This window comes from Mytilus galloprovincialis, chromosome 13 (assembly GCF_965363235.1).
Source record: "Mytilus galloprovincialis chromosome 13, xbMytGall1.hap1.1, whole genome shotgun sequence".
Lineage (NCBI taxonomy): Eukaryota > Metazoa > Mollusca > Bivalvia > Mytilida > Mytilidae > Mytilus > Mytilus galloprovincialis.
This window is the reverse complement of record NC_134850.1, coordinates 19,104,704-19,176,792: the sequence shown is the minus strand read 5'-3', so window position 1 is coordinate 19,176,792 and position 72,089 is coordinate 19,104,704. Positions and strand designations below refer to the sequence as shown.

The 72,089-nt window shown below is 31.5% G+C and overlaps 1 protein-coding gene, 1 long non-coding RNA gene and 1 pseudogene across 2 annotated transcripts; 1 reads left to right on the top strand and 2 right to left on the bottom strand.

The window, feature by feature from the left end:
• Positions 1–34,750: 34,750 nt before the first annotated feature.
• On the top strand, positions 34,751–46,932 carry LOC143056560 (putative transporter slc-17.2). The gene is made up of 10 exons (XM_076229663.1): positions 34,751–34,949; positions 35,785–36,018; positions 37,225–37,312; positions 38,540–38,635; positions 40,783–40,913; positions 41,414–41,563; positions 43,640–43,772; positions 45,174–45,323; positions 45,844–45,934; positions 46,798–46,932. The coding sequence occupies exons 1-8, from the start codon at positions 34,854–34,856 to the stop codon at positions 45,257–45,259; spliced, it is 1,014 nt and encodes a 337-aa protein (XP_076085778.1). The 5' UTR covers positions 34,751–34,853; the 3' UTR covers positions 45,260–45,323; positions 45,844–45,934; positions 46,798–46,932.
• LOC143056561 (uncharacterized) lies at positions 46,021–61,573 on the bottom strand. Its single transcript, XR_012972402.1, has 2 exons — positions 61,440–61,573; positions 46,021–49,819 (listed from the first exon to the last, which is right to left on the bottom strand). It is a non-coding gene; the product is annotated as an uncharacterized LOC143056561 (long non-coding RNA).
• A 5,981-nt stretch (positions 61,574–67,554) lies between these two features.
• Positions 67,555–68,435, bottom strand: LOC143057422 (uncharacterized; annotated as a pseudogene).
• Between the last annotated feature and the right edge of the window lie 3,654 nt (positions 68,436–72,089).

The window sequence follows — 72,089 nt, the reverse complement described above, 5'->3', positions numbered from 1 at the left end:
AGTTGACAAGAGTTGGAGCTATGTCTAAGTCTTCAGGTACTGCTGCCTTATGTGTTGGTTGAAGTATTCCACATACAGGGTGGTACGGCAACTCATGGTCCATATAGCCTTGAAGCATAACATCTTTATTCGGTGGAATGCGAACAGTCTTTCCCTCTGCGCATTTAATCAATGCTAACCTGTTGCTTCTCTTGTTGAGTTCTTTCTCTCTGAGTAAAAGGCATCGAAACGTCATATACCATGGTGTAATCAAGTTGGCGTTCTGCAAAAACCTATGACCAAAGCGTTGTTTCACATCATCCATAGCTCTATGCAATACGTTGGTACCAAGTAGCAAAGGCACGGCCTTGTTGTAGTTACTATCAGGAACTACTAGTAATAAGCAAGGTTGTGGTAATTCTGATGGTGATGCTCCAGGTAATTCTAAGTCGACAGTGATGTAACCATGATACGGTAAGTTCTCTCCATCAGCACATTCAATGTGTAAAATACGGTTAAGTGTCTGTATAGTATGATCAGGTAAGTATTTTCGATGAAATGACTCGCTGACAGTGCTTACTGTGGAACCTGTATCTAATAACGCTGTAGCTGGAATACCATGTATCTTAACAGTGACTTCGTTGGTGTTACCTATTAGTTGGTCAGTGACATCTTGTGTTGACTGTTGCTGTTGGTATGCATATGTTCTATCTTCAGCGTTGATCTGCTGGAAGGTATAGGCTTGTCGTAAATGGTCTAATCTTATACGGCAACCAATGGCTATGTGATCAAGTCCTCCGCATCGATAACATACGATAGGATCTCTTGGAATAGGAGTAGCAGTAGGTGAGTAGTTTGGTTTGGCTTGGTTGTCAAAGTCGTTGTCCCAGTAGGGTCGTTGTCTACGTCTACGACGATGGCGTTTCTTCTTTGGACCATACTGTTCCATGACTAATCGGAAGAATGTAGTAGCCCCTTACTTAATAAATGCCAACAACAAAACCGAAAATGAAAAACAAAATACTTTCACTTCCTAAAGCCTATGTCTATAAAAGGTGTTTCAAAACAAAAATGTTGCAATACAACTATAAACTACATAACCACCACACTAGAGTATCATAATTACAATAAATCAAAATGGTAAATTTTAATCAATAACTAATACTCAATTCTATAATTACTAAAATACACACAAATTATATCAAATACACATGAGTGTGCATTCATAAATAAGTACTACCAAATATTAAAATGATTGAGCATCATATGCAAATGAGTGCACCTCAATCAAATTTTATTTGTAAGTGAATAAATTAAAATAATTCAACAGTCACTTATTTCAAATCTATTTAATCAAACTATAGATTTTCAAACTCTGTCTAAGTTCAACACAGAGTAAAGGTACTATATACTATAACTGTATACGATAGTGTTGCTTTCTGTATAAAATGTACTTTTAATGTGTAAAAATATAAGTCAATAAATTCTACAAGTACATCTGCACTCTCCTTTTAATGTAAACAATCAATCACCAAGTAATGCTAATGTCCAATGAACAAAAAAAATAATTTTAAATTCAATGTTCGAATGTAAAATGTTCAAGTGTGAAAGGTCAATATGTAGGACGTTAACAAAAAAAATTCAAAGTCCAAAAGTGTATGAATGAATGAACAATGTCAATGTGTAAAAATGTTTAAGTGTAACTAAGTTCAAGTTAAACTGTGGTATACCAATAACACTACATGTATGTATGTATGTATGCTATCTATCAATGTATGTTGCTGTAATAAGTGTTGATGTTGCAATACGATATAGTAATCGACCAATTGCAATGTATGCTATCTAATTAAAGTCTTCTTTATGTAAACAAATTAATGTATGTGTAAAATGTTTTTTTCAAAGTGTGTAAGCAAACTATTTCAGTATACAATTATAATATATATATAAGTAAAAAGCCTACCTTATAAAGCTAAGTTACTTTTCCAATTCCAATCACAATAATAAGAATTAATTTAAACAACAAATGTTCTATTTTCAATTAAGAAAATCAAAAAGTCTAAGTTACTAAAAGTAACTTCCAGTTTCACAAATCTTCATAACTGGAACACGGTATAAAATGTTAATGTAAATAAACACATGTGGACATCAACGGATGTAAACACTGGCACGTGCATCTCCGGACATCTGCGCATTGTTGGTAAACAAACATCACGTGGTCTCGTCTGTCGTCTGCTTCGGTGGTCACACACACACACTGGTACCCTAATTCGACTGTGCCATCAATCCATTAAACTACGTTGGGCGCCATTTTGTAACAGGGTCGATTCTTGGGTCAAGTAATAATAAACTCTGTTTAGGGTTCGGATGATTTATTATACCAGTAGTATAAAAATAAACTCTGAAATAACAATATCACAATTACAAATAACAGTTCTATTATAAAACACAAGTATCTTAAATTACACATTATCACATATAGTAATGGTAAAATACATTGCAGTTTAAGATTGTGTACTATTCTACGAATACATATAATAGACAATCAGTGAGCTGATGTCAGGTGTACTTTAAGTTCTCATTGTGATACAATACACAAATATGTAACCCTTGATCATAAATAATATGCTATATAGTGTTTACTGGTTTACTATGTGTACGGTACAAAACTAAAGTTAAAACTGCAAATATAACATTTAGGTAATCGGAACATACGATATTATTTGTTCTTCAGATACAATTACATTACAACAATCATTAAATTGTAAATACTATTTTTATAAAGACTAATTAAGCCAATATATTAAATATGCTTAAAACCGCATATTTAAAGGGAAATAATCCATAACGTTTTGTTTACAACATTACACAATTAAAAATAGATTGACTCTTACCACTTGTGGAGTGAGTTTTTACTGGCAAGGAATAGGCACAGTTCACAATTTATACTCTGTATATAATTACATCAATGGAGTCCTAAAACCAAAATGCAATCATAAACATTCGGACTCATAAAATATTAAAATATACGATATGACAAAATAACTCCAGTTCATTTATAGTTATACTTCTATCATTACAATGTATAATATAAGTGTACTAATAAATATCCACTTTAACACTTTTCCTTATTTTGTCTAATATGCCGCCATTTATGAAATATAAATTATCTGTATCAATAATCAAATAGCTAAGCAAATATATTGTTCTATCGTGACAAATTAACGGTAGATAATAAAATACATGTAGCACGAAGCTAAATAAAAGATTCTCGGGTACATCTATCATACTTATGTAATAAACAAACTTTACAAGGAGAACGCAATCATATAATACAAACTTTGCTAAATTTGTCATTTACATGTGCAAATATTAATAATATAATAAAGAAGTTAACTTACATCAATATGTAATATGTTGTGTCCACAATGAATGAAAACATAACAGGTAATAATTCGGGACACACAATATCGTGCGACTGCAATTTTCAAATTCCCGTTCAAATCTACCTGGTCAATACAAAATATAAATTGACCGCGAAATCACAATGACCAATCAGATACGTAATTTAAAGTAAGAACCTTTTGAATATTCATGAACTAAATATAAAAAGTAAAGTGTAGATTTGATTTAAATAATAATATTCCTTTATCAAAATTCAAGTTAAACGTTTATAATAAATACAATTAATTACAGAACTTTAAAGATATTTTTACTATTATTTTATAGGCTAAAAATGACACTACTACATTCTCCCCTCTGTTGAAGAAAATGACTTCCATGTCATTGTGTCTATATGTGATAATGTGTAATTTAAGATACTTGTGTTTTATAATAGAACTGTTATTTGTAATTGTGATATTGTTATTTCAGAGTTTATTTTTATACTACTGGTATAATAAATCATCCGAACCCTAAACAGAGTTTATTATTACTTGACACAAGAATCGACCCTGTTACATTTACATAACGATCTATAATATGTCAGTCGCGCAGGTTTTATTTGACCTTGACCTCATATTCACAGTTTATTGCTAAGTGTTATATGTTTGTGTTTTGGTCTGTTTTTCTTAATTTATAAGCAAAAGGTCAACTATATTTGTTGTATTGAAGAATTGTTAGATGTACATGTCTGCCTGGCATGGTTCATCTGATCTTGACCTTATTTTCATTGTTAATTGTCAATGTTTCATTTTTTTGGTTTATGTTGAGTTTATTTGACAATTGTAATAAAGCTTTTAATTATATAGAATTATATGACTAAGCTACTTAATGAACACGGATCTTTTAATCGCATATCTTTTGGGGATGCCCTCTGAAACTCGGTCATCCGTTCTTCTCTAGCACACGGATGTGCCATATGGCTACCGTCATCCGTTTCTAGTCAACATATACTTGAAACATGGCAATATAAAACCGCCAAACTAATTTTTAATACTAAGATGAATATTCCTAAAGCTGCTTTATTCCTAGATTTGGGATGGAAGCCAATAAACGATTTTCTTGATAGACAAAAGGTGTCTTATTTTGCTAGGATTCAAGGCCTTGACTCAAGTAAACTATGCCGAATTGTATTTGAAGAGCTCAAGTCATTAAAGCTTCAGTATGGTTGGTCTGGATCACTTTTATAGCTCGAATGTCAACTCTAATATATTTAAACATTTTCTTGGAAGGTTTGTCCGGAGAAGGCAATATCAAGAAATAAATGATAAAAGCAGTCTAGAGATTTTCTAAAAAATTAACTTTGCACAAGGAAGGCAACCATATCTGACGAACTTGCTGGACTTCAAGTCTATAAGACTCAAAATGTTAATACGAACAAATTGTTTACCTGTAAACAAAGTCTTGTATAGGATAAATCTTAGCGAGAGTTTCACTTGCCAAATGTGTTTATTTAATTCTGAAGAGTCCATTGAACATTTCCTATTAGAGTGTTATGGCTTCTCCTCAATCCGTAATAAATACATATCTGATATAAATGAATATCTAAGTTTTACTTTCCCGGGCCTCTGCTTCACAGAGTTATCGTCCTACGATAAAATACAAATACTGGTTTGTGATTGCTTTTATCAGGTTGATCCCTACATTAGTAAAACATTGAACAGTTTAAGTAAAAAGATGTTCTGTGAAATGTACTCTAAGAGACAATTGGTTTTGGAACCTAAAATTTAAATGTTATTTTTTTTACGTTACTATTAGTTTAGTTCATATTTTTATGCTGTACATAATGTTTATTTTTCTTATGTAAATATGATGTCTTATATTACTATGTACCAATTTAATTTCTGAAAATATTTTATGAATATTTTTACTTGTCTGTATATATTCATTACATATGTTGTTAGACGCATTTGTGGATACTCCGTCCGCAAGTGCCCCCGTTGTAAAGAGGTAGTTTCTAAATAAATATATATATATATTATATATAAGACTATCAACCTAATATCAATGAGTAGTAAAGAAGGCGAGACAATTCAGCGTGTGCACTCTTGTTTGTGTGTGTGTGTGGGTTTTTTTTTTTTTCTTCCACAAAGACAAATTTTCCCCCGACCCCAACCTAAAAACGGGGTGTGGCAGAACTCTCATAATCATACTACTGTTCCTCACTTAATAAGCTTTCAAATGAGGTATAAGGTATATCTGTAATTAGGAGTTAAAGGGTTACAACATTCCATTCCATTGTTCAAAATATCTATTTCATTATTCAAAATTGGCTATTTCTTAATTTTCACACGTATTTCGGCATTTAGGTCTTCTAATATTCGTTGCGGAACATATTGACTATATACATTTTGTTCGTCTTGTAATCAGCTTTCGAATGAGGTATAAGATTTATCTATAATAAGGGGCTAAAGGGTCGCCGCAGTCCATTCCATTATTCAAAATATCCATTTCATTATTCTAAATTGGCTATTTCTTAATTTTCACGCGTATTTTGGCATTTAGGTCTTCTTATATTTGTTGCGGAACATATTGATTATAAGCATGTTGTTCCTCTTGTAATCAGCTTTCGAATGAGGTATAAGATTTATCTATGATTAGGGGTTGAAGGGTCGCCGCAGTCCATTCCATTATTCAAAATATCCATTTCATTATTCAAAATTGGCTATTTCTTAATTTTCACGCGTATTTTGGCATTAAGGTATTCTAATATTCGTTGCGGAACATATTGATTATATACATTTTGTTCCTCTTGTAATCAGCTTTCGAATGAGGTATAATATTTATCTATGATTAGGGGTTGAAGGGTCGCCGCAGTCCATTCCAATATTCAAAATATCCATTTCATTATTCAAAATTGATTTTTTTCTTAATTTTCACGCGTATTTTGGCAATCAGATCTTCTAATGTTCGTTGCGGAACATATTGACTATATACATTTTGTTCCATCTTGTAATCAGCTTTCGAATGAGGTATAAGATTTATCTAATGAGGGGCAAAAGGGTCGCTGCAGTCCATTCCATTATTCAAAATATTCATTTCATTATTCAAAATTGGCTATTTCTTAATTTTCACGCGTATTTCGGCAAGTAGGTCTTCTAATATTCGTTGCGGAACATATTGACTATATACATTTTGTTCGTCTTGTAATCAGCTTTCGAATGAGGTATAAGATTTATCTATAATAAGGGGCTAAAGGGTCGCCGTAGTCCATTCCATTATTCAAAATATCCATTTCATTATTCTAAATTGGCTATTTCTTAATTTTCACGCGTATTTTGGCATTTAAGTCTTCTAATATTTGTTGCGGAACATATTGATTATAAGCAAGTTGTTCCTCTTGTAATCAGCTTTCGAATGAGGTATAAGATTTATCTATGATTAGGGGCTAAAGGGTCGCCGCAGTCCATTCCATTATTCAAAATATCCATTTCATTATTCAAAATTGGCTATTTCTTAATTTTCACGCGTATATTGGCAATTAGGTCTTCTAATATTCGTTGCGGAACATATTGACTATATACATTTTGTTCGTCTTGTAATCAGCTTTCGAATGAGGTATAAGGTTTATCTATAATAGGGGATAAAGGGTCGCCGCAGTCCATTCCATTATTCAAAATATCCATTTGAATATTCAAAATTGGCTATTTCTTAATTTTCACGCGTATTTTGGCAATTAGGTCGTCTAATATTCGTTGCAAAACATATTGACTATATACATTTTGTTCCTCTTGTAATCAGCTTTTGAATGAGGTATAAGGTTTATTTATAATAAGGGGCTAAAGGGTCGCCGCAGTCCATTCAATTATTCAAAATATCCATTTCATTATTCAAAATTGACTATTTCTTAATTTTCACGCGTATTTCGGCATTTAGGTCTTCTAATATTCGTTGCAGAAAATATTGACTATATACATTTTGTTCGTCTTGTAATCAGCTTTCGAATGAGGTATAAGGTTTATCTATAATAGGGGCTAAAGGGTCGCCGCAGTCCATTCCATTATTCAAAATATCCATTTCATTATTCAAAATTGGCTATTTCTTAATTTTCACGCGTATTTCAGCATTTAGGTCTTCTAAAATTCGTTGCGGAAACTATTGACTATATATATTTTGTTCCTCTTGTAATCAGCTTTTGAATGAGGTATAAGGTTTATCTATAATAGGGGCTAAAGGGTCGCTGCAGTTCATTCCATTATTCAAAATATCCATCTCATTATTCAAAATTGACTTTTTCTTAATTTTCACGCGTATTTTGGCAATTAGGTCATCAATATTCTTTGCCGAACATATTGACTATATACATTTTGTTCCTCTTGTAATCAGCTTTCGAATGAGGTATAAGATTTATCTATTATTAGGGGCTAAAGGGGCGCCGCAGTCCATTCCATTATTCAAAATATCCATTTCATTATTCAAAATTGGCTATTTCTTAATTTTCACGCGTATGTTGGCATTTAGGTCTTCTAATATTCGTTGCGGAACATATTGATTGTAAGCATGTTGATCCTCTTGTAATCAGCTTTCGAATGAGGTATAAGATTTATCTAATGAGGGGCAAAAGGGTCGCTGCAGTCCATTCCATTATTCAAAATATTCATTTCATTATTCAAAATTGGCTATTTCTTAATTTTCACGCGTATTTCGGCAAGTAGGTCTTCTAATATTCGTTGCGGAACATATTGACTATATACATTTTGTTCGTCCTGTAATCAGCTTTCGAATGAGGTATAAGATTTATCTATGATTAGGGGTTGAAGGGTCGCCGCAGTCCATTCCATTATTCAAAATATCCATTTCATTATTCAAAATTGGCTATTTCTTAATTTTCACGCGTATTTTGGCATTAAGGTATTCTAATATTCGTTGCGGAACATATTGATTATATACATTTTGTTCCTCTTGTAATCAGCTTTCGAATGAGGTATAATATTTATCTATGATTAGGGGTTGAAGGGTCGCCGCAGTCCATTCCATTATTCAAAATATCCATTTCATTATTCAAAATTGATTTTTTTCTTAATTTTCACGCGTATTTTGGCAATCAGATCTTCTAATGTTCGTTGCGGAACATATTGACTATATACATTTTGTTCCATCTTGTAATCAGCTTTCGAATGAGGTATAAGATTTATCTAATGAGGGGCAAAAGGGTCGCTGCAGTCCATTCCATTATTCAAAATATTCATTTCATTATTCAAAATTGGCTATTTCTTAATTTTCACGCGTATTTCGGCAAGTAGGTCTTCTAATATTCGTTGCGGAACATATTGACTATATACATTTTGTTCGTCTTGTAATCAGCTTTCGAATGAGGTATAAGATTTATCTATAATAAGGGGCTAAAGGGTCGCCGTAGTCCATTCCATTATTCAAAATATCCATTTCATTATTCTAAATTGGCTATTTCTTAATTTTCACGCGTATTTTGGCATTTAAGTCTTCTAATATTTGTTGCGGAACATATTGATTATAAGCAAGTTGTTCCTCTTGTAATCAGCTTTCGAATGAGGTATAAGATTTATCTATGATTAGGGGCTAAAGGGTCGCCGCAGTCCATTCCATTATTCAAAATATCCATTTCATTATTCAAAATTGGCTATTTCTTAATTTTCACGCGTATATTGGCAATTAGGTCTTCTAATATTCGTTGCGGAACATATTGACTATATACATTTTGTTCGTCTTGTAATCAGCTTTCGAATGAGGTATAAGGTTTATCTATAATAGGGGATAAAGGGTCGCCGCAGTCCATTCCATTATTCAAAATATCCATTTGATTATTCAAAATTGGCTATTTCTTAATTTTCACGCGTATTTTGGCAATTAGGTCGTCTAATATTCGTTGCAAAACATATTGACTATATACATTTTGTTCGTCTTGTAATCAGCTTTCGAATGAGGTATAAGGTTTATCTACAATAGGGGCTAAAGGGTCACAGCAGTCCATTCCATTATTCAAAATATCCATTTCATTATTCAAATTGACTTTTCTTAATTTTCACGCGTATTTTGGCAAGTAGGTCTTCAAATATTCGTTGCGGAACATATTGACTATATATATTTTGTTCTTCTCGTAATCAGCTTTCGAATGAGGTATACGATTTCTCTATAATTAGGGCTAAAGGGTCGCCGCAGTCCATTCCATTTTTCAAAATATCCATTTCATTATTCAAAATTGACTTTTTCTTAATTTTCACGCGTATTTTGGCAATTAGGTCTGCTAATATTCGTTGCGGAACATATTGACTATATACATTTTGTTCTTCTTGTAATCAGGTTTCGAATGAGGTATAAGATTTATCTATAATTAGGGGCTACAGGGTCGCCGCAGTCCATTCCATTATTCAAAATATCCATTTCATTATTCAAAATTGGCTATTTCTTAATTTTCACGCGTATTTTGGCATTTAGCTCTTCTAATATTCGTTGCAGAACATATTGACTATATACATTTTGTTCGTCTTGTAATCAGCTTTCGAATGGGGTATAAGGTTTATCTATAATAGGGCCTAAAGGGTCGCCGCAGTCCATTCCATTATTCAAAATATCCATTTCATTATTCAAAATTGACTTTTTCTTAATTTTCACGCGTATTTTGGCAATTAGGTCTTCTAATATTCGTTGCGGAACATATTGACTATATACATTTTGTTCCTCTTGTAATCAGTTTAGAATGAGGTAGAAAATTTATCTCTAATTAGGAGCTAAAGGGTCGCCGCAGTCCATTCCATTATTCAAAATATCCATTTCATTATTCAAAATTGGCTATTTCTTAATTTTCACGCGTATTTTGGCATTTAGGTCTTCTAATATTCGTTACGGAACATATTGATTATAAGCATATTGTTCCTCTTGTAATCAGCTTTCGAATGAAATAGAAGGTTTATCTATAATTAGGGGCTAAAGGGTCGCCGCACTCCATTCCATTATTCAAAATATCCATTTCATTATTCAAAATTGGCTATTTCTCAATGTTCAGGCGTATTTCGATATTTAAGTCCTTCGTTACTCCTCTAAAATGCGTTGCGGAACATATTGACTATATACATTTTGTTCCTCTCTTAATAACCTTTCGATTGAAGTAGAATATATATCTGTAATTAGAGCTGAAGGGTCACAGCAGTCCATTCCATTATTCAAAATATCCATTTCATTATTCAAAATTGGCTATTTCTTAATTTTCACGCGTATTTTGGCGTTTAGGTCTTCTATTTTTCGTTACGGAACATATTGACTATAAACATTTTGTTCCTCTTGTAATCAGCTTTCGAATGAGGTATAAAGTTTATCTATAATTAGGGGTTAAAGGGTCGCTGTACTCAATTCCATTATTCAAAATATCCATTTCATTATTCAAAATTGGCTATTTCTTAATTTTCACGCGTATTTTGGCATTTAGGTCTTCTAATATTCGTTGCGGAACATATTGACTATATACATTTTTTTCCTCTTGTAATCAACTTTCGAATGAGGTAGAAGGTTTATCTATAATAGGGGCTAAAGGATCGCCGCAGTTCATTCCATTATTCAAAATATCCATTTCATTATTCAAAATTGGCTATTTCTTAATTTTCACGCGTATTTTGGCATTTAGCTCTTCTAATATTCTTTGCGGAACATATTGACTATATACATTTTGTTCCTTTTGTAATCAGCTTTCGAATGAGGTATAAGGTTTATCTATAATAGGGGCTAAAGGGTCGCCGCAGTCCATTCCATTATTCAAAATATCCATTTCATTATTCAAAATTGACTTTTTCTTAATTTTCACGCGTATTTTGGCAATTAGGTCTTCTAATATTCGTTGCAGAACATATTGACTATATACATTTTGTTCCTCTTGTAATCAGATTTCGAATGAGGTAGAAGATTTATCTATTATTAGGAGCTAAAGGGTCGCTGCAGTCCATTCCATTATTCAAAATATCCATTTCATTATTCAAAATTGGCTATTTCTTAATTTTCACGCGTATTTTGGCATTTAAGTCTTCTAATATTCGTTACGGAACATATTGATTATAAGCATATTGTTCCTCTTGTAATCAGGTTTCGAATGAAATAGAAGGTTTATCTATAATTAGGGGCTAAAGGGTCGCCGCACTCCATTCCATTATTCAAAATATCCATTTCATTATTCAAAATTGGCTATTTCTTAATTTTCACGCGTATTTTGGCATTTAAGTCTTCTAATATTCGTTACGGAACATATTGATTATAAGCATATTGTTCCTCTTGTAATCAGGTTTCGAATGAAATAGAAGGTTTATCTATAATTAGGGGCTAAAGGGTCGCCGCACTCCATTCCATTATTCAAAATATCCATTTCATTATTCAAAATTGGCTATTTCTTAATTTTCACGCGTATTTTGGCATTTAGGTCTTCTAATATTCGTTACGGAACATATTGATTATAAGCATATTGTTCCTCTTGTAATCAGCTTTCGAATGAAATAGAAGGTTTATCTATAATTAGGGGCTAAAGGGTCGCCGCACTCCATTCCATTATTCAAAATATCCATTTCATTATTCAAAATTGGCTATTTCTTAATTTTCACACGTATTTTGGCATTAAGGTATTCTAATATTCGTTGCGGAACATATTGATTATATACATTTTGCTCCTCTTGTAATCAGCTTTCGAATGAGGTATAAGATTTATCTATGATTAGGGGTTGAAGGGTCGCCGCAGTCCATTCCATTATTCAAAATATCCATTTCATTATTCAAAATTGATTTTTTTCTTAATTTTCACGCGTATTTTGGCAATCAGATCTTCTAATATTCGTTGCGGAACATACAGACTATATACATTTTGTTCCATCTTGTAATCAGCTTTCGAATGAGGTATAAGATTTATCTAAATTAGGGGCAAAAGGGTCGCTGCAGTCCATTCCATTATTCAAAATATTCATTTCATTATTCAAAATTGGCTATTTCTTAATTTTCACGCGTATTTTGGCATTTAGTTCTTCTAATATTCGTTGCGGAACATCTTGACTATATACATTTTTTCCTCTTGTAATCAACTTTCGAATGAGGTATAAGGTTTATCTATAATAGGGGCTAAAGTGTCGCTGCACTCCATTCCATTATTCAAAATATCCATTTCATTATTCAAAATTGACTTTTTCTTAATTTTCACGCGTATTTTGGCAATTAGGTCTTCAAATATTCGTTGCGGAACATATTGACTATATACATTTTGTTCCTCTTGTAATTAGCTTTCGAATGAGGTATACGATTTATCTATAATTAGGGGCTAAAGGGTCGCCGCAGTCCATTCCATTATTCAAAATACCCATTTCATTATTCAAAATTGACTTTTTCTTAATTTTCACGCGTATTTTAGCAATTAGGTCTTCTAATATTCGTTGCGGAACATATTGACTATATACATTTTGTTCCTCTTGTAATTAGCTTTCTAATGAGGTATACGATTTATCTATAATTAGCGGCTAAAGGGTCGCCGCAGTCCATTCCATTATTCAAAATATCCATTTCATTATTCAAAATTGAATTTTTCTTAATTTTCACGCGTATTTTGGCAATTAGATCTTCTAATATTCGTTGCAAAACATATTGACTATATACATTTTGTTCCTCTTGTAATCAACTTTCGAATGAGGTATAAGATTTATCTATAATTAGGGGCTACAGGGTCGCCGCAGTCCATTCCATTATTCAAAATATCCATTTCATTATTCAAAATTGGCTATTTCTTAATTTTCACGCGTATTTTGGCAATTAGGTCTTCTAATATTCGTTGCAAAACATATTGACTATATACATTTTGTTCGTCTTGTAATCAGCTTTCGAATGAGGTATAAGATTTATCTATAATAAGGGGCTAAAGGGTCGCCGCAGTCCATTCCATTATTCAAAATATCCATTTCATTATTCAAAATTGACTATTTCTTGATTTTCACGCGTATTTCGGCATTTAGGTCTTCTAATATTCGTTGCGGAACATATTGATTATAAGCATGTTGTTCCTCTTGTAATCAGCTTTCGAATGAGGTATAAGATTTATCTATAATTAGGGGCTACAGGGTCGCCGCAGTCCATTCCATCATTCAAAATATCCATTTCATTATTCAAAATTGGCTATTTCTTAATTTTCACGCGTATTTTGGCATTAAGGTATTCTAATATTCGTTGCGGAACATATTGATTATATACATTTTGTTCCTCTTGTAATCAGCTTTCGAATGAGGTATAAGATTTATCTATGATTAGGGATTGAAGGGTCGCCGCAGTCCATTCCATTATTCAAAATATCCATTTCATTATTCAAAATTGGCTATTTCTTTTTTTTCAGAAATATTTTGGCATTTAGGTCTTCTAATAATCGTTGCGGAATGTTTTATAGCTGACTATGCGGTATGGGCTTTGCTCATTGTTGAAGGTTATACGGTTAGCTATAGTTCTGGATGTCTGTGTCATTGTGGTCTTTCTGGATATTTGTCTCATTGGCAATCATACCAAATCTTCTTTTTTATATTTCCTCATTTTTATGCATATTGTGGCATTTAGGTCCTCCGTAAACCGTCTTGTGGTCATTTCGAATCAAAATATAGCTATAGTGTCACAGTCAATTTTCTTTATATTTTTTTACACTATTCACCGCTTCAATTTGAATAATGAAACATAAACCATTCCATTATTCATTATTCATTTTTCAATATTGAATAGTGAATAGTGAACTATTTCATTATTCATTATTGAATAATGAATAATGAACTATGAATAATGGACGTACTTCAGCGCGGTTACATAACATCGTTTACAAAAAAATCATCCTACAACAGTTCACAAGCTGTATATGCCCGAGATTTCGCGGGTGTGTTCTAGTTAGTATTAAAGTTCACGCCCATGAAGTAAATATAACACGTCCATGATCACTTAACATGTAACAAGGAATGTTAGATCATTAGTATAACATACAGCAGGTTTCGTCAAAGTAGTACTAACGCAGTGATACCCGCCATCGTGTTGCTCATGTTATTACAAACCCGGTAAATAGTATAATTCATTAGGTCACATTCATGAAAAAAGAAGGGGATTGTAGTTACGACGTAAGAAACAACTAGTAGTATATTTTTTGTAGTTTGACGAGTAAAGTTGTATGCAATTTTGCCAAAATTTGCGATATATAGCCCATTTACTGTAACTTAACCTCAAATTTTGTTTAAAAAATTCCGAGACTGATTAATGGAAAGCTGTTTCCCTAATGGCATGCTAATATAGAAAAATGAATTTCTAACTAGTATTAACAATGAAAGACACCATTTCCTAATATCATTTTAAAGAAATCAATTTTAATATTATAAAGATTCAATTTCTAATATTAAAACATGAATTCTTAATATTAAAAAAATGAATTCTCAATGTTAAAAATTGAATTCTTAATATTAAAAAATTAATTAAGAAATGACTATAAAAGTTGTTTCTGTCTATGAAGAAATAACATAAAAATGTGGAGCACACTGAATAACGCGCGGAGCGGGTTATATAACAGTGTCCACCACATTTTTTATGTTATGTCGAATAGACAGAAACAATATTACAGTCATTTCTTATAATTTAATTCTAAATTCCATTTTAAACAATAGAAAACCACGAAAAAACGTTGATGACGTCACGGTCACATGACTTAATTATGTCTATGGGCTCATAACAAAATAACGTCAGCCAATCAGAAGACGTGTTAAATCCAAAATTAAATTATTTCTTATATAAAAAAAATGAATTATTTATAACATTTAAATGAATATTAAAAACTAGCTCTTTTAATATTGTTTACTGTTAACAAGGCAATACCAATAATGCAGACAGGAATATGACAGTTAAGCTCCTCACAAATACATCTTAAGGAAGCTGGACATTTCTCGAAATGGGTCTCAACTTTCTTTAACAACAATATGCGGCAGGTTGGTTTTGAAAGAGAGGTACAATGAGGTACGTATAATAAGCTCCCGAAATAAATAGTGCTTTTTTAATTAATATTCATAATATGTAAATGAGAATTGTACCACGTAATAATAGTTTGAACTGGCCTGGCTTGATATCATTAAAATCTTTAAAACACGGATATTATAAGTTGCCTGTCACAGAGTCCTTGTTTATAATCACTTTGATTTTTCCGTAAAGTTGTCAGGCGGTCAAAATCAAAACTATGAACGCGAATTAGTGATTTTTTCGCTTTTTCGTGAGTTTATTCTTCTTGAAATCGGGGCATTTTCACTTTACGTGGGAATCTAGAGTTCAACGACTATACATACAAGATTTGGACTTGCTTATTCTTTGGACATTCAAGTTTCAAATTTCACCCCGGCAACCTGTTTTTCTAATGAACTTGTCAGACAATTTTCTACACGAAGTTTGCAAATTTGACGTTTCGGCCATTTTAGCCAGTATTTTATACTGCAATGTTTAACGCCTGTGGCTTCAAATTTTAAAATAGCTCAGGAACCTTGATTTTTGCAATAACAGTCATTATGTTTCGTTTAAATGTTGTATATTACTGTGAATATTTATTTTCTGCCCCGGCAACCTGTCTATCACTTAAATTTAAGTTAACATAGACATTTTTTTCAAAATTCCCTATCATTTCATTAAATTTCCGTGACCCGTATCCGATTTCATTAGTATAATATTCAAAGAAGCATAGTGGCGTTGATTTCTGGATATGAGTCAAATTACAAAGGTCAGTGGAGTGTACAAATGTATCAAGGTTCATTTCATGATCTTTACTTTTTCTAGTGTTAAGCTTCCCAATCATTCAATTGTACACTTTCCATTTCTCATGTTTCAGAATTCGAACAACGCTTGCATACGTAGTTTATATATACCAGTTGATATTCAAGGGCTTGTATTTCCTATTATGATTTCCTTCATAGAGGGTTACTGCTAACAATTAAGGAAGCTATCAACCAAAGAGTTCCAAGTGGTAAGTAGGATGAAGTTGAAGTTTGGCAATATGATATATTCACTAAATCTTTAGAATCAAACCCTTGGGTCATAAACATGATAAAGGTCAAGAGTCTTGAATTGACTTGGAATGTCTTATATCTTCAATAACTTTAATTATGTTAAAGGTAGTTTAAATTATATTAAACATAGAATTTATGACAAATGTTTGCAAGTTCAAAATGCAAATATATTTGAATAAAAAAAGTTAGACTTTTTCAAGAGTGTCTACATAATGGTCAGAAGAACACCCTATGTTGATATATTGAAAAACAGAAGTGACAGAGCTGCAATATGTGAGATCCGTATAAGCGCTCATATACTGATGATAGAAAGAAAGAGACATCTAAATATTCACAGGAATAAGAGATACTGCCGTGTATGTAACTCTGGTAAAACTGAATTTGAAAAACATTTTTATTTACATTGTGAAAAATACTCAACTAAAAGGGCCATATTTTACCAAAAAGTTTCAAAAATAATCGTTGATCCTTTTTTTTCTCTTCTTTTTTTTTTGGTGTGGTAGGCTTTGTTGCCCCCTTAACAAAAAATATATAACAAACTTATAGGGCCTGGGCTTATCTCGCCCTTTATTTAGATAATTTCAAAATCAAATTATTCTGTTCAGCTAGCTTTTCGATGTCTTTTACTCGCTGTTCTGAGTAGAGAAAGTTCCTCTTATCTCTGATATATAACCAATGGTCATGGCTTCGCTTGACATCCTTATAGAAGGCTTCATTGACGTGTTTCTTTATCAGTCCTTGTTGTTTTAATGTGTCACATTTTGCTTTAAGTATTGTTGTTTCTCCTTTCACTTCTATCAGGTAAGTCTTTTGTGGAAGGTCTAGTGTGATTTTTTTGTATTCTTATCTCCCCCTTTTTGTGTTTGCGGCATTCCTTTCTTTCTCTACCAGTTGTCGATGTACCCTCGGCACCAATAGAGGAAGCGGGACCTTTGGCGATGATGTGGCTGTTGGAAGTGGAAGAGCTTCATCTCTTGTCCATTGCCGAATCTGTTTCTATTGGTTGAGCGGAATTGCCTAGTTCATCAGATTTTGAGGAGTCATTGTCTAACATTTGAGTTCCAATCTCTGCAGTTGACTCAGACTTTTTGGCCAAATATGCCCTCAGCCTGCGGTTATTCCTTTCAGAACGGGACTTTGATGATTTCTTTTTCGGTGGTAATGTCGACCTCTCTCTTTCCGCTATCTTCCCGGATGTCCATTTTACTGAAAGTTTGTAACGTCCATTCCGAGCTGATAAAACCCAGTCGGCGGCTTGGTGTTCTAACAAATGCAAAATGGTAAAGATATCACCAGATAATACGGGCTGTTGTTGGTGTGTTTCACTGCCATCATCAGACATTGTGCGAATTTCCTGGACATAATGTAAACACGTCCGTCCAGGTGAAAATCTACTCACTCACCTGCCGTTGATCCTACAAAATTTCAAAAACACGAAAATAATAAAATCTTTTTATTAGATAATAATTCATACACAATCCTAAAATTGACTTCCTCTTTCATTTCAGACAGTCTGAAAAGCAGAGACGTTTAGCACGTTATTGCGTCAATGCCGTGAAATGCGACAGAGCAATTTGATCAATAGCTCTTCTATGAAAACTAAATAGTTCAGCTTTATGAAATTTATATCCATAGATTAGGCAGGTATTACTGTTTCTAAAAATATAAAGAAATATTCTTCAACTTTTCATAATAGTTTCAAATAATGATACAAATATTACCAAAACGTCAAAAATATGCGTGTCAGACGTAACAAATTATTCGCAAAATAACTTTTGCGGGAATTTTTGTGGTCAAAGAAAAAGTTTAAAATCCGCGAAAATTCGCATGAATGATAAACGTCTAATATAATTTATGACGCCATTGCTGTTTTTTGTGTTGATCGAACGGTAAAAGCTGATTTTTTTTCAAAAATGAATAATCCTCGCCATGGTCAGGTTTCGAAAAATGGTAAGTTATCAAAATTTATCGCTTTTTAAAATATCAGATGATATAAAATTTTGTTTTTATAAATTATTCCTACAAAAGTGCTTAGATAGACCATTTCAAATCCGGAATTTTACAGCACTCGCACCACAAATAAAAACGCTTGGCTTCTGGAAAATGTCTTGCAAGATTGTCCAATGTCGAATTTCGCCGCTTTTTATCAAAACACTGTCAGTTTCAACGTCATTATATCAAATATTTATTTTTTAGCATACAAAACAGTGCTTTTTCGTAATTGTGCTTTCACCCCACAATACGATAACATACTTTTTGATAAGCTGTTAAGTCGAAATGACTTCGTTTTTTAACAAATTAAATGTCTTGCAAGTTTGTCCACTGTGCAATTTTCTTACGTTTTGAACGTTTTCGATTCATGACGCTATACATTTATGTGTTTTCAAATTATTTCTAAAAGTTTATTCTTTGTTTTGGAGTTAAACACCGGTACATTACACGTATAGCCGACTTTTGTTGTATTTTATTGACCTGTCATCAAAGGTAGGAGAAGCCGGACATCAGTCGACCTTAAGTTAAAATATTTGCAATAACTGTCTATTAGGATCGGAGTCGAACAAATCTCGCCACGAGCGTATATTAAAATCACCATGCTTTTTATCACTTTATATGAACTCATTAGGCCAATCACCTTCCTAGGCCGTCGAAATTGAAAGCAGTTCGTATTTAATATCATATGATATATGAACGACATTTCATTGTTTTTAAATAACAAGTACGGTTCAATTTCATGTTTTAAGATCAGAGGACAAAACAAAATAACCAAATTACAAATTTCAAAAATAGATAGAATCAAAGAAACCACGATAAGAACTACAATATATAATAGTAGTTATAATCAAATAGAAAATGAATAATTATCTAAAACGAAAAAAAAATAAAAAAATTGTAATTTGTCAATAAATAGGCAAAATATTAATTAAAGTACAGATGAATTTCGTGTCCAAGACAGAGAGAATTAAATATTGTAAAGAGATAAAGAAACTTAAAAGAAAAGAGCAAAACAATAAAAGTAACAATAAATATAAAGAAAAATACAACACAAGACGAATCAAAAGTCCAAAAATTTCATTTGTTCGCGTATCTACCAGTAGGAAATATTTCATACATATAAAGACTTTGAAGTATCCATATCGACCAAAAATGGTTACAAAACAAACGAACAAAGTATACTCGATTACCGACGTAAAACGTTTAATTTTGACGTTACCAATTGAGACGCAATATCGTGCGTAACGTCATAACAAGCTCTATAAAATTGTCAATATGTCTAGCTCAACTTTTCAGGATCATATTAAAATTCTGAATAAAAGTTCTAACTTTAAGTTATACGTCTACATCAGTTTGTTCATATGTAAAATAAAATTATGTAGTGTCTGTTTGTGATGATGCGACGTTTATATTCATCAAAGTGCTGATGATTTGTCATACAATGTATCTTTCTGAAAAGCCGTATTTTACATTTATTTTATTTATTTCAAGGTCACATCAGTTCATTTAAAGTAGACAAGAGGTATTCATCCGGCTAGCCGAACGAATGGTCCAACATATTTATTAATCCGACAAACCGGATAAATAGCATTTTACGGTATTTTGCTAGTTGTATGGCGCAAAATACAATGGTGAAGATATAGGATCGTGATTTAAGTAGGTAAATAAATGCTGAGTAGTTGATATGAGAAATATTGTCTACATCAAAGTTTTTTTCATCCTAGCGTCATTGGTTAGTCTTGTGTGGACGAAACGCGCGTCTGGCGTGTTAAATTTTAAACCTGGTACCTTTTGATAGCTATTATTCGTGTGTTTCTCTGTCCTATATTTTCTCCCATTTATTTGTATTGTAGTCCTGTTATGTAATGTTGTCATTTTAATGTTATATATAACATTGCCATTAAAGCGGGAGGTTTGGCATGCCACACACCAGGTTCAACCCACCATTTTTTTCTTAAAATGTCCTGTACCAAGTCAGGAAAATAGCCATTGTTATATTATAGTTCGTTTCTGTCACTGTGTGTGTTACATTTTAATGGTGTGTTTCTGTTGTGTCGCTGTTCTCTTATATTTGATGCGTTTCCTTCAGTTTTAGTTTGTTACCTAGATTTTTTTTCTCAAACGAAAATCGCTATACTACTGTTGCCTTAATTTAGAAATTTTTCTATTCTTCAAATTATGATATATTGTATTTAATTTGAAAATGATAAAATATTTAAGTAACTTTAAAAGATACATATTACTTAAAGTTCATTTATATAATATATATTAAGATATCTCAATTAGTTATTAGATATTATATCTTTTTTCGGTCAAAAATACTTTTTTAATTTTCATTAGTAGTACGTAAGTACTGTCATGTATTTGTTTTACTTTAACACGTGACACTGTGTTATTTATTTGTTAACATCAACATGTTTTTAACCTGTAAGGTTTATGGTTTTCTATTTGATGTAATTTGTCGTATTGTAGGTAAAATTCCCCAAATTATACAATTCTCCGAATTTACAATTCTCCTAATTATGCATAGATTTATCTATGTATCGTGAGATTTGACTGGGGTTCTTGTTCTTGTCGTCTCATATGCATTGAACTAAATCTATAAAGTAATCATTCGGAGTCCTACCTTAAGCTGAAAAGCATGCTACATACAAGTGCAATTATTGCAAAAACTATGATAGACATTCTTGCCAAATATGAAGACGAACTTCTTCTGCATACGTATATGCAAATGCGTTAGATAAAGACTGAGACGCTACATTTTCTAGTTTGCTTGATAAAATAACTGAAACAGTTACCATTTAAACAACACCACGCCATCAAACTAATGACGACAACTTTCAACTGTTAATTTTAACGTTGATTTTAACATCTTTAATTTGCTTTGAAAAATGTTAGTGTCGGCAAGCAAAGTTGAAGACAGAATGATCCGTTAAACTCAAGAGTGACGAAAACTAAGTTATATCTACCTTTGATTCTGAAGTCCTTCCTCACCTTTCTACTGAAACTGCAGAAATGGTTTTGAAAATAGCATTTTATTTACCTAAATTTAATTTTCTGGACTTATCTCTTGGATAAAACAATAGAAATAAACTTATCTCAGCTGGTTGGAGGACGGTTCGTTAGAACGAGAGTGGTGATCTAGCATCAAATTTGGATGACGAGAAAATACTAATACAAGCTGAAAACCACGCAATCAAAAACTATACCAAAACATATTACAAGCATTCAACTTGGACACTAGAGGACACACTGTAACAATCGCAGCAACAAGCAGTTTACACTACTGATCAATCCAGCAATAATAGATAAAAGATAAGATACATTATTGTAGACTTATTTCTTTTGCATGGTCACATGGACATACTCTTTGGATAAAATTGACTTATGTTGCTAAAGACTTCTAAAGTAGCATATCTAAACTATAGCTTTTTAAGGTGACTTCCACATTCTTTTAAGATTGCATTACTTTAAAGAAAAAGATTTTGTGAATGAATTTGAAGAAGCCTATATGTGTATAAAGTACCATTTCAGCTTAATTTTGTAGTTAATCCATTAGGTTAATCCAAAGTCAGAGATAAAGGGATTTATATGATATGTATCATAAATGAATTAATACGTTTGAAAAAAAAGTACACTTTGAAAATTTCAAAGTTTCATAAAAGCTTTAACAATAAAAATATATATATATAACATATTCATTATGACTTGGATATGGAGCAGTCTCATTTGCATATGTTTCACTCGTGTCACATCTTAAGTTTAACTTGAAATCTGAATATTTTCGTTTTGAAAATTATAAAGGTTACCATCCTATATTAAGAACATCCTTAGACAAACAGTTTCAATGTTTTATTGATTTTAATCTTTCGGTTTGTGCCCAGCTCCTGACATTTTACAGGATGTTTATGACATACGGTTGCATATTGGTATGACAACGGTACAAATATGGTGCTCTATTCTAATGATAGTTAAGTTATGACAGAAGCGTATTTAGAACGTCAATATATATGGCTGAATTTGTGAAGTGCTCTTTATAATCAGTTGGTTTTGTGATAAAGTAATCTAAATTTTTTTAAATTCAGTTCAGTGCCTGAAATGGCAATAGCTGATTGATAAAGGATTTGGTACGTTTATATTTGAACTTAGATTAAAAAAAAAATAACAATGCTTAAGAGTTACTTGGAACTATTGTGAAGAGAAACAGAAATGTTATATACTAGTAAGTCTTCGTCAGTTTGTACACTTCATATTTCAGAATTATTACAATGTTTCTTGTTATTCATATTTTGTTTTCAGTATTTTCAGTAACGAAAGTCCAGAGATGGTAGATTTGTTGCTTTCATTGAGTGTGTATTAGGAGAGTTTGTCGTTTGTGTTTTCTCTTATTTTTGAGATATTGAGATAAGACGTGGCACGGTACTTGTCTATCCCAAATTCATGTATTTGGTTTTCATGTTACATTTGTTATTCTCATGGTGTTTTGTCTGATGATTGGTCTGTTTCTGTGTGTGTTGCGTTTCGGTGTTGTGTCGTTGTTCTCCTCTTATATTTAATGCGTTTCGCTCGGTTTTGGTTTGTTACCCCGATTTTGTTTTTTGTCCATGGATTTATGAGTTTTGAACAGCGGTATACTACTGTTGCCTTTATTTAGATTTGTGTCAGACAATTAGACAAACCCTAATCAGAAGAATTTCATAGAGATACGCTACCATTCAGACACACGGTGATTTGACTGTCCACTTGAAAGACAAAGTTTTTCATTCAAAATGGAGTAAATAAGTGAAAAACCTGGATTCCAGATGGCGAGAACTTAGATATATTCTCTTTAAATTCTATTTAAAAAATCAGTGATGTGTAATGGGACATGGATACTGAAAGATTAAATTGTGCCCGACGGAAGGAGTTATTGTAATCTATCATGCATTAAATATTCCTAGAACAGAAATTTGTAAAGGCAAATTTTCTTGTTAAAATGATATATAGAGTGACATAGAGAACTTTCAACCATCTTCATACTATTTGTTTTTAATTCATTGATTATTCATTTCGTTCTTAAACCTTTAATAGGTTTACTTATTTCACATATACAAAATTGAAGCAAATAAACTCATCATAGATACCAGGACTAAATTTAATATTTACGCCAGACGCGCGTTTCGTCTACAAAAGACTCATGATTTTGAAATAAGTCAATGAAAGAGCATAAAAGATGTACTCTCTGGTTTCAGACAATTTATTGATTTTTGCACTTGCAGAACAAAAACGTCTTATATTTTTTTTTTTTAAACAAATTGATTTTACTTTTTAAAATGATTTTATGAGCCATTTTCTTACCAATTGTGTTTAGAATTTAATTAAAATCAGAATCAAAACTTGTCAATTTGGGCATTAAAATTACCATTCTTCCAAGGCATAAATTAATTTATAATAGTCATTTGCTAATCTTAATATTTTGTTTTGATATCAAACATACACCATAAGTTAAACCGATAAAAGTTGCAAACACATCCGGAATGAGTCTTGCAAGATAGAAGCGAATGAAAAGCACGTAATTCATGTTTAAAAAAGACACCTTTGTGCCCGTGTTTCTGGCAGTGTGCCAAATCTTTTAAATTTTAATTTTTATTGCTCATAAGATAGTGAAATGGATGGGTCCCAGCTGACATTACTTAAAAAACTCAACAACCTCATTTAATATGCTTCTGGGTAATTTTTAAAAGTTGGATATTCCCTTGGTTTCATTATGAATTTATATAATTATGCAAATGAGGCTGTTACTAAAAATAGATACGATTCTGGGAAAAACTAAGTCGTCAATTTTTTTTATTTCATGTCAAGGATTAAGATGATGTTAAACAATTTGTCAAGTTGTGTTTGTCGATTTGGACGATTATTTGAATATTGCATGGTTTTCTGCCGGATTGGCTCTTAAGCTGATAGTACAAAAATTGCTGTTTTCATCTTTACAGATCTTGAAAAAAATACCCAGAGGAAACATGGAATTTCAACATTAAATATCAGACGTTATGATATTTTCCATTGCTCAGAATATACTTACTCAAGGGGACAACACGAACTTCATCTTTGGATTATAGCTAGAGGTTTTATTCTGTATATAGCCACCAAGCTAAGAACGATGTATTGTGTATTGTGAGGAGTAAAGTAAGCAATAATAATATATAACACATACTATGCAGTATTCATTTATGTTTACATGTTCACTCTTTAATTTAATTATTTGTTTTAATTTAACATTTTCCTCAATGCTCTTCAACTTTGTACTTGTTTGGCTTTATAACTTTGTTGATATGAACGTCATTGGTGAGTCTGATGCAGACGAAACGCGCGTCTGGCGTATTAAATTATAATCCTTTGATAACTATTTGCAGATTTCTGTGAATGGTAGTGGGTCATAAGAAATTCTTCCGACACAACAGCCATTAAACAAATAAGCAAAATGTATTAAAGAATTATGTCTACATTCAAGATTTAAAACACGCAGAAAAATTACAAGACATAGTGCGCTTAAATATTGTTTGTAGATAGTTTTATTTGTTGAGTATTAAATCGTCACCAGACTTTGATGTTTTGTTATATCTAATTGATCTAGTATGTAAAAAACAGAAATCAGCATCTGTACTTTGAAGAGCTTGAAATGCTATTAGCTGGTCACATATCCATTTAATTCTTTTTTTTTTTTTTTATTAACACCACTTAAAAATAGTTTAAGGTAATCTAAACATTATATTTTGCATGAAAAAGAGGATATCTGATTTTTTTTGTTCCAAAACATGGAATCGCTTTCAATTCGTAATCAATCGAAACGTTTCATGCTATATGTAAAGCAGAACCTTGTTATCATTCCGGAGCACATGTGATAACCACAAAACCCTAGTTTTCTATTTTTTGTTTCTTAACTTTTTGTTTTCGGTATTTGAATTTAAAAAAAAATTCAGATATAACGTTTTCTTCTTCTGATAAGAACTTATTTATTGAAAAGAGTAAGACTGGCCAAAACAGACATGACAGAAAAGATAATAAAGCAAGGGTTTCTCTATACTTCTGTTTGTATATGTATTACAAGTCCGGCACTGATCATGATGCTACAAGAAATAACCAGCTAACATACCAGTATCAATCAATTTTAAGAAAAAACTGTTTAGAGCAAAACATTTACGAAAAACCGCACATGTATTTAGAAGAAGTTTATATTACATCTGTGACAATGTCTCCGTAAAACATCCATGACCACCAAGCAATAGTTTATTGAGTTTAATAAGATTTCAAGCATCGTTCTCTTGTATGCTTCCGAATGTGGGTCTTTGATATATCTTTCACGGTCCATTTGATCATAGCAAATCGCCTTTTTTGTATTTACATGTACCACGCACAAATTTTACTTCAAACAAATATAATTCTAATTATGTTTAATAGGCTTAAAAATCTTTCGGTGAATATTTATTTCTTGGACATGAAATCATAATACTTTAAAACTTGAATCAGCATATATATACACAAATATATAGATTGATATTTATTAGTGCCTATAACAATTACAATGCAAAATGTACAATATATATAGGGACATGTGGTGTGAGGGCCAATTAGACAACTCCCCATCCAAATATCAATTTAAAAAAGTAAACCATTATAGGTCAATGTACGGCCTTCAACACAGAGACTTGGCTCACACCGAACAACAAGCTACAAAGGGCCCCAAAGTTACTAGTGTAAAACCATTCAAACCGGAAAACCAACGGTCTAATCTATATAATAAAACGATAAACGAGAAACACGTATAAATTACATAAACAAACGACACCTACTGTACATCAGATTCCTGACTTAGGACAGGTGCAAACACCGAGATTAAACGTTTTAATGGTACCAAACCTTCTCCCTTTTTCTGAAACAATAGCATAACATCACAACATAGACAAACACACGATAAAATATCAATTGGCAGGCTTAACTCAATCAAAAAACGTAAATTAATACACTATGAACGAACAAATTTGATCTGCGATATCTGAAAGCGAATGCACAGTTAATAACATATTAGGGACAAACATCCAAAGCCAAAAAGCAAACAAACAAGTCCAAACAAAGCAATTGCAAGACACCACTGAGAAATATTTAACCCTTCGAAAATTATAACTTTTGAAGAAAAAAAAACCCGGTTTTAATAAAACAGGTAAATCTTGAAGTTTATACAAATGTAGTAAGAATGAAAATAAGAAGATATTCCAAATAATCAAAGCTGGTATATAGACAAGTTCCATCTTAATATAAAATAACAAAAAAGTCAATTTGAGTAAATGTAGTACAAAGATCAATTATATCAAGATATCAGAACATAACATTTCCTAACGATGTTAAAAGAAAAATCACAAAAATACCACATCAATAAGCATGAAAATATTTGTGTTTCTTTATTGACAAATTTGCAAAACTTTATTTTTATAGTGATAAAGATTATAACACAATGTTGACTACTGTACCTCAAATTTTGACAATTGTTACTATTACGTCTGTGTTTTGTTGACACATTGTTGTCAACATAATAACATATAATGCGATTGTCATACAAGTGAAAGGGTAAGACAGCTTTAAAAACAGGTATAATCAGAAATTCCATACATGAAAAAGAATATGAGAGAGCATATGACAGTTGGTATACATTCGTTTCATATGTTTGATAAGTTTGAGATTTTAATTTTGCCATTTGATAAGGAACTCTCCAGACGAGTTTGAATTTTCCTCGGAGTTCAATATTTTTGTTTATTTTCATTTAACTATGCGAATCTTTAAAAAAAGTAGCTTCATCGAGCTGGCTACTATCTAGGTTGAATCGGATGCAGATAAACTTTTTCATTCATCCTTTAAACAATATTTATACATACTTTACCATGTTAACATACTAAATAGTGTGTCAAAATTTAATTGTTAGGTAATTTATAAATTTAACATATGGATAACGGAAATTTGTAACGTTAAAGTCACATCCTGGAATGGGAAACTTGACAATAACAAGACAATTATCATATGATTGGTTCTACGTGTACTATTAAATCCATGTTCATATACATGATAAGTGCATTAACACATTTATTTATAACCAAGGGTTATTAATAATTCATACTTTGAGGATGCTATTTTAGATTCTACAAAATAAAAGACAATGTGTTATTATTACAATAATTTATCAAAAATGCATGTCATTAGAAATTTGAAACGAATTGATGTTTGAAATATTGAGCAAACGGGAAATTTTTAAGAACATATATAAGACATTCTGACAGCTTGAATTAAATGATAACTGACAATGATAATATTCCATGCATTTAAGAAAAAAATGTTAACTGACAATAACAATTCATAGTTCTAACATTGTCAAATGTTTCCATAGTATCTTTGCCAATTCTATCAAACAACGTTTTATTGATAAAACTTTTATTCTATTGCATAGTATATAAACATATTTAAGCATATACACATGTTTTAAAATCAGCAACTTCCCCTTTTTGAATATAAAGTTGGTTGCAATTACGCTATGTCAATTCTATCAATATTAAGAATACAATTGAGAATGGGAACGGGGAATGTGCCAAAACGACAACAACATTAACCCAGCATTCACACAATAATAAAGTCTTTCTTTTATTCTGCAGTTTATAATGTGACTATAATGTGAAATGCCATGCACTTAACAATAAAAAAAAATGTACAATGATTTATAAAATAAAAGACATTGATCGATGAAATTAATGTGCGTGCATTACATTTTAGCCAAATTAACATTGCCTATGGTCTATGATAGTAACTAAAAAAGTGACAAGAAAAACTTTAAAGTGGAAAAAAACTGGCAACACCATAGAAAAAAGAAGACGAAAAACAATTTCTTAAAACATCATAAAAAAAACTAAATAAGGAGTCACACGAACCCCTAAAACATCCGTGATTATCTCAGGTAATCAGCAGGAAGGGTAACGAGATCCTGCTCCACGTATGACACTAGTCGTTTTGTTCATGTAAGTACGGAGATAATTCCATTCGATAGGCTACATTGGTAGAAAGGGACAAGTTTGTGAATACGACAAATGGAACATATCAATCGTCATCTGTAAAACAAAAACTGAAAACCAAATTGCAAAGGTAAAATAAATTAAGCTTACAATTGCTGCTTAAACCAGATATAAGAAGAATAGGTAAAAAAGTAACACGTCAATTAAATTTAATTTTCCCATAGATGACATCATCATGCCATTGAAGCTAAACAATCATTGGGACAATAAAAGAACTTTTCAAAATATTTCTGCATTACCATTTTATCTGTTCTTTAATCCTCTCTTCTCCTCTCTCGTTCAATTGTAATACATGTACAGGTAGTCTGTCTGTCTGTTGACGGGTATATATTTAGAAAATGTGACACTCAGTCGCACATAAGTTAGAACCTTTTGTCTAACATACACATTGACATCTACATCTACATCGATATAAAATCATTAAGACTGACAATCGCGGTTCGGATTACCATCGCAGTTGAGAGTCCTACATATATACTTGGTACACAGTGTATGTAAAGTGCGGATCCTAAAATATCATTTTTACTGTATATGCCATAAATGTCTAATGTAGAATGATAAATAAACAGACGAACTTTTTTTTACTTTCGAAGAAAATAAAGAAAATTAGTTAAAATGTATATGTTCAGAAATACATAATACTAATAAAACAAAGTAAGAGATGCGAGCGGGGTTTTATCGCGCCTAAAGCCATCCAGCTTTGAAATATATACCAAAATAGGTGAATATTTATGACATTTCACGAACAGATCGTGCAGGTGCTTTATAACTAACAGGTAAGATGTTGTTGCAGTACAAAATATTCATTTTAATACAATTAATAAAGTTGTATAACGTAGAATATGTTTTGTCATTCAGTTTCTTCATATTTAACTAAATTCCACTATGATGATCTCGTAATGCTAGTCATGTTTACTGTCGAATAATGATACTATTCTTTCATTTTTACTGTGGAGCGAATCATTAGTACTGTAAATGCGGTGCATTTTCACTGTATAATTTTTTATTTATTTTTTTATCTATTACAGCTCATTTCTTTAAGCATGTAGAGCAAGACTTTAGTTGACTTGCTTGTTTTTCTTTTATTGGATAATCGTTATGATAACACCCAATTTAATTCAAATATTAAAAATACAGGTTAAACTATCATATGCCTAATCATATTGTTTAAAAATGTCAATCTTATTTACAAAGTTTGTATAAACAATTAAACAAACAAAGCAAGCAAGCCAACCAAAGTTTTGCTTTGCATGCATTATGAAATTAGCTGTAAGGCCTTAATTTAGCCGACTTGCTCAAACAATAGATAAAGTAAGAGAAAGATTTGATAAAATTTAACTTACGGAGGAAAGTTTGGTTTTAAAACACTCTAATAAATTCAATAGAAATAACATTTATTTCAAATGTATTCCATTTAGTTTCTTATAAAGCGTATAGGGATCTTTATCCTTATTTTTTTTTATCCATTTCCATGACACTTCACTAATTACGTACATCTTGATATAGATTGAATCTTTGTTTTCCCGTTTAAAAGGTTTTACACTGGAGCCATTTATAACTTGCTGTTCGGTGTGAGCCAAGACTCCATGTTGAAGACCGTATGTTTACGTATAATGGTCTACTTTTATAAATTGTGACTCGGATGGAGAGTTGTCTCATTGTCACATACGACATCTATATATGGCTCAAAAACGAAACGAGACGGGATAAAAAGGTATAAAAAAATCCACACTACTTTTTAAATATATGTATAATGGGCTTAATATGATTCAGAATAGAGTAAAATAGTGGGTCGCATTTGGGTATAAGCGTGACGCCGGATTGCCGATTTTTTGCAAGCGTGACAGGTGAAAGTCAAATGATTGTGTCGTGAAAAACGAGAAATGAAGTCTAGCGGGACACAGGAATCTGCCAAAACAATAAGCGGAATACGGGAATCTGCCAAAACAGTAAGCGGGATCCGGGATCAGAACCCCCCCCCCCCCCCCCCCCCCAATGAGACCCCCAGAATAAGATATTTGTGTATATCAATCCTATTGTTACAGTCATGCCTTCAATAACAAATGTATCCGATGCATGCATTTTTTTATATTTTTGGTCCCTTTTTCAATTTTGAGGGGTCCAAATTTAAAGACAAAAGTCCTTTAATATAGATATTTGGGATTCGTTGACATGCTGAATCTAACCGTGTATCTAGTTTGGGGATTTTTTGTCTAGTTGCTGAAACAGCCCACATAGAGTTCCAAAGGGTCTAAAATCAACAAAAATGAATTGTAGCAATCATTTCGTGTACAATAACCCAAATGTGTATGGTTTTACCTCTGCGGTAGTATCCATTCGCGGATCTAGAATTTTTCATTTTGAGAATCGCTTTTGTTACAAGTTTGAAAAGCTATATATTTGATGAAGAATGAATGAGGAGTTTGTATTTCAATTTGAAAATACATGTATCATAAATCCTAAAGTCATCAACTAAGTTTTTTCGTTTGTTGCAAGTGCATTTATCACATAATTCTACAATAAAAATTCCTCGCATCTTTGAAAATTCTACATTAATAATGACTGCACTAACAGTGATAATTCATCGCATCTATAGCTAAAATGGATCGCTTTCAATAATCGATATGCTATATTATGATGCTTTTATAACACTTATTTGAACTTTAATGCTATGTTTGTATATTATAAAGACATATCACAATGAAAATATGTTAAAACTTATCTTCAAATCACTTAACTTGATATTTTCAAAACATAAACAAATACAGTTTTCCCATGATCCTTTATTCTACAATAGACATACTCGCATATAACAGTAAAAATGAACTAGCTGGATTCGCACTTTATATACACTGGTACATGTATCATAACAATTGTTTTGTGGTTAAAACATAAATAAAACAAAATGTTTTAAAATGAAACTTTGAAAACCAGGCAAATTAATTTTTATAAGATATATCAAGTGTGTTGATTTCAAATTGATACCAAATGACTATAAATATGACATGAAAGAGAAGCGACAGTCAAAAGTTTCAATGCCTTATTAAAATAAAAAATAAAATAAAAACAATGTCAACTATCGAAAATGATATGCGTTATTACCAAAATGTTTACATATTAGTACAATAAATTGTTGATTAGATACCAGTGCGCAATGAAACAACAAAAAAAAGATGTTCAACATACAACACCATCCCTAAAGAAAATAAATGAGAGAGACAAAAACAAACATCTAAACGACATATCCCGTATCAGTCGCTGGCAGTTGTATCACGCTCGTGGAAATGATTTAAACTGTAATATGCTAATATATAAAAAATAAACTACATCGTATGACAATATTCAAATGGAGTTTGGGGTTAAACAATGGTTTTAACAGGAACATAATAATTATTTTTACTTTTAAAGATACATTAATCACGGCCAGTTGGATATAATTACAGTGGTAATTAATTACATAATATTTCAAAAGAGAAAATGTTGTATTATATAAATAAGCTTGTTTGTTTTTTACGTTTTTATTTTTATATGGAATATTCATGATGGAATCTTCCAAGCAAGGTAAGAATATAAAATAGGAATTGAAAAGGAATTCACTAATGTGCGCTTTGATAAATATCACAAAACAAAACATCAAATTGTAATAGTAATACGGAAATTGAAAAATAAAGGTAACAGTAGTATACCGCTGTTCATACTCATAAATCCATGGACAAAAAACAAAATCGGGGTAACTCACTAAAACCGAGGGAAACGTATCAGATATAAGAGGAGAACAACGACACAACACTAAAATGTAACACACACAGAATTGGACCAAGTATCAGACAAAATCCCACGAGAAACTGTTTCATTAATTCTGTCCTTTTGAGATATTACAGTAAAGACGGAAGTTATGGAGACCTGAAATATTCGAAAAGAAAGGACACAAACTTATATACACAATTATATGCGTAACACATGATGTATTTGTTTTAAAGAACGAGATATTCACATAACATGTATAATGACATTAACAGTACCAATTTTTCCTGCACCAGATGCGCATACTAACCTTACGGTTGACTGGATAATTGCGAAGTTATACATTTAATATGAATGAAAATTAAATTAAACAATGTAGGGCCAACGTACTTTATTAATTTTAATTTACCATATTGTTATGTTTTATTATATGACAGCCTTTTCAATTTCACAAAGGTGGCCCGAAAAAATCACAATACAAGTATTCTAATTTCAACAAGCCCTCAGCACCTGATATCCATAGAATCACTTTATACACATTGTTTGTTATTTATTCGTGAAAACAAAAGCAAGTAGGATAAGTTGAAATGCAAGTGAGACAACTTTAAAACAAAAATGACGCGGGCGTAAACAAATGAAAGTCAATACATATCATTCGACATTAAACACCACATACTGAAAAGTTAGTTATTAAATACCATGACTTGACAAAAAGAAATCGTTCAAACATAAAATGGCTTGATTTATAACCAAAACATAACAAAACACAAAATGACAGACATGAAATGACATATACCAATAAACAACATGCTTCCGCTTGGGAACAGTCACATACAGAATGTGACGAGGTTAAACATATTTGTAACGCTCACCTATCCATCAAGCCAGACGATGTTATGTTTATTTTGATGACATTGTAAATGTTTCTCAGTACTTATTACAGATTTGTTTTTGTGTTGTCCTTTTACAAATGTTTTACGTTATCACAAATATCGAAATGGTCAAATCGGACAAAAAAATGGCATTTTAGCACTGACGTTTTTGACATAACAGATATGAGCAAAGCCCTTGCACAAACAGATATTTTTCGCACAATAATATCATTTGTAAAAACAGTTATTCCGAAACGGTCAACCAACTCGTGATGACGTACGTAAAATTTACGAAGGAATGATTTCAACTTCACCATTTGGAACTCTTAACAGCTTCCTTGTGATCAGCAACCCTCTATCAAGAAAATCATGATAGGAAACAGGAATATCGTATCAATTGGGAGATATATACTCCGTATGCAGGTGCTGCCGGAATGTTGCTACTTAGAAATGCAAAGTTCACAATTGGAAAGCTGAAATCATCTCTTTTGTCGTAAATTTTTGTTTTCAATCGACAGAATAATATATTCAAAAAAACTAGAAGGATGTAAGTTTGGAGTTTGTAGGTGTTGTATTGAAGAAGCCAATTAAATGCGTATTTAGCATATACTGCACCTTTTTAGATTTGTACATACCCAATTTAGTAGTAGAAACTGCAGAACTTTAAAAAAAAATGTTTTTACTTGGAACAGATATTTTTTTAATTGTGACTTTATATTACCTCTTAGTATTTATATTAACATGGATGATACAAAATTATTCTAATAAAAACTTCTTGTTTTGGGAACTGATAGGGAACCATTTGAATAAAAAAAATGGAAATTTGAATTGTATTTTTATATCCTTCCCTTGCTTTATCAGTGTCAAATTATTTTTTTTATCAAAAACCAGTGCAACGTACGATACAAATACGCAACAGCGTGACACAAGGCAAGGTATAAATTACATATACACCTTTGATATTTTGAATTTCATCCTATATTAATATAAAAAAGATTAAAGATGATCACCGGAAATAGATCTAATAAACAAATATTAATAAAATCACTGACTTAATGACCTAATCCTATTTGGGACGACTGGACTTACTGCTGAACTGATACTTGAGTAAAGTATCTGACATATTTCGCATACATATCATGCATTTAAGTTTGTGGTTATCTACATGTAATTCGAGCTCCGCAATCAATAACGAATTGCATTGACGCCATTTTATATTCAAATGTCATGCAAATTACGTTAAGTACAGTCTATCATTCAGTGTGTGCAGCACATTTGCAATGTCAGGTATTTAAATTAATACTTTATCCGGTTAAAGGTAGATAATTCTAGTTAAATCATGCAACAACCGCCCATTGTAAATATGCATTAATCGTCAAAAACTAACTTCTAAAACTGCTATCGCCGCGATATAGAATTCTTATACTAAGGCAGCGTAAGGCAAACCTAAATTATGCAATAACTCTTTATTATGTTTATAAATCAAGTCGAAAGTGAAGATATCTCGTATTTGTTGGACATGATTGCAAAGAGTCACTTAAAAAGTGAGTTAAACGGTTATGTTTTCAAACATGTATAAATATTGGTTAGAACGAAACTTTGACCATTATCATTTTGCTATTTCTTTTGCTTTTTTAGATGTACCGTGTATCTTCTCTCAACGTTGGATACTTTCATATTTTGTTTTTATCGGCATCACGTTACAAAATGCTTTACGATCCAACTTGAGTGTGGCCATAGTATGCATGGTGAAAACTGGTAACATTTCTTCTGAATCTCGTGTAAACAATAGTTACCCGGAACACTGCAAGTTACAAATAGATGGCCAAAATCCTATTGAGGTACTGTCTTAATTCATAGCATAGTGATTTGTGACTCTACACATGTTGGTATTTAATTGTCACGTGATGGTAATAGTAAATAACAATAAATAAAATATCTTCATGTAAGGTTTCAATTCGACAGATATACTGCCAATTAACATTGAAAAATGTAAAAAAAAAAATATCACATTTCATCACCGATGTTAAATGGATTTGCCATATTTAACATAACAGTAAAAAACGGAGAAGTATTAGCATATTTGATAATCTCATATATCATGTATATAAGTTGTTATACAGTTTTATTAGAATTTAAATCAAAAACAGAGGGACAATCAAACTCATAGATCGAAAATAAAAAGACAAACAGACAAATAATAATCACAAGACGCAACATAGACATCTAAAGACTAAAAACACGAATCCCACTAAAACCTGGGGGTGATCATGATCTCAGGCGCTCCTAAAGGGAAAGCAGATCCTTCTCCACATTTGACATCCATGGAAAATGATAGAGTCGACGAAATTTAGAAACGATCTAATATGAAAACTTGAAACATTTTTGAAAAAAATACAATCATGGTAGCTAGATAAGACTATTTTGCCATTTAGACAGGAGACGTAAATGCGAAAACATGAAACGGTTTCACCTTCCGTTTCCGCCTTTAACCTGAACTTTAGCCTGAAGTTACGACACTTGTATTTTTGGTATTTTGTGTCACGTTTTATCAACTAAATGATCCATTATGATCTAGTTTACCATGAAAGGTTATCACCATTACTTGAAATTTCCAGTTTTGAGTAGTACATGAAGTAGTATTTCATTGGTCAAATCTTTTTTTTATTTTACAAGAATGCAGAATTTGATTGGGACAAATCGACTCAAGCAAAGTTACTGTCCTCCTTTTTCTATGGGTACATATGCACACAAATTATTGGAGGCTGGTTGTCAGATACATATGGCGGTAGACGAGTTTTTGGCATTGCTTTGATAATATCTGGTATTAGCTCACTTGTGACACCAGTTTGTGCCAGAACATCTGTGTATGCAGTATTTGTAGCACGTGTTATCCTAGGACTTTCTTCAGTGAGTATTAATACATAGTATGCTCTTCAGCTCCCTACTTTACCCTGTTTATCAATCGAAACTGATGGGTTTTGTTTATAAATGAAATGTGCGTCTGCCTTACAACATTAAAAGCCCGGTATCTTTGCCGAGTTCTTTTTTGCCCAACCTACGATAGAAGGGGCATAATGTTTTCTGGTCGTACCGTCCGTTCGTTCGTTCGTTCGTCCGTCCATCCCTTCGTTTGTTCGTTCGTTTGTTCAATCGTCTGTCCCGATTCATGTCAGTTTTTGATGAAGATGAAGTTCAATCAACTTGAAACTTAGTACATCTTTTCTCAATGATATGATCTTTGTAATTGTAATGCCAAATTAGAGTTTTTACTCAAATTTAACGGTTCACTGAACATAGAAAATGATAGTGCGAGTGGGGCATCCGTGTTCTTGGAACACATTTCTTGTTATTCATCCAGTGCAAATAAAGTATACCGTAATATTATGTTTAAATTAAAAAAAACATAGTTGTTGCTGAGTCCTTCACAGAATTAAGAGTTGATATAAAACGATGTTATTTTTTTTTTATCAAAGTTAACAAATTTAGAATTAATACGAAAGATCAGACGCTGGTCAATATTTCCGTTCAATTAAACCATAGTAAATATTAGTGTAGATTGTAGAAATGTTAAACTATACTTCAGTTATATTAGTTTTTTTGAGCAATCATCGGCATTATAGATTGTCAAAATCTAATAATATTTTAACAAACGAAGCATGTTTTTATTATTTCATACATATTATCAGTTTCCAATTATCACGACTGTATTATATTTTCAGGCTTCTGTCTTTTCTTCTTTTTACGTTATTGCTAATTGTTATGGAGAAAGTAGCGGAAGCAGCTTAACCTTCTGTATAATGTCAGTTCGTCAAATATTGTGAGAGATTTCTTGTTTCAAAATCTTTAGTTTTTGATGTTTATAAAAGATTTGGTTGGTGGTGTTTGTTTACAGTGTCGATGTTTTAATATCAATTCTTTTTGTCGGTTTATGTTATATATATATACTTTGATTGACATTTTCGTATCAAATATATAAAGTTTAATACACTCTCTCAATATATAGCTTTTTTTTGTAAAAGTTAGGATGTTTTTGTCCTTGTTTGACTAATCATTTTGATTGCATAATATATATTCGTTTCAATTCTTTGATGAATAACTTTAGTTTATTTACAGGGAGTTGTTCTTCCTTCTGGCAATTCAATTATTGGTCGTTGGGCACCTCTTTTTGAAAAGAGCAAACTGACGTCTTTTGCATGCTTAGGTAATAAACATGTTTGCATATTATGAGTTGTATATTTATTTCAAAGTCTCCATGCGTAATAAAAGATCTTTTGTTGTGTATATATTCAAAAAAAGTCCTAGAGACTGCTTGTGAATGTTCCATGCAGGACTTTTAGTTATTATTACCTTAAAGGCCGCTGTATTTCTATTTTTGTTTTGTTTTTGTACCCGAACAATAATAAACTATAGCAATTTTTATAATAAGCACTTTAAATTACTGTTAAACTTGGTATTTGGGACGACGAACATCTTCTGGTATTACATTACAATCATTCTGAAATCACAGCGAAATATTGGTCTTTTTATTTATTTTTTATATAATACTCATCCAAAAACTTAGAATTTTGATAAATGTAATTTGTTGTCCTATTTAGGTGAATTTTCACCAAAAATTACAAAAAGTAAAGCTTATTTTCAAAACTGCTATTGGTTTTTAAGTAAATTACTGTCATACTATAATCTTCTATTCTGCATTCCAACAACACAATACAAAATGAAAATAAAGTTATAAATTCAATGTTTGTATTTGAATTATGGTTTTTAAGTTAAAATATGTAAGAAAACTATCTTATTGAATCCAATAATAAGTGAACAGTCAATACGTCAAGGAGCATTATCTACTATTTAGACACACATTTATAATCTATCTTTCTGTTTCAAGTAACAATAAAAGTTGATTTTTTTTAAATAATACCTCAATATAAGATTTCAGTTTGATCCAAATTTTGTCAAGATAAGCCCCAAAACATCTGCGATGCATTAAAAATTTGCAAGTCAATTATTTAACCCCATTTATTACGTATTTTAGTGACCTTCAATTCAAACTCTCAATTGGAGATTGTTAAATCATGAACTAGGCGTGTTCAGCTACCAAAAATTAAGAATGTCAACATTAAAAGAGAAAGATTGACGAAAAATACTCCTGACTGATTAAATCCCCAGGAATTGTTCCTTCACAAGTAAAAAACGACGACTGACAAACATTTCAATCTATAGTAATTGCAAATGATTGCTTCGCTGTGATGGTTTTAAGTATCTCCACCCAAGTCACAATTTGAAAAAGTAAACTATTAACGGTCAAGGTAGGGTCTTCAATACGGAGCCTTGGCTCACACCGAATGTTGTTTATATACGACTTTCTTAAGAATTAAAAAAATAAGTATTCCGATTTGAAGCCATTTTTAAAAATTGAGTAACTCTGTTACAGGGGTTGCATTTGGTATTGTGGTATCATTTATAACATCTGGTTACCTGTGTAAGCATGGCTTTGATAATGGCTGGGGATCAATTTTTTACTTAACAGGTAAGTGATGTTTAAATTTTATCCTTTTGTTAATTGATTTTTGATTTAAAATAGATATAAGAAGATGTGGTATGTGTGCAAATGAAATTTTTTTCTATCCAAGTCACAATTTGTAAATGTAAACCATTACAGATAAAAGTATGGTCTTCAATATGAAACCCTGGTACACACCGAACAGCCAGCTATAAAGGGCCAACAAATGTCATATGTAAAACGATTCAAACGGGAAAACCAACGGTCTAATCTTTATAAAAACGAGGAACGAGAAAAGCTTATTAACCACATAGACAAACAACAACTACTAAAAAATCAGATTCCTGATTAACGACAAACGCAAACACATGGTGCGGATTTTAAACGTTTTTCTAGGTACAAACATTTGCCCGTATCTGAAACAATAGTGTTGCACCGCAACTTAAACAGAAATGTATCAATTAAAATCATTAAACACCATATAAGAAAGTCTTCATATAAAATCTTAACTATTGCTGATAAAACCAATGTAAAGAAAAACAAAATGCATCGAGCATTGCACAACAATAAACAGAACATTACACCAATTGTTTAATATAGTCATATCACGCAAGGGCAATAACACACTGGGTAGTGATTTTATTTTCAAGCAACAGGAAATAAAGAGCTACAATAGTCAATTATATTGGCATTATTGAAAGAGATCAAAAGAACACGTATGGTTTATGTCAATTAAGTTAATCTCAGAGTGAAATATACTTAACATAAATAAAGTCTGCAATTCTTTTGTAAGGACAAAATCATAATATTACGTCTAACAACAACCATCATTGAGGTTCCTCGCTATGGACTGTCCCATTGCCGTGTAGTGAGATAAACTAGAATTTATAATATAATTTAGTGAACAGATTGGTTTAGCCGATGTTTAAATCTGATGAATCGATTAAGAAAAAGAAAAGTAACACTCAAATTCTAAGGTAATCGTGTGATCTTTAATGGGACATAGACCCCTAATTATCTACTGCTATACATATGCATGTATCATGTGTAACAATGTTCAACTTTTTGGAATGTTGGGTTTTCAATGCTCTTCAACTTTGTATTTGTTTGACTTCATAACTGTTTTAATCTCAGCGTCACTGATGATTCTTATGTAGACGAAACGCGCATCTGGCGTATTAAATTATTATCTACTTTAGATAACGGTTCAGTCAAAATGTCCAAATTATTTAAGTTCGTATGTACGTGGTTACTGAAGAAATCAAATAACCAATCAAGTTTGCTATTGAGTTGAGTCACTTTTTTTTTTAAAGAAATACAAAAACCAGATATAACCCACTTTTTTTTCGGAAAATGCGTTAGCCAAGTCAAGAGTATAACAGTTTTTTTGTCGATCGAGAGGTTTGGTTTTGTCAATTTGTAAGAAGTAAACTATTTTGAATTTGGCTCTGAGTTGTTTTTCCAAAACTATCCATATCACATCATGATGAGCGATACCCAATTCGTAGGAGTTGTAAAACATAGTTCTCTTATTATAAAGATTCTCTTTGTGTAACATAGTATCCGTTGCCCCTGTTGATCTAGTCTATTTCGTAAACCAGCATTACGTGGTATGTTCTGTTACGTCATCAAACATTAACATTATACGTTGTAAAACGTTTTGAACACTTAAAAATGTATCAAAAGTCAATAGAAATACAAGTTCGGTGTAGATGTAAAAAAAGAAGGTGGTGTGGTATGATTGCCAATGAGACAACTGTCAACAAGAGATCAAAATGACACAGAAATTAACAAATATAAGTCACCGTATGGCCTTCAACAATGAGCAAAGGCCATACATCACAGTCAGCTATCAAAGTCCCCGAAATAACAATATAACACAATTCAAACAAGAAAACTAACGACCTTATTTATGTATCATTGCAGAAATTACAAATTTTCTTTCTCACAGAATACATCGCATGAATATTCTTTAGACCTTTGAAAGTCCTCTGTGATGGAATAAATACACACCGGATATCTTGTTATACTATTTAATGTTTGATAAGCCAATCAAATACGCATATTTGTCGTATCACTCATTCGTATCACGCATTCGCACAGTGAGATAACAAATATCTTTTCATGCAACACATAAAGTCACAATGATAATCATATTTTACACATAATTTCAGGTGGATGTACCGTTTTATGGGCTGTAGCATGGTTTTTAGTTGCTCGGGATACACCAGACCAAAATAAATGGATTTCCAAAGAAGAACTAAATTATATCAAATCGAACATACAATTTGACACAAGCAAGCGGGTAATATTTTCATTCAACATTATTTGTTCCTTGTCCAAATGTAAATTTAATCACGGTTTTTGTGATTTGATTCGTGTTGCTCAGTTTTTATATTCGATATGCTGTTGTCGAGACTTTTTTTTGCCATTCAGGTTTTTGTTTTGTTTCTCTTCTGCCATTTCTGTATTAGTAGCCTGTCAGATGACACGAAAAAGCTGACATCGCCAACATTGAACGCATTATATGTGTCAGTCATTTGAATGGTCATACAAGAAATAACCATTATTCGTGGCTTTATTTATTAAAACGGGCACTTAAAGAAAACTCAAAACTGCTAAGGTGATGATCTAACCAGAAGTATGGTCATATCAGATTTTAAAATATGCTGATATATTTACACGTTCCATTTTTTATGTTTTTATTTCATCATATAATGAGAACCCTACATTAAGCGTTCATTGATCTTTTGCGAATTGCGATTTCTCAAATGTTTTTTTATTGTATATTTTTTTCCTTTTCAGACTGCTGTTGTTCTGTGGTGTCAGATAGCCACAAATCCTGCATTTCTTGCAATTCTCGTAGCTCACTTTTGTGTAAACTGGGTATTATATGCATTAGTAACAAGTATTCCAATTTTTATGAAGACAGTTTTAAAATATGATATAAAAAGTGTGAGTATTTCAAACGTTTCTATCCCAAACAAAAAAAATTGACGAACAAATTATGGTAACAAATGATAAACAAATCATATGATTTCTTTGTGATTTGAAAGTGATAAAATTTCACATGCAAATGAGCTAACAAATCACAATAACAAATCACGAACAAATTGCTTACAAATCATAAGCAAACCAGGGTAACAAATGATAAACAAATCGTATGATTTCTTTGTGATTTGAAAGTGATAAAATTTCACATGCAAATGAGCTAACAAATCACAATAACAAATCACGAATAAATTGCTTACAAATCATAAGCAAATTATAAACAAATTGCCAAGAAATTGTTTTGAAATCATTTACAAATCAGAAGCAAATTGTTTTCAAATCGTAAAGAAATTGTTTTCAAATCGTAAAGAAATTGATATCAAATCTTTAACAAATCAGAAGTAAATCATATTCCTACCTCAAGCAAATCACAAACAAATCGTAAATAAATTGGCATCAATCATCAATTCACAGATTGTATCATTAACATCCAGATCAAAAATAAGTTCTGCCCCTGAAACTCCCAAACTTTGAAGCCCAGGTGTCTTCATTTTACTTTTAACAGCTACTCCACTAATTGTAAAAAGCCGGAGTACTATCTTTGGTTGCGATGAGGCCGGGACAAATTGTTCTATGTGAAGTTTTTCTTACTTTTTGCCCGAATTTGACTAAAACGAAGGCAACCACGTGTACATATGGTGTACTTAGTAGAATAATGTCGAATAGGTGATGGGTCTCAATTTTGGTCCAAATCTGCTACATTGTAATATATATATAGCTTTGTCCATTTTGCCCGGGACCTGGTCAGTAAACAACAATTTAAACATTAAACTTGCCAGTGAATTTTATCTGCTGGCTCGGAAATCTAGTCTTGAAATGTTTTGATCTGTTTTACACATCTTTTACACATTTTTATTTTAAAAATTAATCCTAACAGCACTAAACTATCATGATTATAACGAGATACTGAAATGCAGTTTCTGAATTTTAAAGGTTAACATTTGAATAGTATTTTAGTTAAATATGTGAAATTATAAATATAAAGATTCCTTACCACCATCATCTTTCAGACTGAATACAACTCTTCATCTTGCAACCTTCTTTGTTCAGTTAATATGGAACAGTATTTGAAATTTGAATTTGACCTCAACCGGAAGTCAGAGAGATAGATAAGCAAAGACAACTGGAATGCATTAACATTTTATTCATTGTAGCAAATCATCAATGAATCACACCAAGATGGCTAAGAAAGTTAACAAATCATTTTCAAATCATTTCATATGATAGTCAAAGTTAACAAATCATAACGAAATCACACCGTTCTAGCAAACAAAGTTAACAAATCTCTTTCAAATCATTTCATACGATATTCTAAGTAAACAAATCATAAAGAAATCACACAAAAACAGAAACAAATGGCTTACAAATCATACATTAGAAAGAAATCACATAGAAATCAGATTTAGGGAATTTGGAAAATTCTGATTTGTCTATGATTTGTTTAATGAATCGCAAGCAAATGGTACTAACAAATCGTAGAATCACGATTTGAAAGAGATTTGAATACGATTTGAAAGCAATTTGTTCATTTATTTTTCTGTTTGGGATATTAAGCTTTTTTTAATTTTAAACTTGGCATGCAGTAGGTTGAAATGATAAATTAAACTTGGAAATTATCTTTAAATTAAAAAAAAACCAAACAAACTGTGAGCTCGGTTTAATATTCCAAGCAATATATTTTCTGAATTTCTTGGTACAGACTTCTTGTAACATTGTCTTGTCCTCGATGTATCTTCAACATTTTTAGGATTTGACTTTGTCAGTTTTATCATTGTTGTAAAACTATTATATAATGTTAAAGACCACACGTTTTCGATGTTTTTTTCCTTTATAGTCTATATATAACAAAGCCGTAAAATAACAAATTATTTAGCGCTTATAAATATAATATTTCATATTTCACTTTTAAATCATTACATATTTTTATCAAGTCCTTTCGCTAAATCAAATTTTTCTTAATTACTTTGGTTTGTATTTCAGAATGGAGCGTTATCGTCATTGCCGTTTGCTTGCCAAGTAATAACTGGATTCTTGCTCAGCCAATTAGTAGATTTCCTGCGTAAAAGAAGTTTAATTTCGACTACACTTATTAGACGCTTATGTTCCTGTCTAGGTAAAAACAGATATATACATATATTTATCTTACCTCCTATACATTTCTAGGAATATGATTGGTTAAAAGCGTCCTCGTGGAAACCGTGTATATTTAATATTAGGTAAGTTGGGAGGTAGGACTTATTTCATACACGGTAAGTAGTGACGTTACGTCCCTATAGAAAAACGAAACAGTACTGAGAAAAAATCTTAAAGGTTTCGACAGACGAAGAAAGTGATGATAAAGTGAAATAAATTCATAAAACACATTTAAATCTAACAAGTTGTCATTGTTGGCATCTGTTTTTGTAGGATCAAAGGTGTCTGAATCATGTTAAAGCTAACTGTATTGAAGAATTTCTCATTTTGATAGGTCACTAGTCTTAATTTTACACGTTATGATAGTCGATAAGATAAATCCGTTACATAGTGTGCTAGTGACGTAATACGGTATATATGGGGTCATACCCCATATGGAATTTACTCAACCAATATATACCGTATTAGGTCACTAGCACACTATGTAACTAATAATATCGTAATCATATCTTTTAGTACTTATTTTATATGTGACCGGGTTTTTATGAAGGAATAATTATGTTTCATTAAAAAACTCGTACTGTTGACTATACGACAACCATCGAGAGACGTTCCAACATTTATTTTCATTTCATAGTGAAAATGCTTCAGTCATGAAAGCACTGTACTAAGTCACGAATACGTTGTTCCGTTGATTGATAGCATTTAATTTTGTCAGTTTTTATTGATTTTCTTTTTTATTCATTTTGCCCTAGAATTCGCTATTTTTGTTATATTTTCCGTTTACAATGTTATAACAATGAATGAAAAGAGAAACGAGATTTTGTTATAGCATACCTTTTAACGGTTATAGCATAAAAATGTATTTACACAGGATACGAATTGAATGCTACTTTTTATCATTTTTAGAGTGGACAAACGTTGACCGTGCTCTTTTGCTTAGTATGAAACACTTCCATGATACTTCCATGATGAATTCCCTTACATAAAAACAATGGACAAGAATTAAGAAACAGTTTAACACAAAACGTTATTGCGATTTAAGTTGATATGAGGGGTTAATCGTAGATATTCAGTGGTATGTTCTTAGTCAATGACAAAACAAATAATTAGTAGTTATATATTTTATATAAATTACACCGTTGGTTTTCCCGTTTGAATGGTTTTACATTAGTAATTTTGGGGTCCTTTATAGCTTGTTGTTCGGTGTGAGCCAAGGCTCCGTGTTGAAGGCCGTACTTTAACCTATAATGGTTTACTTTTTAAATTGTTATTTGAATGGAGAGTTGTCTTATTGGCACTCACACCACATCTTCCTATACATGCTATATCTATATAAATCATGACTCCTGTTATTCTGATGTTTGCGTTATTTTATCAGGTTTTGTTGGAAGTGGAGTGTTTCTTATAGGAACTGGTTTCACATCATGCAAAGATCGTGAAATTGCTGTTGTTTATTGTCTTTAGCATTCCTGTTTGCTGGTTTTCACAATGCTGGATGCCTTGTTAACAATATCGATATAGGTCAAAAGTAAGTAAAAAATTGTGTAACGACATTTCTCTTGAATGTGTAAAAATGTTAGAACTGTCGCTTTCAAAAATACAACATATTGCAAAGACAGCAATCGAAGAAAAAAAATAAGGCTGTTTTCACATGAATATTAAAATTAAGAGATCAGAATTTTGTCTGTAAATTTAATGTTTCAATAATATCTTCCTAATAGATTTATTAAATTTAAACATCGGTGAACTATAAATGCATTAAGTTTAGAATTTAGCTTCTGTGATATGTGTATTGCTGTTTGTTTGCTTATCTTGAAGCCTTGGCGTTGTCAGTTTATTCTTCACTATTAAGTTTGAATGTTCATTTGGTATCTTCCGCTCTCTTAAACCTAAAATTTATTTATCAGTTTATCGATCTTAAAAACTTTAATACTATGATAATCCAAGATAAAAAAAATAAATAAATGACAGAGCATAAACAAGTTGATAAACTTACAATTAGGAAAGAGATGACTGTTTTCAGTAAAATAGTTTACACATTCTTGCAGGTATGCAGGTACCTTATTCGGGCTGACCAATACACTAGCTACTGTTCCTGGTATGGTGGCCCCAATTGTAACTAGTATTTTAACACCAAATGTAAGTTATATTATTACACTCATGCATGATAAACAACAATTTAAATCTGAGTTGAACGCACGAAATGGACATCAAAAAGACAAATATAGTATAAAAGGAAAGTATTTAATATCAAAAACATATTTTATATTCTATTTAAGTTCTTCTTGATTTCGAATCCCTATTGTTTCTATTGTACAATTGTATTTTGTGCACTTTTGAAATTGAAATATAATTTAAACTCAAACCATATATTGCATAGTAGATATGTTTTTGTGAATTATAGGAAAGTATATCGAAATGTGTGTAGTGACAAAATTTATGAAATATATTTTAGTACTTTCAATTTGAAAAGATAGTAATCTGCACAAATATAAATTATACGTACTTTCTGGTATTTAAACTTGGCTACACTCTTATCAGGAACAATATACTTTTCAATTAATTGCACAAAAAACTACACTACTTCGAAATGTTTTTCATAAAACATGTAAAAGTAGCAAATACACACAAAAATGTATGTCAACTAATTTTTAAACTGTTATAAAAGATACTACAAATATAGTCATATTAATTCTACCCTTAACAAAAATGCAACAGTGAATATCATCATGGTGTTAATATATATGTTCAGGAGTCTTAGAACTTTAATTTTGTGTCTATTTTTGTTTTTGTTGTAACTGTCGTTTGATGTACACAGGAATCAAGTTTTAAGAAATGTTCACTATTTGTTTAGAGGTTTCTATATTCGAAATACAGTGAATATATACTACATAGAAAGACGTTTAACTTATTTAAACAGTGAACCAGTCTATATAAGATTTGTGCACTATGTAATAATTTATAGTATTAAGGGTGACATTGACAGTAATTTCTTTTTTTAGGATACAGCAGGAGAGTGGAGACACATGTTTTATGTGTGTGCTGGAGTATGCTTGCTAGGAATTGTTGTTTATGGATGCTTGGCAAGTGGAGAAGTTCAAGAATGGGCCAAAGATGAAACTGAAGTTAATATTGAAAAACCGAAAAATATTGATAAAAATGAAAATACAAAATTTTAAAGTTGAAACAGTTTATAATGCAAGCACGGTTTTTATTCAAAATAATTCTGTTTGAAATAATGGATTCACAGTGCCTTATTGAAAGCAAATATGATATTTGGTTGAAGGCCAAGGCTGAACATCGCGTGACAAAATATAAAAGGCTGTTTCAATGGCCCACAATAAAATTATCAGTATTTATAACAAAATATCTATAAAACAAGCGTTCACGAATGAATGATATTATGTCACAGTGTTGTGTAGGCTATTAATTTGATATGTGATTGCTGCGATTTATATCCATGTATATGATATACATGTATAAGGTTACACACTGATCATTGATATATATATTTGAAGAAGAAAAACCATTCTTATTATATTACAAATATTTATCCTGCAATTGGGTGTCCTACTATACAGATACAGCCCTACAGATATCGCTATGCTGTATCTGTATACTATACATATATCGCTTCTAAGCTCCGCCCACTGCCGGACTGAGTATTGTTTGAACCTGTGTGACCTCAGAATGTGTATTACACTTGCATTCCAATGACGATGACAATTGTCGATGTCAAAACTTGAATGTGTATGATTGTGTTACAAAATCAGCCATGTCAATTTCAGCATGCATGTTTAGTGAAAGTCAAGTCTGAAGCGTAGGACAACTCGTACACTTCTGTTTCAAATTGGACAATGTTTTGTTTTTAATTTTTACTGTTGAAATTAGTTGTTATGTTATAATAGATATTTATTCACCTTGAGCGATGTATTATTATTGACCATTCGAGATTCTTTTTTTGCGAATCCATCTTCAGCGTAATGTGTGATTTTGATAGTACTACGCGGGCCTCAAGGGATTACAAATCGAAAATAAATGCTAAATATGTAAGTTTTTGTGTTTTTCAAAACACAAACAATTTACAGAATTAATTGCAGGATAAAGACAATAACTGTTTAGTGTCTTTATATATCAGCTGTATTTGTACTCGGCTCGAAACAGGTGTAGTAGCTCGCTAAAAGCTCGCATACACCTTTGTTTCCTAGCCTCGTACAAATACAGCTGATATTTAAAGACACTAAACAGTTATTGTCTATATATTTGGTTTTAATTCCTAGCTGTATTAATTTTTTAATATTTTTTCACGAACGCAATGAAAAATAATATAATTATAATAAAAGACATGCAATGTAAAGACCATAAAAGTCTTAAAGATAAATCAAATGGCGCATACGAATACACAGAAAACGGCCAAAAACCAATTGAGGTTTCGCAAATTGTTAGACATAAATTGGTGAAGTTTCAGCACCCATTTTTGTTAAATCATAGACAGATAACTATACTTAATTTGAATGAACTATTTGTTTTTTATTTTTTTATTTTTCGAGAAAATAAGACCCGTAACCCCTCATTTAATTAACGATTTCTTAAGTATCTATAAAAAAGGAATTCTCTCATTGAATTCTCATCAATTTTATCGTTTACATTTTTATTATTAGAAAAATTTTAGATTCTCCTATATTGCCAGTATCGACTAACTGTGATTTCGATAATGTCAATGAAGCCCAATTTCGACAGTAACACAGATTTTTTAGAGAAGTTTACGAAAGTCATATCAGCTACGTATCCAAAAGCGTGCGTAAAATATCTGACTTTGATTTCCATTTTGTAGAAAAAACATATTTATCTGGCTTAAAACTTTATGTTTCATAAATAACGGACGTATCGTGCAAACATTTCAAGACGGTCAGATCCCGACATTTCATTATTCGTCTTTTTATAATTAGATGGGTGTCTTATACATTTGAAAACTATGATCAACTTGTGAAAAGTTCTCTCTGATCCTATAACAATGTAGGTCAGGTGAGATTAATATACAATTCACAAAATAAAATGACACAACATTAGTTTGTAGGCTAAATGAATCAAAAATATAATTACAGTTTTGATGTAGGAATTTGTTTGATATCTTCTTCCATCTTTTTCAAGTTTTTCAGTTCCATTTCTAATTGTTCACACATCTGTTGTAGTTTTCCACACACCATACTTTTATTTTCCATTTTCATTTCTATTGATGTTTGGATTATTTGGTAAATATCTAAACACATTGATAAGATTGCAAAATGTAAAGTTTTTTTAACGCTGATCTACTCACAGATAAAATCTCATCAGTACCAACTAATGTTCTGATGCTTGTTTTTCCAATTGCCTCTTTGAGTCCAGTTGTTATTCCCTCAGATGTATCCTCTGCTTTTAATTCTCTTGCATCAGAAAAATGTACTGATATTTGTGAACTTTCAACTTCACCAGGAACAGCGGTGTTAATTGTAGAGATTACATTATCAAATTTTAAAAATCCATTGCCTGCGGCATATATAACAGGGACACTTCCACATGTATTCAATTTAGAAACCCATTGCACTATTTTATCATTGGTTCCATTCTCTTTCATGAAGTCTTCAATTACTTCTTTGTGTTCTATCATTGTGTCCTTGTCTTTTTTCAAAGCACAGTGTGCAAGTTCAAGCTGCTCACTCTGTTTCGACATACTAACAATTGATGCTGCAGAAGCAGTGACTGACCCAAAAAGAGATAACAGGCCTGCAAGTATGACACAGTATACCAATGACATTCCAGACGTGACAGGAGCAATAAATAATCCTAAAACTAATCCACCAGTTCCAAGTAAAGATACCAATTTACCAACAATTTTGGCAATATTCGTGCTTTTAGAGACAGTTTTTATAGTTGTGATTGCCTCTGTTAATAATCTAATAGTAAATTCCCTCTGCATAACTAATTGTTCGTTGCTACTCCGTACTTTCGCAGTATTAACATCTTTTTTTGAACTCATGGCATTATCTGGAGAGAAAAAAACAACAATACTAAACGTTAAACTCATAATGCAATAAGTAAGTTGATTTTTTACCTGTCGACGGGGCGATTCAACACCCCATCGACGCATCCTATCGTTCTTCGTTTAGACACCAGCACGAATTAGTTGATCCATACGATGTGTCTTTGACCAAACTAGCTAAGGACATTTTTACCACATGGTAGATTTTGGTTTGTCATTACGTCGTCTAATCTTTCAATTACCGAACGTGACTTATTCCCGATTGTGACTGGTTTGCTGCTGAGTGTGAATTCGCATTACTATAAAACGTGTTACGGTACTTGTCTATCCCAAATTCATGTGTTTAATTTGATGTTGTATTTGTGGTTCTCGACAGATTTTGTCTAATTTGTTGACGTCTTTTCTTTTATATTCATGTCTTATGTTAAAGAAAATTAATCACCGCCTTCATTTATTAGATTTGATTTTTCAACGTAATCTGTACGATAATTTACGTTTGAAGTTGGTTTCATAACAAACTGGACATATATATAATAGTTAATTATATTAATAAGTATTGGAATATGCATTGTGTTTAAATTCAATATCAGTATTTAGTTCTATTATAATCTTAAATCAATTCTGATTCTATCTTACTTTTGAGTTATAGTTTTCTCAAATGTGAGGTAATTTTTGTGCCTTTTCACCACTTCATATGTGACGTCATTTTTATTATTTTTTACGTTTAGGCCTGGACTAAATCGATGTGTCTATTTCTCTGTGTTGGTCTTTGCATTATGTATTCTGGTTGTGTTTTCTGTAATTAGTTAATACTTCAGTTTCATTATGTATATCTTTTATATTCATTTGATAAAATGTACTGTTTGCAATAGCATAAATTGTTCTAAATAATAAGGATGTTCTTATCCCAAGCATAAAAACATAGCCGTATTTGACACAACCTTTTTCAACCTTTGATCTTCAGTGCTGTACAACTTTGTACTTTTTTTTCACTTTCGATCTTATATATCTTTGCGGCACTTGTGAGTCTTGTGTGGACAAGGCGCGTTTTTGGCGTATTAAATTATTAAAACCTGATGCCTTTTGTTATCTATTAATTATGTGTTTCTTTGTCTAATACGTTCTCCTATTTATTTGTATTGTAGTACTGTAATATTATGTTGTCATTTAAATGTTATATTTAACATTGCCATTAAAGTGCGAGGTTTGGCATGCCACAAAACCATGTTCAACCCACCATTTTTATCTTTAAAAATGTCCTGTACCAAGTCAGGAACATGTCCATTGTTATATAATCATAGTTCTTTTCTGTGTGTGAAACATGTTAATGTTGTGTTTCCGTTGTGTCGTTTGTTTTCTCTTATATTTTAGTGTGAATTCACATTACTATTAGACGTTTCACGGTACTTTTCTATCCCAAATTCATGTATTTGGTTTTGATGTTATATTTATTATTCTCATCGGATTTTGTCTAATGCTTAGTCCGTTTCTGTGTGTGTTACATTCTAATGTTGTCTCGTTGTTCTCCTTTTATATTTAATGCGTTTCCCTCAGTTTTAGTTTGTGACCCAAAATCGTTTTTTGTCCATAGCTATATAGATTTACGAGTTTTGAACAGCTGTATACTACTGTTGACTTTATTTAGATGACTTTGGTTTTATCATATTTTGCTTTGTCTTTACTTGTGAATTCTTATCTATGAATAATTAGTGTTATACACTACTTCGTTGGGGAAGGGAAGTGTAAGTTTTGTATTAAGTGAGGAAGCCAGAGTTCCCGGTGATCAGCTTACACATTTTGAATGGAAAATGGACAATCCTAGTCAATTTAAATTGCATTGATGCGCACTTGCCAAGTACGAGCTTGGAACTCACAATATCAGTGTTCTTTTAATATTCTGAACGGATTTGTGACATTATAGGACTAATGCCATTGCAATGGGTGAAAAGTAGGTACTCAAATATTGAAAAAATATTTGTTAAGTCTATGATTAAAGATACAACTTTTTATACTCTACCACGGGCTTAAACCAGACGAAGTAGGCAGGCGTCTAAATAAATTTATATAATTCTTTAACAATTTGCCAGTATTAAGCTTATGTAATGCTTTTCCGAAAACTGTTATCAACAGTAAGTGTCATGGCTGATTTTTTCAATCTTGTTCGAGATTATCAGACTTTAAAATTGAGAATGAAACTGGAGATAGTGTTAAAGAAATAATATAAAAAAAAAAAACGACCAAAGAATATAAAACTGCCAAAGGCCATCAATGGTTCTACAACACAATGATAAAATCCGGCTCCCGGAGGCAGGCTTCAACTGGACTCTAAATAAAAATGTGTACCAGTACAGTAAAAACAGACGTCACACTAAACTCTGAAACATATACATGGACAATAATCTAACACAAAACATGCAAAACTAACAAAAATCAGAGACTCCTGTCTTGGACAAGCGCAACAATGCACCAGGGTTAAACATATTTTTGATATCCGAACCCTCCTACAATACGTATAGCCATTATAGAATAAACAAACATACAGCAATATACGCAGTAAAACTCAGTTTGATAGGAGTCCGAGTCTAATGTTAGAATCGGAAACAGTAGAAATAAGCAAAATAACAATGATATATTCATAAATAAAAAAACTATTAGCAGTCACTGATATGCAAGTGCCAGACCTCATTTAGATCGGTTCAAATTCCATATTAAGATACCTATGTAAATAAAAATTAGATACTATTACACTGAAATCACTAATAAACATCAGTGAACTCAATAAAGATAATATAGTTGTAATACCACCAAATCATGGTACGTCACATCCGGTTACATACGAAAGTAGGTCTAAAAAAATATTCCCTTGAATTTGACCGTTGTAGGTAATTAATCCTACCTTTTATTTCAGTAAAACTATTTCTGTGTCATAAACATATGTTTTGGGTATTTCAAAACACAATTATTTTTTATTTTCTATAGAAAATTTTGTAATCTTGAGGTAACATGGTGACTAAACCTTGTACATAGATAGAATAAGGGGAGATTTCTGATTGGTTAACTTCCAATGATGGTTATTTTCTTATATGCAATGAAATGTAATGTGAAACTTTTTCTATAGAACTGGACAAGATAAAACTTTACTCATGCCAAATATTTCTTTATTTGAAACAAAGATAAACTCTGCACAATTTTTTGGAAAGTGCAAATTTAACAAAGACTAATAGGGGAAAATCAATGGTGGTATTACACCTAATATTGGAAGCTGTACATGCACCTATGGCTTTGTGAGTAGTCTCATATGTTAAAATTTCTTGCTATTTAAGTGAAATAATACAAAAAATGAAATATTCTGGTTGGATTGAGTCTCGAAAACTCATTTTATGACAAAATTGTCTTGAAATAGGACTGTACCATGAATATTCAGTTGACAGAACAAGCCATTCTAAGTGCATATATTTTTTTGTATGGAGGAGGGTGGGCTTTTTTTCCTTATTTCTTATATTTTACTATGATATAACATTTTCCTAGGTAACACTTAAATAAATATATAGTTATAAGTAGATGAAATTATTTTTAATGTTGTAACGACAAGTTATTCACTAAAAGAGAAACATTTTATGTCGCTCTTTTGAACACGGCATCAATTTAATTTGTATGTAAGGACTTATTGAAACTTCCTTGGAGAAAGTAAACTTTTATATGGCTTGTTCATTCTGCTTAAATGCTTTAACTACTCATTTCTTATAACATTTCTACCATAAATGAGTGAAAGTTACCCCCAAAATTTTATTTATAGGCCAGAAAAGTTGAAATTTTTAGGAAATATGAGGTATAAATTGACCCCAAAAGACCTTATAAAGAAGACAAAGAGGTTTGTTAGTGGTATTTTATCTTCCTAAAATCATCTTGTGTATCATTTTCAACTGTTTGTAGGCAGATAAGAAAGATATTTGATCATTTATTGGTCCACACACTATTCTAACTTGATGCGGCTTGGTTTGGATTTGTCGAAGAAATTTTGCTCGAATCGCTGTAGATGTCGTCTTTCATTATACTAGATTTTTCTCAAACTATTGAACAGATTATGACAACACTTGTCAGCAAAGCTTGAAATAACCAGTATTACAAAGGGAAAAAGTCACATTCAGTTTATTGAACAAAAACGTCTTCTTTAAATATGGGAAGCTGTACATGCACCTATGGCCTTGTGAGTAGTCTCATATGTTAAAATTTCTTGCTATTTAAGTGAAATAATACAAAAAATGAAATATTCTGGTTGGATTGAGTCTCGAAAACTCATTTTATGACAAAATTGTCTTGAAATAGGACTGTACCATGAATATTCAGTTGACAGAACAAGCCATTCTAAGTGCATATATTTTTTTTGTATGGAGGAGGGTGGGCTTTTTTTCCTTATTTCTTATATTTTACTATGATATAACATTTTCCTAGGTAACACTTAAATAAATATATAGTTATAAGTAGATGAAATTATTTTTAATGTTGTAACGACAAGTTATTCACTAAAAGAGAAACCTTTTATGTCGCTCTTTTGAACACGGCATAAATTTAATTTGTATGTAAGGACTTATTGAAACCTCCTTGGAGAAAGTAAACTTTTATATGGCTTGTTCATTCTGCTTAAATGCTTTAACTACTCATTTCTTATTACATTTCTACCATAAATGAGTGAAAGTTACCCCCAAAATTTTATTTATAGGCCAGAAAAGATGAAATTTTTAAGAAATATGAGGTATAAATTGTCCCCAAAAGACCTTATAAAGAAGACAAAGAGGTTTGTTAGTGGTATTTTATCTTCCTAAAATCATCTTGTGTATCATTTTCAACTGTTTGTAGGCAGATAAGAAAGATATTTGATCATTTATTGGTCCACACTCTATTCTAACTTGATGCGGCTTGTTTTGGATTTGTCGAAGAAATTTTGCTCGAATCGCTGTAGATGTCGTCTTTCATTATACTAGATTTTTCTCAAACTATTGAACAGATTATGACAACACTTGTCAGCAAAGCTTGAAATAACCAGTATTACAAGGGGAAAAATTCACATTCAGTTTATTGAACAAAAAAGTCTTCTTTAGGTGTAATACCACCAAATCATGGTACGTCACATCCGGTTGCATACGAAAGTAGGTCTTAAAAAATATTCCCTTGAATTTGACCGTTGTAGGTAATTAATCCTAACTTTTATTTCAGTAAAACTATTTCTGTGTCATAAACATATGTTTTGGGTATTTCAAAACATCATTATTTTTTATTTGTGATTTCTATAGAAAATTTTGTAATCTTGAGGTTACATGGTGACTAAACCTTGTACACAGATAGAATAAGGGGAGATTTTTGATTGGTTAACTTCGAATGATGGTTATTTTCTTATATGCAATGATATGTTATAGGAAATTTTTTCTATAGAACTGGACAGGATACAACTTTACTCATGCCAAGTATTTCTTTATTTGAAACAAAGATAAATTCTGCACAATTTATTGGAAAGTGCAAATTTAACAAAGAATACATGTAATAGGGGAAAATCAATGGTGGTATTACACCTATACTGAAATATTATCATTATTAATTCTAATACTGCCAACAGTATATCATAAGGTCTTTCATTAAGGCATTAATCATATGAAGTACTAGAAATTGCTAGAAAAATATCTTGTCCTTTACGGATTTATGGATGTCATCGTCAACACAAGGTTATGTGTCGTCAACAATTTATGTTCAAAAATGTATTATATATGTAACATTACTTTCCTCAGTGGTCAAGTAAATGTTCGAAGTGATGTTGACTTTTCCCTCATGATTCATGATAGATCAGTATTCTTGGTTTAGGTTCTAATATTGGTTCTACCGTTGGTGGTTAACGTAAAATATACCAAACAGGAGGCACAAAATTCATATTGAAACACTTCCTGTTTATATGGTTTATATCTTTACTCTATGTCGAATATACGGATTTATGGATGTCATCGTCAACACAAGGTTATGTGTCGTCAACAATTTATGTTCAAAAATGTATTATATATGTAACATTACTTTCCTCAGTGGTCAAGTAAATGTTCGAAATGATGTTGACTTTTCCCTCATGATTCATGATAGATCAGTATTCTTGGTTTAGGTTCTAATATTGGTTCTACCGTTGGTGGTTAACGTAAAATATACCAAACAGGAGGCACAAAATTCATATTGAAACACTTCCTGTTTATATGGTTTATATCTTTACTCTATGTCGAATTATTGCAAGTTAAAAAATCAATGGGCAAATCCACATTACTGATGTCTAAGGAACCTTAATTTATGGCATGCGATTCGACTAATATGTATTCAGATAACAGTTGCAATATTTTAAACTGTAGTAAACATTTTTAGAAAAAAGGTGGGTTTAACCTTGTGTGTTGGCAAGCCAAACCTCCCGCTGATATCAAAATTTAAAAAAAGCCGCTCAAATGACAAGACTTCGTGATAGAAATACAGTGCAAACATAATCAACACTAAATACAGAGAAATACATTAATTAAAAGTAGTACTTTACATCATGTAAACCACAGAGTAACACCTTCCACAAAATTCACAACAGAAGCAACGGGCATCAATAGTGAAATATAAACCGTGCGTCACACTAATGGATCAACGCCCCAACAAAAAGTGAAGTATATATGTAACGTTTTAATAATCACCGATTTTTTTCACTGTAATGTACAGTAATGGTGTTATTATTTATATTTTCTACTCATGTAGCTTTTTCTTTTAAAGCAAAACTGTGTATAAACAATATCAAGTATGTGCATTAGTTGTTTTAAACTGAAAATCATAAAGTAGTTGATTTATCTCTCAAATTAAACCTATTCACATAAAAAAAATAAAACTAAAAAAAAACCTGTAATATAAGGCATGATAATGTCAGATCAAATAGTAAACTCACATGAATGCAAACAACACAAAAACCTAAAATCTTATAAAAACATCAAAAATTTAGACGAACCACGAGTAACTCGACTATAGAAACGGACAAATAAGACATATATATTGTCAATGGTGGTCCATAGAAATAATGAAAATATAGATGTAGTTGACTGTTGAGTACTGTGAATTAATTATTATTCGTTGAAAACAAATTTTCGTTGGTAGAAGTGAACAATGAATTAAAATAATCAATGAGTTAAAACTTCCTAAAGGCTGTGTATGCAAAGATGGCCAAATCTACGGAAGTGCAAGTTTTCTCAATCCACGATTATTGATATTAAAACAAGAATATGGACCTTATACACGGATTCCCCATTCACACTATCATACTTTATGTTCAGTGATCTTTGAAATATGGATTACAACTATAATATGGCATAACAAATTAGAAATATCATATCTTAGGGAACATGTGTACATTTGTACTATGTTTCAATTTGATTTGGCTTCAAATTCACCAAAAACTACCTTGACTATAACCTTAAGCGTTTATTTATCTATGATATATGTGGATGTGCTTTTAGTGTTTATAATTAAATCGTTTTTAATTTGAAAATTCTTTACGAGGTTGTGCATAGAGAGTAAGTGTATGGTAATTCTTTGATACAAATGAAGACAAAATACAAAATAAGTTAAATCTATTTTCTACAATTTGCGAAAAAAATGTGTTCTTTGTCAGTAATGAAAATGAGTTTAAAGTCCAGAGTAAAAATATGGAAGTCCTTGCATTGCAACTCATCCAGTCAATTGATCAAGGATCGATGTAAATACAAATACTGATAAAGCTGGGAACAAATAATACTAAATTATGCATATCCGTTTATCGAATGGTGAAAATTAATGGGACGGACCAAAACAATGGAGTAGGTCCGGTAAGACCCCTTTTTGACCCCAAAATACAACTATTACAGTTTTACAAAATTGTTAAAATATAAATTTATAGTTATTTATTGGACAAAAGAATGCTTCTGTTACATATATATGGGCTGTTTTTGACAATACAATGCACATATATTGGGTTGTAGCACCATTAAGTCATGCTAATTTACTGGAATCTTCAAAATTCTAGCATTTTAGTTAAATTTTATACGTTTTCCGTGTAAAACGAAAGTGGCCGCATTCGTGTTCATCCTTAATATTGAAACGTAAGTTGTATTTTATGATAATACATAACATATATAAAGGTTGTGGATGAACACGGATGCGGCCACTTTCATTTTTGACAAAAACCATCTGTAAATCGACATTTTCCTGCATATTTGGTAGCTTTTTCATATTTGAGCTTGAATCGGATCGTTTTTATACGACCGAATTAGTTAAAATCTTTCACATAAACTAATTGAATCAAATGAAATAGACACTTAAGTGTTTAAAAAGGGGTAAAAATCTATTGTCAGATGAACCTGAAATTTGAGGCCAAAATCAGTCCTTACCGGACCTACTCCGTCTTTTTTGGAATTTCTATTTCACTAACTAATAAAAAGTTACATTACATTAAATTTACACATTCCTTTTCATGTAAATAATCATTGAAGAAAAATTCGACAACATTTCATCACAGTAACACGTATATATATACATTGGTACAGGTTAATTTTGGGCCAATTATCTACATAATATAACGTGTAACAGTTAATCAGTTTTAAAAGTCTTGAGTTTCCGCGATTTTTCAGTCTAATATATAGGTAATGTACTAATATAAGTTAATCCATGGAATAAGATAAAAACTCCGGTACAGTAAAAGAAAGTACAATATTAATTGTAAATTAAAACTTCGAAATTCAGCGGTGGAATTGGTCACAGGCATTGTCAATTCTGCATTGCATTGTAACTTGTAGAACACCCTACAAACACAATATTCGTCTGCTATAAAAAGAAGAAAATACGTAATATAGAAAAATATTATCTATACAGCAGTGTTTGAGAAAATATTAGGTTCATTTCTAATCCATAATTTAGTACAAAATAAAGTGAGAATTTTTTTTAATTCACTTATCAAGTATGACTCTTCATACGATACCCTTGTGGGTAGTAAAAGTCGTTAGGCACCTCGAGTAGCTATCTTGTAAAAATGTAAAAAGTTTAATAATAATAGAAAATAGTTACACAAATCATGTAACTGCTTGAATTCGTAAGTGCAATTGATTTCAGAAATCATCACAATATAATAAACTAGAAATCATTGAGATGAGAACTAAAGTTTTTGACCTTTACCCGTGACCAAGGAAGTGGTTCATACATTACAAAACACCTTCTGGTGTTGGTTATGATACATGTCAAGTATCAACTTCGAAATTAAAACGGTTCTTAAGATATAGAGCGTATGAAACCATTTTTGACATTAACCTTTGACCTAGGAAGTTGTACATACATTATGACAAACCCTCTGGTGTTAATTAATATACACGTCAGTTACAAACTTTGAAATCATAACGGTTTTCGATATATAGAGCGGAGACAATTTGTTACGGACGGGCGAATAACACATTGATCACTACGTTCGACCCGCCAGTCGTTGTTTCATAATAAAAATCCTGATAATAAGGCGAATATGTAATAAAAAAACACCAAAGAAAAGTAGATAGCATGCAAGCAATCTGGAAAAAAATTACGACAACGATCAAGTACAAACACGAGTGCAAATAAAGTTCGATCACAAATAAACTAAGTTTTCCTATTTATGCCAACCTAATGTGTTTTATTTTATTTTTTAATCTTTCGGGCTTAGATTATATATGCCTACTTACTGTAAATCAAATAACATCGTATGGTTAAAAAAGGATTACGTCTTTTGATATCAATATTTAAGTGCAGTTAGGTAAACAGTTAACAAGATCTAGTTAACGTATTAACTATCAATGTATACATTATACTGTGTTAAATGCAAACAACAGTATATATATTTCTTAACATACATTACAATGCACACATATTGTTAGTGTTAGACAGTGTTAAATATGATTGGTCAAGCTCACTCACAAAGTCATGTACAAAATTAATTACAGATACACAAAAACATGGTTACATACAACCAGAGGCTCAGAAGAGCATGTGATGCTCAAATGATTCTTCTTTCCTTTTGGTATTGTAAATATGAATTCAAATCTTATCAGATATCCTAATAATGAGTGAGGCCAAATTTGGTTTTATAATGACCCTACAATTTAATTAAAAGCAGAGGACTTTTTATAAAGTTAACATAAATGACCTATACGTTCATTGAAATTGTATAAAAGGACTACCGTACATAAGGACAATTACTCAGGCAAGATGTCAATTGACACTTATGTTCTAGGATAACAAATTAACAACCCTAATTGGTTCGCACCTGATATGAAACATTCATGTTAACGTTAACGTTATATTTCAGTTCATTCCATTTAGTGGTTCATATATGAAAACATTGTTATCTTATTTCTATAACTGGTCTCCCGTTGATGTCCATCTTAAATGAAAAATCAGTTACAAAGTTACAAAAATTGGTAAGTACCGGGTAAGCATCTCATTATGAACAGGAAGAATAGTGTAGGGTCCCTTTGTTAAACTTAGTTCACCTCTAGCAGCCATCTTTGATGATTGATTAGCTACAAAGTAAGAACATTTGTGCAGCACCTTATTAGGAACATTCATGCAATAATGAATGTTTGTTCTCATTCTATTATAGAATACATTTTTTTTCTATGTATTTACCATAGGTTCCTATGTTTAACTAACATCCCGAAATGAACAATCACTTGTATTTTTTGTCTATCTGATGAGTTAAGCCTTTTTCAACTGATTTTTATATTTCGTTCTTATGTTGTACTGTTATACCACTGTCCCAGGTTAGGGGGAGGGTTCGGATCCCGTTAACATGTTAAACCCCGTCACATTATTTATGTATGTGCCTGTCCTAAGTCAGGAGCCTGTAATTCAGTGTTTGTCGTTTGTTTATGTCTTACATTTTGTTTTTCGTTCATTTTTTTTATATAAATAAGGCCGTTAGTTTTCTCTTTTGAATTGTTTTACATTGTCTTATCGGGGCCTTTTATAGCTGACTATATGCGGTATGGGCTTTACTCATTGTTGAAGGCCGTACGGTGACCTATAACTGTTCATGTTTGTGTCATTTTGGTCTTTTGTGGATAGTTGTCTCATTGGCAATCATACCACATCTTCTTTTTTTATATTCATGCATTTTTTGGTTACATTCCATTCACAGGTTCCCTACAAGTTCAAAATATAAAGGTAACCGTTGACGCAACGGATGACGGATGCCAAGTGATGCCTTCAGGATTGGTGAGCTAAAATTAAATTCTAAGTACAGGTAACTACCCGGTATATCAGGTCAATAAATATTACGTAAACATTTGTTAGATTAATACAAAATCAATATAAATTTTCTTCAAATATAAATATTAACTTAGTACACTTGATCATGAATGAAATAATCAACAATAGTATTTTAGTATCGATGTGTATGGTTAGTACTACTGAAAAGAAACAAAATTTACAAGCAGCAGACTATCACTAAATATCGAAACAAAATATGGACAATAAGGAACAATATACCTTTTGGTGTTTTCTAATCAAGTGACGCTAGCTAGATTGAAACATTTGAAAAGTATTAATAAAGCATGTACATATTATGTATATTCTCACCATTTCATCAGATGCATAATGCACATGTATGTTACATCAAATATGCTGCGCACAAATCTTTTTCCATCAACATTGTTTTCCTTTTCATTGGATTTTTTGTATTTCCGGTGGACAGAATGTCCTATTTCGTGACCTTTGAGAGTCTCAATGTGAGAATCTACGTCGTTGAAACGTCTACCCTACACAAGGCTACAAAAGATAACTAGAACTGTAGACGGATATAAAACGAAATTTCATATATCTACCTGTTTATTAAAATTGTTGATAGAAATAAAGAAACAGAAATATAGCGGCAATAAAGTGTACATAGGAATATGAACATTATGCATTGAACGAAAAATATATTAAAGTACAAAACATTTACAAATAAAAAAGGTGTATAAATTATTAAACAAGTCAGAATTAGATGCTACATTTTTTACAATATGCATGACAAGATCACTGTTTTTCACTGTATTTTTAGTTAATCGTTTTGTCAGTGTTTATCCATTTGTTTAAAGTTTAGTAGATATACTCTGTGTTCTAGACAATAGTACTAGTATTAACTGTGCGTAGGAAAAAGACATGTATGTTTTGTAGAAACAGAAATATTTAACTCGTAAATTGGTGAATTTTAAGCGTATTATCATTAGACAGAGATCTATCTCCTATTAAAGTAACATCACCAAATCATAAAAAAATCCATGTTCTGGTTCTGTATAATATATTTGTATTCATCATCAAAGCACTGCTCATAATTTGAAAAGGAAATACAAATAAAAATATACCGACAAATAATGGGAACTACCATGAGTACAAACGTCGCTCTCTCATTGCCAATTTTGTCATTTTTAGGGAAATAATGTACATCAAAATAGGTTAAACCTTTTGACCAGTATTTTTGAATAAACTTGATAGAAAAAGAAAAGAGATATTTATACGACTGCTTTATTCTCTGGACAAAATCTATGAATAAACTACAATCATTACCCGGTCAGGTCCTCTCTGGTTGTTTGTAAGAGGTATTTTTTTTCTATTTGTATTCTTCTGATGAGTTAGGCAGTTTTCAACTAATTTTTACAGTTCGTTCTTATATTGTACTGTTACACCACTGTCCCATGTTAGGGGTAGTGGTGGAATCATGTTAACATATTTAACCACACCGCATACTATATGCATGTGATTGTTCTATGTCAGGATCCTGTAATTTAGTGGTTGTCGTTTGTTGCTGTGTTACATTTTTGTTTTTTGTTATGTTTTTGTACTTTAATTGAGCCGTAAGTTTTTTCTTTTCAATTTTTCATATTAATTTTGTGATTAGGAGGCCTATCACAGCTGACTATGCGGTATTATGCCACATCTTCTTTTTATAACCTTTTATTCCACACAACTGTGAATTCCAGGATGCATCTATTCAATTGACAGTGGATACAAACAAAAAAGTTACCACTTTAAAGTTATCACAGTCCAGATGTTCTGTAATCAGGTTATCACCGACATATTCTATAAAAGACAGATATTTATCAGTACATAGTTTTTACTTTCACAAACCTAATCACTCTAATCTGAAAATCCTTTTCTTTATGGTTAGACGAATAATCCAAATAGTCATAAACAAAGACCTACGAGAAACTAGGCTGATTGAATTGAAGCTTTACCTACGAATTCAAAAGCTTCAGATCTAAGTATGGCTCAACTAAGGCAGTCGAAACAAAGAGCAGAACAAAACATTTAATAAAAAACGAAGAATACCCAAGAGACTAATGCAGAATGCCAAGTTTCTACGGAACATTTCATAGGCGAATATAAATGTCATAAAGTTATTGAAACCCTTTGGCGACTTCCTTGCCATAAAATTACATCAATCGTTTCATTTTGTGGTATTTATTGTTTAGTCAATAGGCGACTACATCTTTTTAACTTATACTTTAAGGATTCAAGTACACACGTTTTCGTTATTTTTTCAGACCGCCCCCGTCATGTTAACTTTCTTACTCTGACTCGTATTGGACCTCTAATCGTTTGGTTAGGAATGATTGAAGTCTTTATACGCATTGATTACATAAACTAAAGTATATCTTCTGAGTGTTTATTTAGGTACAATACCTTCAACACTACCAATGTAAATAAGGGCATACGATACAGTTACAGGGGAGGTAATGACGTTGCTAACGTAAAATGTTATTTTCGCGACGTCAAACTATGACATATCGGGAAAAGATGCATTTTTCGACTAATTTTTATCATTCAAACTGATTAAATTTGAAAACGAGTGCATGGACCCCTATTTTTTAAAACGACATTTTGTTTCATTTTGCATGGAGATTATGTAGACCAAATTTTATAAAACTTTAAATAGTGCAATTTTTTTAATTTTGATAAATATACGGCAAAAAATTACGTTATTTTTTTAATTCATGACCATTTGATTAATATGAGTTATTTCTGAATAAAAAATGCATAATTTGTTTAGGATACTTATAAAATACAGAAATTACAAATTATTTAATAAAAAACAAGTTATGTTTATCTTTTAAAACAAAAAAGTGGTGGCTTTCTTTCGAAAGTGAAAATACGGCCACAAATCCGAATTTTGAGCAAATATACAAAATTTCGACCTCATTTAACTCAAAAAGTAGCACATGAAGGTATTTTTTTATTACATATTTGATTTAATCAGGAAAAAAAAGCCTATATGAAAATGTTCATCAAACTGTAAATACGGGATCAAACTGTATCGTATGCCCTTAAGTTAACTTTTTAGCTTAGAAATATCCGTTTAACTTTATGACAAATATTTGCTCATGTTAATGTTTGTTCTCATCATTTCATCTGATTTAATACACATTTACAAGCATGAATTTGATAATGAATCGGGGAGTTTTCAAAGAGATAATCCGCCCTATATAAGAGTAAAACACAGCCGAAGGTGTTTAAAGGGTCTTCAATACTCCGAGAAAATATTGCACCAAGAAGCAGACGTAAGCTTGTCCCTAAAATATATGTGTACTAGTTTGGACGTCATACTATACTCAAACACAGGTAAATGATTTACAATGTTTACAAGACTTCAAACGAAAGGGGCAACAATGTGGCGGGTTTAAGCATGTTTCGTAAGATCCGAACCTCCCCTTCACTTTTAGCCAATGTAGAATAAACACTACTTTAGAGTTGATATGAGTGTAGGTTAAAATATCATCAAATAAAAAAAAAATCAAATGAGCAATCATTGATGCCTAAATAAGAAGTAAATGCATACGTTTGTCATAATTTTTTGTCAGAAAATAACTTTGGTAGATAATAAGCAACAGTCTTTTTCTTGTATATTTTTTTTATAAATATTTATATATTGAAACTAATTTTGGTTTAAACTATGCCTGTGTTCGCAATTCCAATTTGAATTAAGTTACTCGACTTTCAACTGTCTCCTCCAAGTATTTGCAGTTTTATATTTGTTATTATTTTAGAACACACGTGTAGTTGCTTTCTGTTAAAAATCAATTAATCGATTAGAATGAGGAGGAGAGGAGGTAACAATCACAAAAATGAAAAACAGCGCCACAAATTTATTTGCTTTTCCAAAGTCAGGCAACTCATTAACGATTGTTCCAGATTATGTCGTATCTTAAAGTAATTCGATATAAAAATACTAACTCTGCATCTGTTAATTCTTCATTCCCTTTTTAAATAAAAATCATATGAAACCTCAAGTAAGAACAGAAATGATGCATATGTTTTTTTTATAAATAAATGGCTAGTTTTTATTATAAAATGTATGTACACAAACTTTGTCTCAAGAAAATTCGATAATTCAACCAAATTTAGACGAAATTCTCATCTTTTTAATTGCTTCTAGTAAACCATTAGCCAATAAAGTCCTTTAGTCCTATAAAGAATCTCTACGCAGCAAGCAAGCTGTTTAAATTTCATTAGCGGTAAAATTTTAAAAGAAAATGAAAAAAAGTATTTGGTAAACGGTAAAGTAGTGTTAGTATAGTATGGATATAACGTGCCTCATGCTACAAATTTTCATTAGAAGTAATCTTAGAACGGATTCATTTTATCGATCCTCATTTTTTACCATATTCCATCGCCACGTGGAAAGCACATGTAAAGAGATTGATCCCATTTTTCGTTTTAAATTAGTATTTCATTTGAACAAATAAAAATAGAATGGAATTCGGAATTTATATGAAACTATATAAGCTATTTACTCGTATTAAATTATCTTTTTATACTTCCTTATATATTCAATGAGATAGATTGCGGTTTCGCTAATATGTTGAGAATATACTTCCTGTAATAATTTGTTTCAGCAAAGTTTTGTAGGACTTTTGAATATCGCCCTATAGTTTGTATATGGATTTCTTGAAAAAACATCTACCCTCCCCTTGTTTGTTATTGTAAAAGGGAAGTGATGAAAATGTTAATTTCACATCAAAATAGTTTTTTTTCAAACCATAAGCAAATGTAAACAGGGGTCTGGCAAGGGAGATTTCGGCGCATAATAAGCTGAACTATCAGTAAGCATTTTATTGAAAAAAGTGATTTGTAAAATGATTTGTTTTGTAAAATGATTTGCTTTACTCGTGTGCTACGCCACTGAAACCCGAATGGAATTCGAAGTTTATATAAGATCATATAAGGTATAAATGATACCTTACTCGTATCAAATTATTTGTTTTTTATATTTCCTTATATATTCAATGAGATATATTGCGGTTCGAATATATTTCTAAGTACGTTTAACATGTCGAGAATATACTAACTGTAATAATTTGTTGGTACTGACATAATTTAACAAACTTTACTAAAATTGTCAGTTTATAAATTTTGAATTATTATCAAACTAAGGTTTCAACTCCCTCAGGCAAAGTTGGCTTAAGACGAATTTGGCTATTAATTTTTGGTATTTTTGACGTATAGCTCTTCAACGATTTTCGGTACTTATACATCTTCGGATTTCAAATGTTTGGCTTTGAGCGTTCCTGATGAAGGTAAATCCAGAAAAGCGCTTCGGACGCAATAAATTGTAAAACGTGTTGTTTTCCATTTTTTTGGTTTTAGTAAAGATTGTAGGACTTTTGAAAAATGCCCTAGTTTGTATATGGATTCCTAGAAAGGGAGATGTCAGTGCGCAATGAGCTGAACTATAAGTAAACATTTTATTGAAAAAAGGTGTTCTGTAAAATAATTTGCGTACAATGCTACCTTAAGACTTGTGCTACGCCACAAAAACCGTGATCATGTTTTGTTAGAGTTTAAAACATATTGTTGTATCCAGAAAATATTACACCATTAAAAGATGATTTAAGATTCAGCAGAGGAAAGTCTGATTTCCGAAAAAAAATTCTTTCATTGCTCATCCGTCAAAACATCAACCTTAAAAAGCGTTGATTTATATATGCGCCAATTGTTCATCATTATACTATGTTACGTTCTATTGAATTGTTTTACATACCTGTATCAATTTAACCGCAGCTCTTTAAAACAAAAGCATGCATTGATCAATAAATTTAAATAATCATAATTTCTTCTTCCGTTAATACCCATATATCAAAACCACATATTATTCTCATAATAATAATAACAAGAAATATTAAAGTGCAATACCACACGACAGAGACGATGGCTGGTTTAATTACCAATTAATAATATATCTCATGTACATAATATAAACATCTTTATAATGTCCTCTTATATTAAATATATAAATATAGTTCATTCAGTGAACCCACACATGTAAAGAAAAATAACCGTTTTTAATGCATGATACAAAATCTATGAAAACCCTTATATAGAAAATAAACGTGATCGATCGAGTGAACCCTGTCGTGCCGAATGATTTAACCGCCAAATCAGATGAAACACATAACCTAAAAACGCCACCTATGGGCAGACAATTCAGAAGAAAATAATTTCATACTAATTCATAAATTCAACCGATTGAAATTATATTTCTTCTTCCGTTAATACCCATATATCAAAACCACATTTTATTCTCATGATAATAATAACAAAAAATAGTAAAGTGCAATACCACACGACAGAACCGATGGCCGAAACACAAAGAACGGGAAAATTTTAAGAAAGTTTTATATCATGCAATAAAATAATTCAAAATTAAAGCAATAATTTATAAGCCTAAATTTTTGGAAACTTTAAGCAAATCTTCTAAGGAATCCTTAATATAACCATCTTTGGCCGTTTCAGAACGCCATCTACCGTGCCTCTTAAAAAGGCGGTCTGGTAAACCCAAATTAGCACAAACACTAGCACCCCATACCTTAAACTGTGCAATCCATATCGCTTTATGTTATGAACAAAAAGTAAAATCACAAAAATACTGAACTCAGAGGAAAATCAATTTGGAAAGTCCATAATCACATGGCAAAATCAAAATACAAAACGCATCAAAAACGAATGGACAAGAACTGTCATATTCCTGACTTGGTACAGGTATTTTCAAATTTAGAAAATGGTGGATTAAACCTGGTTCTATAGCGCTAACCCTCTCACTTTAATAACAGTCTCATCAAATTCCGCTACATTTACATGATGCGTTAAATAAACAGTAACAATTAATAAAATAGTCAAAATATGGGTGCATCAGTCATCAAGGCTTGAAAGCCTCAATAAAGAGCTCACGCATCCTTGAATACGACAAAAGGGTATTATCTTTACGCAAAACATATGCATCTTTACATTTTGTTAAATTTCGAAAAATAAACTCATCAGAATCTCATGAAATATCAGCCCACTGCAAATATAATTCCATGTTTTTAACTGGACACTTATTTGAATGTATACGAGCGATTAATGCTGAATTTCCATCTCTATATACATCTGTTTTACTATGTTGTATTAGAATTGACATATAACACTCTAAAATAACTATATCACTTCTTCTAATATTAAGCATCTCAGAAACTCTTAAAAACCAGCAAATGCAGTGAAACATGCACAAATTATACGTTGATTATACAAATTACCAAAAGAAAACATGGCATCATACATGTTATGCAGCAATTCCACCGAAATGGGTTCCTTTTTCTTCGTAGCAGTAGCCAAACTGCGTTTCGCACCTTCTAACACATTAATAACTAAAGATGAATCAGTCGGTGAACATAAAGATCCAATTAGTGAATGTATCCACTTTAAAGAATAAAACGCCTGTACAGCTGGACTAACAGTATTGCTCGACTGTGCCAGAGAAGCTAAATATATAGCTACATGAAATGCTTTCGCAGGTAGAATATCACAATTTTCAATTCCATTCAAAATAGCCCATTTTTTCCATCGTAAAAAACTTTGATAGTACCCTTTTGTTGTAGATGCTGCTCGAGATTCCGAAAGTAATTCTGGAAGTAAATTCACTTTACTAACTAAAGACACAGGTAGATTCTGCAATTCTCCAGCGAAAACCTGCAAAAATATATGTGTAATTGAAAGGAAACATTAATAATGAAAATCATTTAAAATTATTACAATCATCTAATACTACAATCAAAATGTCACTGTAATGTTCACCATTTACAAACGCACAAGACATCCATATAAAATAATATATTATAAGAAAAGATCAAGAGAGATCTATGTAAGAAAAGATCAAAAGAGATCTATGTAAGAAAAGATCAAGAGAGATCTATGATACATGCTCACATCAAAATGAGCTAACTGGATGAAAAATCAATCCTTAACGCTAACATGCGAAAAGTTAAATCAACATTGCCAAAATAATGTTGTGTTTAACATTGACTATGCGAAAATAGTAGCCAGGGTGAGAGACAATAGTGCACGACCCGGAGGGGAGTGCACTATTGTCTAAAACCCTGGCTACTATTTTCCATAGTCAATGTTAAACACAACATTAATATCATTATTATACTGACTTTTTACTATTTTGAATAGTGACAGTAGTGTATTTTAGTGTAAAAAAATGCGCTTTATGTAACTCTGCATATAGATGTATTTATACTGCAACTAGTTGTGTTTATTTCCTAAATATAGACGCATATAGCTATATTTTGTATAATGTCAATTTCATCATGGAACACTTTCTCCACAATCAGAGGTCCATTAAGGGATACAAAAGGGTTTTTTTACTATTAAAAAAGCTATGATTTTATTAATTTAAGTTGCAGTATAAAAACAATACTCATATAACTCAATAACTTACAAAATAAACAAAGATAGCGGATCATAACTATTTATCTGTAAACAAATTACTTCTAAAGTATTCAAACAATTTTGGATTCAACGACAGAAAACAGAAGTAAACAAACAAAAAACGTTCTAACAGAAACTACAGTAATTTAAAGTCTCTTAAAATGTCAGAGAAATTTAAATGAATATATCTTCTATTTCCCCCTGATTGTTCAATTGTAATAGTTTATTAATTGCCATGCTTATAAATCCAACCCACTTGTCTGTCAAAGCAACTAAGCTCCGCCTTTGCACGTGAAATTGACAATGATTGACATGAAAATCAGTAGTCTGTTGCAACAGCAAGGCATACTATTATCGCATAATGCAGTTAACGCTATATATTTCTTTAAAAAACTATGCAAAAATAGAGCAATTTTTCTATAGAAGGACATTCTTACAGGAAGTATAATATAAATATGGCCTCTTACTCTTACCAGCTATATAAGCATTTTTGTAAGTAGGAAGATCTATAGAATCCACCACCTCAGAAATAAACCCATCACCAAAAGGACAAAGCATTGGCCAAAAACTGGCAGAGGGCCAGTATGGTAAAATTAAAGTACCAACAGCTTTACACTGCCACATATACATCAATACACGAGGGATCAAAGAAACAGGTGGAACAAATAACCCGTTGATCCCTCGCCAATCAACCGTGAAAGCATCAACACCTGATGAATTCACATTCCAAAATCTGGAATAAAAAACGTGCAATTTAAAATTGTCGTCAGAGGCAAACCAATCAACCTCGTGAGGTCCCCGAAGGGATTCAACTATCTGAAATACAAATTCAGAAATAGCCCAATCATCTGAATCAATAATTCTACTTAGATAATCAATTCTCTCGTTCTCAGTACGGGGGATCCATACCATATATATATATTAACATTGTGTTTAATACATGTGCTAAAAATGTCTAAAGCTAACTTTTGCAGTACTGATTTAGTGCTCCCTTTACTAACAATGCTAACAACATTTTGATTGTCACCGCAGTCAACTCCTTCCATGTAGAACTAGTAGAAACTTCAGATTCTAACCACATACCATGAGCAATATTATATGGGTTTTCCACGATATAACCACCGTAACCCGTATTACTTGCATCACTATATACAATAGTCTGCCAAGAACCATCAGTCTTAAAAGGTTTAACATTGGCTTTATGTAAATTAAACCTCCAAAAATTAATTTGATCAATACTTTCTACAGATAAATGTATATAACTGTTCCATGAATGATCACAATTAATGTCAATAGACAAATGTTTAGTCATTAAATATACTATATTGTCTATAACGGGAGACGTAGATATAATCTGTCCTACCAAGGAAGCTACCTTCCTTACAAATACTTTACCACTTTTGGTTAAACACAAATCAATGTCTGAAATGGTACTCATAATCTTATCAATACGATTTTCAGGAATAGTAAAAACGCTTTTATTTGTATCAATATTAGTACCTAAAAAAGTTAGATTTTTAGTAGTTGTCCGCATAGACTTTTCAGCTTTAGGTACAAAACCGCTACTTATTATGTCTTTTTTAACCTGTATAGACATTTCAATACACAATTCCTTATCATCATGCACACCAAGCCCATCGTTCAAGTACATTATAATCTGCTTGCCTTCTCCTCTCCACTTTTTAATAAGTGATCTAGTTAGTTTTGTAAATATGTAACAAGCCGTACGTACTGACACCAAACGGTAATACTAAAAATTTAAAATATTTTTTAACACCGTTAAATTCCCAGGCAAAACCTAGATATTTAGTGTGAGGCGGGAAGATATCGACGTGATGATATGCAGAATGAACGTCATACTTAAAAATATATGAATGTGCATTTATATAATGGCAGGTCTTAATTTCAAAACATATTCATTTTGATGCCAGTGTTGTTTTTTTTTTAAGTTCTCATTATTTATTTATCTAGTATAAATTTTTTATGTCACATGTTCTTTTCTTTAGATTGATTAACATTAAGAATACAAATGAAACATATACGTGTATAAACAGATGTATGTTTACTGTTTCATGTATTTGTCGAATATGCATCGTCATGGGACGATGCGCATATAAGCTACAGAAATCTAGTAGGAGATTTAGTAATGGTTAAAGATAGTGAAAAGAAAAATCATTTTGGAATCTCTGATATTCAAATATTGGAATGCACAAAATATTTGGATTGGCGCTACAGACAAGGCTAAAGAAGGCGATTGGTGGTGGATAGACGTATTTTGTTTTTGTCAAAAAAATGTTTTTAATTTCTTTTATCTGTTATGTGTGTATGGTAATTTGACTATTGTATAAGAAACATTTGAAATAATTCTTTCGTGCCAGACGGCATTGTATATTAATTGCAAACATAAATTTTTTTGACTGTTTAAGGGAAAAATTCCAACTCGAATTCTCTTGAAAGATTAGTCCCATTTCTATGTTAATTAATAACATTTCCAACATCCAA

Excerpts from the sequence above, each read along its gene's own strand:
- LOC143056560 (XM_076229663.1), top strand. The coding sequence starts at position 34,854 with ATGGTGAAAACTGGTAACATTTCTTCTGAATCTCGTGTAAACAATAGT. Across the intron at positions 36,019-37,224 it reads TTATCCTAGGACTTTCTTCA|GGAGTTGTTCTTCCTTCTGG; the intron begins GTGAGTATTAAT and ends GTTTATTTACAG. Across the intron at positions 37,313-38,539 it reads GACGTCTTTTGCATGCTTAG|GGGTTGCATTTGGTATTGTG; the intron begins GTAATAAACATG and ends ACTCTGTTACAG.